Here is a 72089-nt window from a genome sequence, read left to right on the forward strand (position 1 = left end):
GTTCTGTTGGAATATCCGTTAACTTAAAATCTGAATCAATTGATAAAATTAGTTTTATAAAGAAATTGTTAAGAAAAATAATTGTAGATCATGTTTTCATTTCAATAATAATATTATTGTATGATGTACATATATTCCACTACATGATTTTAAATGTTTAAGTAAAGCTATTGATATTTTTGAGGAAATAGAAATAGGCATAGAAAATCGCCAGGAAAAAAAACATAACTGTAGACCTATAAAGCCGAACTTCAGTAGGATTATTCAGTGTTTGATAGATTTCTTGATGATGACCAACATTTGCAATTAAATGTTTACGATAATATATGAGTAAATAAAGACCATATGTTAGATATCTTTGACAAGCGAAAAAAACAATAATGCAAATCAACTAACATTTTAAGAGGCAATGGTAGATTACATCATATACTGATAGTGGCTTATTTATATGTTTAAATACAAACGGGTCAAATGTGGTAGATTACTAAATAGTAAACAGTCTTGTTTTTTAAAAGTATGGCTTTTAGAAGTAATGGAACCTTGCGTTTTATAAAACATACGAAAAAGAAAATTTGGTTAAATGGAATGCTTTGAGACACACAAAACATTTAACAACTCCAGAAATAAGTTTTTGCACAACGATGAAAATAAACTTAAATGTCTTGATCAAAACAGAAAATGTTATAACATTAAACGCATATTAGGAAAAATCCAATTTAAGCCCAATGAGGGCGACTGTATGAGTTCACTTTCAAGGAAGATTCAAAGTTTTTTGGACAAATATAAAACAGACCCCAAACAAAGGGATGATGATACAACTGGTGTAGCAATAAATACCATGTATAATCATTTGAATAATTTAAACGGGGCACCCGAAACCAATATCGCACACAATTTGTTAAAGGCCTACAGGCGATGTATTATTTTGTTAAATCATACATTAAATAAAGAAATGACAGGTCTTCTCCAATTGTCTCATAGATAGGCATCAAACTGGGAGACCCTGCTAGCAGCATATCGTGTCTTTTTTTCTAAAACAACATTTTAGATAACAAAAACGACTGCTAAAATTGTATTATAGACGTTGATGAACTGAAAATAGTCTTTCTTTTATTCACTAAGTCGCGGTAGATTTTGCAATTGACACAAACACTTTACAATCATTTTTGAATGTTAACGAATATTGCTGAAAAATACTGTAATACTCGCGGGGCGTCTGATTGCTTTACAGGATATGGCGTTTACAAATATAACTCAAATATTAGCACAGTATATTTATTCAAATGTTTCAGTGTATATCTTCTAAAATGATGGAAACTGGCGCCGCAACTTGGCAAAGAGTAGCATAGCATCTTTCTCACTTCATAATCTTTTTGCCGTTTACAAAAATTTAGATCAAGCCATCGGAAATATTATTGATTTTTTTAACTCGCTTGTTCTACTTACCATTCATCCTGGTGGATATATATGAGATCACCATAAAAGACCTCATGTAGAAATCATACACACGAAATTATGTCTGAAATAGGTGTGCGACGTTCTCCTTGTCGTGAAGCTCTTTCTGGTGATCTTTGTCGAGTACCCAAATCAAAATACAGAACAATCTATATGATCATGTACTGGATCTAATTGATCACTTTAAACGAAATCACTATAATATATAAAACGTATACTATGCTTAAACATGCCACTGGTAACTCGGCATCTGAAATAAAACAAACTCTTACATGATTCACATTTTGAAAGTGATCGATACACAAATATACCAAGATCTAAGTAATTATGTTACAACTGCAGTCAAAGTATGATTAAAATCCTTTTGTGTTACGCCAATAACATTCAGACTTTAGAGCCAAATATTTAAAACCACATGATTACACATTGAAACAATGGAACACATGTCAATTTACTATTTGAAAAATCAACAAAATATCTGGATACTCTGTCAAAGTTTATTATGCAATCATCTTAAGAAACTAATTATTATTTTTCGCTTTATCAATAATACTAAAAGTCTGGTTTTCTGTAAAACAAAACATTACAATTTTGGCTTTATATAAGTTTCATTTGCAAAAGCATGTATATATGCTATATCAAATCAGCTGAGTTCAGTGTAAAGAATATTGCTTTTTAACTAACGCGGCCTTAATCGTTATGTCTTTAAACACGAATAGGCCATATCTCCATTGTTTTATTTAAATGTTTTCATTAGTCGTAGTCATAAAAATGTTACTTCATGTCATCTAACTTTTACTTTAAATCGAAAGCATATACACAATTAAAAAACATTGCAAAGAAATTTATACTTTACTTGTAGAGAAACTACTTCATCAAGAATATTAAAAGTTTAAATTAATGCAAAACAACACGGCTTACTTCCGGATATGGCACCAAAAACGTCGGTATACAGGCCGAATGGAAGCTTCTTATTAGAAATCTAGCAAACTAGAGACTAAAATTAGCACATCAGCTTAGTTTTTCACATAAGTATTAAACAAAAAGTAAAATGTTATTTTATATAAATTCTTTATTGATTATTAAATAACGAGGATTCGTACTTTTATACGAACAATTTGAAAGATTTTGTTTCCCCCTTTTAATAACCTTGTGATATCGTTTTGTTATCACATAACTGACATTTTTAGGAATCAAGATTAGATAAATTATGTATAATCACGTTCCCATCACAGTTTGAGAGTTCATATCACACCGGCCCGACTCCGACAGGACATAATGTGATGAGTTTAGTTAAAAGAGAGTGTTTTGGCATGCAGCGGCTCTATGACGTTACATGAATTTACGAAAGTATCTGTCCGGCTACCTTGCCGTTAATTGGTATACGTAAAGTGTTCCGTGTGGATTAAAATAAATGTGCGGTCGATATGTATGGGCGCTGAAGCCACGGGGAACCTCCGCTTAACGTCTTTCATGTTATATAAATAGTTTATTGATGACTCCGATTACCAAACCTTCTCTCTTTGATTGACTGCCGATTGTTTTATGACTTTACAACCATTCCGCCACATGACCAAGTACTACGCTTACGCGCCGGACTCATCGCATTAATACAAGCGAGCTTTGGCGGAGTTGGACAGCTATTCATTAATTTAGAAGCTAATTCCAACATAAGGGAATTTACTGATATAATTGTTTGTAACAAAGAGAAATAATTGAAATAACAAAATTCATTTATGTCTATTAACTTAAGAAAGTTAATGGACATTAGCGAGTATAAACAAACAGTTATCGAAACGACTTTTCAATGTCCTGGTCATTGCCGTGTACACTCTCACGGCTAGTATAAATAAACGAAGAGAGTGTTTGCGAACGAGAAAACAATATGTGTACCGAATTATTGAAATTCCCAAAATTAAGAAAAGGAATATTTTCAAGGAATGAAATATGTTATATTTTTGAAAACATGACCAGACTTGTTTGTATGTTCAGATTAAAGATTTTTACCGTGTTTATGCAACTCCTCATTACACTGACACATGTTGCAACAGATATATGTATTATGCCTCCTAAAGAGTAAACCTCAAAACTAAATAAAAAATAAACAAAATAAACATTATGTGTTTTGGTCCTTCAAACGATGTTTGCATTGTGGAAGGCCTTTAAAGATAAATATCAACCATGCATATTAATTAAACTAATATTAAATGCATGTTCATGTAAAGTTATCCTCATGTTAATATTTTCGAACATTTATTACATTTGTTAAAGAGACTTGCTCATGTTTTTGACCAAAAATTGGTTTTCCCAGTTTTGCATCATTATTTTTTTCTATGATATCGAAATTCCAGAAAAAAATAAATTAAAGTACGAACAAATATTTCGGTTTAAGTTGGATGCGAACACACGCCAGTCAAGTAAAAAACAAAATAAACAACCGCCGACGCCTTAACCGATAGGCCAAAAAAACTTTATCCATAGATATTTCGACATTTTAGCAATACATTAATAACATCGCATGATAATGTCTATCAACCAATCACGCAACCAGGATCTGCTGAATCATTGACAATTGTGGTATTCAAAGACGATATTTGAGCAAATTTCAACATTTGCTGAATGGTTCTAGCTGTCAGCACCCTCTTTTTACTCTTTTAATGATTTACCTCACTTTACGCCGTAATAAAAAAGAGTGCATTTTACAAACCATACGCAGTCCCTTAAAGAAATGTATAGTGATGCATGTGCGGTGTGTCCGTGTTATTCTGTATATTGTGTGTCTCTCGTAGAAGGAAGTTTTTTAGCCTAAGCCTTGAAGGCTTTCGTAGAGCGTTGGGTACTTGGATAATCTGTGCAGTTAACATTGTATGACTAAACTATACAGCAAGGTTTCATATGGTCACGGCCATGTTTTATATTGTCAGTGTTGTTGATAATTCTCTTCTTTAACTGCTAGTGTTACATGTATATTTTCTAAGGGCATTACTCGAGAACAACATTTATTTCATGTGTTACATGGTCTTTGATAAATACCTAACCACTCCGTTTGTTTGACACAATACGTCGGCATTTAATTATTAGTGTCTTCATTCCTTTTTATGTTTAATTCAAAGGTAAACCTTTATCCCGTAAAGTCGTATTCAGAACATGTACTTCAGTCTTCAAACAAAGAACAGGTATTCTAAAATGTAGAAAGTGTCTTGTTTAATTATGCGTGCTAAAGCTATTTTTCCTATTGTTTTTAAAAAACACACACACATAAAACCACCTTTGCATATAATCAAACCAGGCATTCTACAATAAATCTAAGCTTAATATTTCTCTTAATGGTAAACCACAAATAATCAAAGTAGCAGCGCTTTTGTATATTTTTAAATATGCCTTCCCTTTTTTTAGAAGTATGCATGAAAGGTTTGTTAACATTCTGATGTTGGAGAATAAATTAATTAATATCCCTTACTGTTTTCCTTGTATTATGAACCGATTTTTGCTGCAAAATAAGTTTTGATCCTATATATATATATATATATGCTTGAAGATTATATGTACCAGACAGTTTAAAATCGTGAGATTTCATTTTAATCTAGTCTGCTTTCCCTTCAAAAATGGTAGTCGCAGTGCGTGTAAAATATGTCATAATATGATCGCCTAAACGCTAATATAATGCACGTGGATGAACGCAACCGGTATGCATTTTTCTGCATTGTTGTATTATAAAATATAATTTCACTACCGCTCCAGGTAATATAAATGTCATGGCATTAATAAATGGAAGTAATATCATATTTTTCATAGTCATATATCATTTAGTTGGCTGTATAAAATGTAAAAGTGACAATATAGCATGCATTTTGGACTGTGTGTGTAAAATTATCATCATATGCTTAAGTTGTTGCTACGAACGCCGTCAGAGGCACAATTAAGTCACTGCAAAGTCATATTCGCATAGAAAATTAACCGTGATTATAAATGTATTGAGACAATAATGCAATGTAAAGGAATGAGGCATATGGCGCACTTTAAAAGATGAAACTGAAGTCGTCGATATGAATTGGGAATATTTGAGATGGCCTTACAGGTTTTAATTATTCATGTGTATACTTGTTTATATCTACCTTGTCCCCAAAGTCGTCGATCTGGATAAAAAATAACGTTCACGCATGCGTGTTTGTACTAGCAATACGCAACACTACCGCAAGTACTCGCGCTTATTAGGAAACGAGTATCGGAAAATACACTGATTAGGTTGGATAGTCTTTTATACGAGTTCGATGCAAAAGTCGGACAAACCGTTATGATTTATATTGGGTTGCTGTCACAATGAAAGGCTCTGCAATATAATGTTGAATGATTTATAATCATTTGCGTGTTTTTTTTTAATTTAAAACGCATAAATAAAGAAATAAAGTAATAGTATTATCACTTTTCATTTTCGAAATTAATTTCAATTTCCAAATTACGTCAGATCACCATTAATATTGAGCTAGAACGTGAAAAGGCAGTCATTTCGATATTCGACTGTAGGCGATTAAACCTAACGCAGAATAAATCATACCTTGACTGATTTTGGTAACTGGATATAATATTCCCATGGTATTAATTCGGTGTTTTATATTATTAAAATCCTAGTCTATTCAAAACAGAACAGTTTCCGTTGCGGGCAAAATCTTTCGTATTCAATTCATCACCAAGGCCCAAGGGGGTCACCCTTAGTATGATTTATTAAATAGAAACGTTAGCCATTTATAAACATATCACCTATGATGAATGTTAAGGAGCATAATTCATTAATCTAGCTTCCCCATGTCATATTTTTCCATTAAGAACCGTTTAGGGCATTTCATCAACTCGCTTTATTGGCCATCAAGTTGTATATAAAATCAAGCGATTGCCGGTTAGGTGATGTTGAAGCTATATGCACGTTATATGTCGTGCAAGTGTATTTTGCGTTTTAAGGATCATTGAAGACGGTTGTCGAAATAACATTTTGTCTGTAAAAAATAAAATGTCTAATGAAACCGGATCAATAAACAATAGTTCGAATGTTGAAGGCGGGTATTGGACGTTTGAACGTCTATACACTACAACCGCCGCGGCGTACATTCCGATGGTCATTTCAGCGTACTTTGGAAACATATTGATCATAAAGATAATGCCAAACCGTGGTCCTCAAGCCTCCTCAACCGGCATTCTCTTCTCGATATTAGCTGTGATGGACATTTTTATAATAACATTCGGACCATTGCGTTTCTCAATTTCAATATTTTTAAATGTGTCTTTGTTCAACACTGCAAGAGGATTAAAGATTGCAGAATGGCTTATTACGTGCGCTCTAACAATGTCAACGTGGACACTTGTCATTATTACCATTGAGAGAATAATAAGTGTCCTCTTTCCGCTGAAAGTGAAAGGGATTTGCACCGTTAAACTCGTGGTTACCTTAGAACTCATCGTGTGCTTGATACTGTCGGGCTTTAACGCGATTCGCATTTTCACTTTTATATACTTGAAATATGTGGAAAAATTTAAAGGCTTTATGATTTTCGAAAAGTTCCAAAACGGTGTTCATTATTATCACTGGACGGAATTCGTCTTCAACTTTGTCATTCCGTTCTGGGTTCTCAGTGTTGGAAGCATCATCATTCTAATCAGATTACGACAATCGGCGCCTGGGAATGATACAACGCGACGTCAAACGAGGCTTGTGTCGATAACACGCAATCTTATTGGAGCCAATATCACCTTCATCATAACAAATATTCCGTTTAGAGCGATAAACTTGCTACGGAATGCGGGGTCCCTTGAACACATGGGCGGACTGGAGCGGATGACAGTTGTAATGCTATGTATCTATGTTCAGTTTCTGAATCAGGCTCTTAATTTCTACGTATATGTGCTTAGTGGACAAACATTTAGGGAAAGTGCAAAAAAGATTCTTTGTCGGTGTTCAAACGTCTCAAACCCTAATTGATAGCGTTTGGTTTTTGGAGGTCAGTATTGATTATTTATGGCTTATAGCGAATTTGGTTCCAAACCCACTTGGTTGATGCAAGCAAACAAATAAGGACCAGCAACAGCAATTATGTAAACTTTTTGATAAAGAAAATACTTTTTGTGATAAATCTAAGTGTTGTTACGTTAGCCGATTCAACGTGTTATTGTGGTTAGTCTTAAGTAAGTTCATAGTTTGTATGACCTTTATTAATTCATCAATGCATAGTTTTTATATTTGGGTATGCTTATTTAAACCACCATTTGATTTTGTAACTGAAAAAATGTCTCTGTAAACTAAGCTATGTTGCGTTATGATCATATATTGTTCAAGCCGTTTACATACTAACTTACTGTTGAGCGGTGACTTACAAAGCCTTCATACCAAACATCTATTCAAAACAATAGTTTGATATTTGTGAAATGTGTTTGTATGCTTATTACGTTTTATGTTTTGTTTTACGTGTCTGTTTAGCATTCAGCTGATTGGCTTTACATCTTGTTTGACAGCGATTAAAACGCATATTAAATATAGTAACAATGTATATGAGAACTCTGAATACACCTGTTCTGGTCTATCAATAACTCTTCACATGGTGTTAGTAGTATTGAAAGTAAAGGGTTTGTTGCAACCAGGCCAATTTTGTTTTAGACTTTTCAACCCTCTATACGTCTTTTTCTCAACATCTATTTATTCAAAAATTTACGCACCTAATTTAAAAAAAAACAAATGTGCGAGAAAATACTACATTTACTAGCTGTAAATGGAAAGAAAACATAATGTTCAATTTGATTCATACTAGTATATTATTATTTGTTTTTTACTTGATGATTCATTCATTAAATTCGGCAAACAATTTGTACCCTTTGGGTGCTTATTATGCAACTCTACTTGCATATTTATTTTTATATTGTTATGAGAGTGAATGCATGCTCAACATCTTTAAGTCTAAGGAATTCAAAAACACGTCTACATGTTCTTAGTGTATTGATGACAAATATGGGATGATTTTAACTTTAAAATTGTAAATTATCAGTCTTCAGATGGCGATGTTCCAATGTCCCCGTCTTATGGTGTATTCATTGTCGCAATTAGTAAGAGGAAATGGAGGAAAACCTTTTTTATAATATTTGATTAAGCATTGCATTACGACAAACTCTTTAAATACAACTGCAGTCTTAAATTCCGGGTTATCAATAGCAATACATGTACTGTAAAAAAGTTTTTGTAAAATCAAAATGCTTCCTCCAATAAGAAGACGGTATGTTGGTACTAATTTATGTTATTCATGGCTTTTAGTATTAAAAAAAGATTTTCTAGCAGATATAATTCATGTTGATCTCAACTCCTTGCGACGGCATTAATTGACTTACATTTATAACACGTATGTCATTTTTTCTTAAAGTCTCCATAAGCAGTGCTTTTAGTATCTTCCTCTTTAGTTTCAATTGACCTTAACTCTATTTACCTTTTTTCCGATATTGAAATATTTCTCAAAACCGCTTACGCTCGAGGTGAGAGTTCTAGTGTGCGAATGGTAGATTGAAAGTTATCTTTAAGATCATTTGCTCATTTTTGGCTAACACATCTGCCTCATTTATGAAATAGTGTGCGTATTTCGTAATTCATTTCGTTTTTCCCTCTCAAAGACATAAGATTTATAAATGTTTATTGTTTTTATTTATACTGTCATTGTGTTTTTGCTGCTAGTTTGTTCAATGATACTTTCATTATAAGATTAAATGAAGGCATGACTTTAAATCTTGTTATGTCGAGCTATGTCAGACAGTTGTCTTAAAATGATTTTATCGTTACTCTTAATTGCTAGCACTGTTGCTTCAACATGGTTTCTTCTTTAACAAGTGAAGATGCTAAGCAGTCGTTGAGTACTTGAAATTAATTAATCAGTTTATATGTTGATTTTGGCGTTATTCTTCATTAGAATCAAGTTAATGCATGCTCTGATGAGGTAGAGCAGTTTTGAAGAGGGTATGGTTTGTTTGTGGTGTGTAAATCCGTTTATGTGGTGTAAGTTTGCTTTTGTTGTTTTTATTTGTGATGTTAATATGTTTGTGGCTGTAGTTCATATAGAAACAAGCTCAGTAGCAAAACGTTTAAACATAAACCCGGCTAAATGGAACAGGCTAAACGCCAAAGACATAGAACATAAAATCACAAACAAGAAACATAGAAGAACAACACAAAACTCCACAAACAGCACAGTGTATACATACTATATATAAAATACTAGGTATGTTTATCAAGAATTGTTATGTTCCGCCTTGTTTATAAGGCCTAAAAAATAAATTGTTTGGTTAGGGTAACATCCTTTTCAAAAATAGGTAGGGTAGGTAGGGTTTTTTTTAATATAAGGCTTTATATTAGAATGTAATTTTCATCATTGGAAAACGTGTTAAAGTTATCTTCTGAATATGCATTTAAGGTTTTAGACTACATATTAAAAAGCCTTTTTTATTTTACTTTTTCAAATCGACTATAAAAACGGTAGGGTCGGCGCCTATTCCGTAAGTAGGGTCAGGTTACCCGAACCAAATGTCTTTTTTTGTAGGCCTTATATACATGACAGGCTTAAATCAGTAAAAACACTTAATAACATACTACATTGCATTTTATTGACGCACTGATTTGTTTTATGACGTCATTTTAAAATGGTGCAATGATGCTTCTTAGGATTTAATGTCAGTAAAGTTAAATATAGACCGTATTTGTCTAGTTGGAATACGGAATAATGTATTTTGTCATACACATCTCTTGCATATTTTTTTATTAACTTTTGTATATATTCTTACATCAGTAAATATTATATACACATAATACTGATAAACGAGTAACATCTTACTAATGTCCATGTATATATATCTGTGAATACTGAACAAAATCTATCGCTGTCAGCTTTGTACGTAGAGCTGCTATGTACATTCATGTATATATATTTTAAATAATAGAAGCAGAGGGTATGTTTTGCAAAGAAAAGGTTTTATGTGGTAATTCCAAAACCAGTCGATTCCATTTTCTATTATGTATGTTCAGTTTGTTTTTAGTTAAGGCTATTGTTGCTTCCATTTCTTTACTTTCTTTAACGAATTTAATAAGATATTCGTATTTAAGTTGAGATTGGTTCACCTTACACTTGTAGATATAGTATTTTACTGCTTATATAATGAAATTAGTTATTACTGAACTATCTGTTTTGGGCTGTACACCAAATTATATTGTTTCATAATCAATAAGTTCTGGGATATTATTTTTAATGATTAGTTTTTTATATTTGACCAAAAAACTTGAATTTGATGGGTCCCCCAGAACAAGTGCTTTATTGTTTCGATATTCATGTTACACATACTACAAAGGGTATATTGGACTATCCTATTTTTGTCTATAGTACATTAAATGGGATTTAAATATATCGATTTCCAGTCGTTTACAAATACATTATTCCATTTATTTTGAGGTTATTCATCACTCCTTTAATGGTTTGTTTCATATAATGCTCATATACATATTTGTTTGTTTTTTATTCCTATTATTTTGTCAATCAATTTGACTTTTGGACCCATGTTTGTACAGTTGCTTTTTAACGTATGTTTGTATTTATCTGGTATACTTGAAATAAGTGAATGATATTTTAGAAAATCTATGTTTGGCATAATATACTTTATTCTAAGTTCTTTAAATGTGTAAAATTGTTTTGTCGTGTTATTAAATAAATGGGGTATGTATATGACAAAATCTGTATACCATTCTTTGTAAAAATAGGTGTTTACATGTGTTGATATATTCATTATACCAAATTATTTGCGTTGGAATATGTTCTATTTTCTCAGTAAAATGTAATCTTGCCCAACTTGTAAGTATATCTTTTAGAAATTTATTCTGTTTAACAGGTAGGATATATTTCGGTGAAAATTTTCCCTCAAGTAAAATTTTACCACCAAGTTTATTTATTTCCTTTAGATACGGTACTTTACAACTACAATTGATGGAATCGTCAAATATTCTTTTAATCCACCTTGTTTTTATTGTTGATATAAAATCGATCATTTTTAATCCACCATTTTTATAATCCTGTGTTATAATGTTTCTTGCTATCTGTTCTGGCTTTCCATCCCATAAAAAAGCTGTAAAGGTGTTTTACAATGGATTTAATAATCTGTTCTGGAGGGTTTTCAAGAAACACAATTTTTGGAACTGCAAACGTTTTAATAACCGTTATTTTACCAATGAATGTTAAACCATGTTTTTCCATCTGTTCAATGTTGAATATAGTTTTTACATTTGTAGTTTAATTCTATGCGTTTGTTTCTATCATTTGTAAATACAATGCCTAACGTTGTCGCTTGATCCGATGTCCACTTAAATTGCTTCATTTTGCAAAAAAAACAACAACATATCAGTGAAGCGTTGTGAACCAGCCCTCAATACTATAGACTTATTCATATTCAATTTTAAACCTGAGCTATTGCTAAAATCGTTAATTGTGTTAAGAAGGGCGTAAATAGAAGCTTCAGTACTATTAACAAAAAAGTTGCATCATCCGCGAATAAAGTGTTTTTGAATTCTTCATTATCTTTGATTATTCTCTTTATATTAGAATTGTTTCTTATTGCTATGGAAAGCAATTCTATACTATATATAGTATTATAAATAAATAAGGGGATAGGGAACAACCTTGCCTTACACCGCGTTCAATCATAAAAAAAATCTGATAAATGACCGTTGTTAGTTATACAAGCCTGTATATCGTAATAAAATAATTTTATCCATTTATTGAAAGAGTTACCAAAATTAAAATATTCTAGAATTTTAAACATGAATTCATGATCAATATTATCAAAGGTTTTTTCACACATCCCTTGCATATTTATGATAAGTGTATTATGAGTGTCTTATCGTACGCGTCTGTTGATAATAATTTGGCCAAGTGTGAGGTTTAGATTTTGGAGCTGATCCTTCTGCCGTTAATCACGATTAAAGGTCGGATTGCCCCTGATGCTTCAATTATTGTTAATGTAGGCGTTAGTTTGTCCTGTTGTATGATGCAAATGCTGAATGATAGGACCTTGTATGTATACACTTAATCAGAAAATTTCATTTATATTTCGAATACCATTTAATGTCATGTTTCACTTCTCAATACATATTGGCAAATGTTTCGAATTTTGTTTCATGTATGCAAAAATTTCTTTTTAGTGATATGAATTTGAGCATCACAGATACATTAATAGTTTACATAATAAGGTGTACCTTTCTTATACTTAAGAGGCATAAAGTACCTCATCAGGAGGAAGGTAGCTGTTAGGTGTCATCTTGTATCACACGTCAACCGGAAACTTTTATATTGGCCCAACTCATTGGTGAAAACATGCATACTGTGGCAAATATAAAAGGAATTGTTCCATTTTTTGAAAATAAAATTCTGGACGGGGTAAAAAGAGGATTTGGAAGTGAACGGCCGCCATCTTGTTGATTGAATCGATCTGATAAAATCTATCGTAGGCACTTATCGAAATCCTGTAAGGCAAATAACAAAGTAAGTATAAATTGCAGCCTAACGTGTATGAAACTTACTTGTATGGTAACCGTGCGAAGAGAACATACCAAAAGTACAAAAAACAACAACATGTTTATGTTAGTGCACGTGTTAAGTATAAAAGGTATGCATATTTCTATTAAGTAAAGTCGAACCCCGTTGGCTCGAACTCCTAAATTCCTCGAGTATCTGAAAATCCAAGCCAAGCCGGATTGTTAACTTTCAGCTTAAAGAAATATATCATTGACATCTAGAGCCAACGAGGAATTCGAGCCTAGCGAACTCGAGGCAACGGGGTTCGACTGGTCTAGTGATATACGGGTACTTTGATGTTTATTAAGTGTTAATAAACTATTACTGTTATCGCAGTCAATAATTGCTAATTCTAAATAAATTTCCAATCTAGATGGTTGTTTGTGTTTGCCTTTTATTTGTTGCTGCTACTACTGTTGATACATTTTAACAATACACACATTTAATAACAAGTGTCGTTTCTAATAGTTATTTTTGTTGCATTGTTGATAAACAACATTCACTCCATTTATGTATTGCTTTGTATTTTTCATATACATTTGAAATTATTTTCTCAAATATTTATGCAAGAAAAAAAGAAACAAGCTCAGTAGCAAAATGTTTAAACATAAACCCGGTTTAATGGCACTTGGTAAAAGCCATATAACATAAAAACAAAAAATCACAAACAAGAAACATGGAAGAACAGCACAAAATTCCACAAACAGCACATTGCATACATACTATATATAAAAACTAGATATGTTTATCAAGGATTGTACCGCCTTGGAACGGTCAGCAAAATATAAATTTACTGGGGGTTTAAACCAGTTTAAGTGCACAAACCTCACTCTTATCCCAACAGTCCTAAATGAAGAAAACACGCAAAAGGTGTATCTTATCAAAGTATCAAAGGTCAAATCCCCAAATAAAAATAAGGTAGTTATTGTAATGCTTTTATGAAACAGTCGCTTTCTCTATGACATTATGAGATGCAACTCCATCAATTATCACCACTAGTTGCCAGGAACATTTCTACGTGTGGATGCATTGAAAAGGGCTACACGTCTTAACGATGACTGCTGTCTTTTAACAAAATCGCAAAATAAGTCAAGAGAAATGGTAACAATAGAATGCAATGTACACTATTATGGGAAAAGCAATTAGAGTATATTACTTCAAACGTCGAAAGTAAATTAAGATTAAGGAAATATGTGATACAAATGTGATTAAACTTAAATTTCCACAAGCATGTGTAATATACGTTAATTGTATTTGTAATTGATACCCCTTCCACACGGTTACGACATTTGTCGATAGTTTGAACTCGCTAGTAATAACCGCTGAGTTGGATTGAAGATTTATTTTGACACGGCAAGTTAATGGTTTTTTCCCATAGACACGACCCTGTTGCAAGTTTGCATGCGATGTAAAAGCATTAGTATCATTACTATATAATATCGTCGAAACTTCTTTGACATTCCACGGCAATGCACGAGAAAAGATATTTGTACGGTATGGTTTGAGTGCTACGGCTTTGTACTAGATTATGTTGCTATTAAAATTAAAAGGACAAGTTAGAGTGTTATTTAGTATGATCGGACGCATCCCGAGTACTCATTGAGAGTTTGTATAACTCAGTGATACTTTTTGGTAATAGATAAGAGTCCTTCAAGATAGTTCATGAGCTCCTTTGACATTTTTCCATATTGATCTGGGACTAGTTAGGTTCAAGTCTCATTATTGGAACATGAGCACGGTATGTACACGACTTTATCCGATATGCCGGTAGGTCTGAATGAGTTATTGACAACAGAAAGGGAGGCAAACCATACAATACGAAATGTCATCTTCATTTTAGCTATTCAAGTTTATGTGCATTGAAATGGAATTCTGAAAAAGATGCAACACCTCTCGCGTCTATTGTGCTCCCAATGTGTGGTACAGCTGTCGAATTGCATAATTACATAATTGCGATAATTGCATGCTAGGTCTGTGAAAGGCGTAGTTTGAAACAAGTAAATTCATGAAGGCACTTGCCGATAATTTGCTGGAACAGACAGGTGCTTGTTCATGGGCATAACATAGAACATGTAACGAACACTATAACTCTATATACTCTTTATATCGTACCTTGTTGTTCGATATGTCACCCAAATTTGGCCAAAACCTGGCATTTCAAATGGATTTTTGAAAATATTAAAATGTTTTTCAAAACTGATATTATATTAGTAAAAACGCCTTCAACTGATTATGCATAACAAGTTATAACTCCTGCCTATAATCAGTAAAAAACATTTTATCAACCATACGCTGTTTATGTATTGCTAGTAGCTCATCTTTGATGAATATAACATTTGCACAATTACAATTTAATTTAACCAAATTGATGACCTCTTGCATATATTTCCACCTTTAATAATTATACAATAGGAACGCAAAACTAAAAGTTTAGCATTTAGTTGTAAACATGGTAAATTTCTCTGTGCTTAAGAGTGATCCAATTTCATCCACATTTTGCCAGTAAGTGTTACTGTTTGTAGTGTGGTATATGAGAAATGGGAAATAATGCAATTAAACGAAATGATTATTGTTGTCCTCACAGTAGTGTTGCTTTGATCAGGAGATATTAAATCAGGTGCGATTTACAAAGTTTTCTGCAGCCATTAGCTTTCATGGATTTAATTGTATATCCATTTTAAACTTTTCACAAAAATATATTTCGTATATGAAGCGAATGTTAATTAAGGGTTTAAAGGTCCCTCACGTTTCAAATGGTAATGCATCGACTTGGCAATGTCATTATCCGAAATGTGGACAAACTACAAGTTCAGTTAAGGGGTTTGTTAATATGCCGAGCTGCTGCGAAGTACATACACCTGGACTATCAGCAAATTTCCTCCAAATATGCAACCTTCCCTGGCCGCTAAACATGTATAAGAAAAATATAAGAACAAAGACAGGATATATCACATTAATTTTGCCATGCAAGAATACCATATTTATATAACACTATGTCATGAATAATAAATACATCCTACACCTATAGTTCTGTTACTAAACTCTGTATAGGCAATATACCACGTGATTGTAAAGAATGAGAATACACAACACAATGCAGTAACTTATTTTCGAACCATTTATGATTTTCCTCAAGACAAACATAACTTTTAATGTAATGTTGGATTTCGTTGTCCGGAATATCGTTGCTTATATCAACATCATTTCTGATCACTATAATCAAATGGTTAGATGTTTCGCGAAGAGATTTTTCGTATGCCGCTCTGAAGGTGAACAAACACCATTCATCTATTATGTACATAGGACGATAAAACCAAAACTGTGTGTTCGGACGATGCAATAGAATTGAGAATGTTTTCCTCTCGTGATGGCCCAGGTAGAAAATCTCTGTCTGGAAAGCACACAGTATAGTTATATGATTCAAACAACGATAAAAGTCTGTGTCTTGCGAAGTCCATATCTGTGTCGTGGTATGTTATGAATAAATCCGTTGTACAAGTACTGACCAGTTCAGCGCTTTCTGCATACTCAATGGTCAAATATGATGAATTACTTATCGCGCGTGATACAGTACTCTGTACAATTAAATATCGAACCCCCCGAAAGATATACCCGAATCTGATTCACCTTTACTTGCATTGATGGTGTTGAGATATTCCTGATTCATACATTTACCAGGCATATAATAAAGAAGTTTATTTGTAAAAAGAAGTTCCTTAGAGTCTACATAACGTCCATGCTTTAAATACGCTTTCATATCTTTGTCTTCTATGTTATGTTTCTGAATATTATGTGTTACAATAATTCCAAAGCTAGATTTTGTGCTTTTAATCTTCTCTTGAGCAATTGACCAAGACATGGCAACGTTTTCAGGCATCGAATTACCGGTTACAATTATTATCATTCTTTTACTGCGCACAACAAGGTTGCTCACGTTTTGCTGGAAAGAATATCCAACAACGAAGTCTCTGTCCGAATCAACGACAGTGTAGTTGTTGTTGCAATGTTCTAACGGTTTAACGACTTTTTCGAGAACCCAATCACTGTCGGAACTCTTGTGAACAACCATACAATATATTTCCTCAGCATTATTTCCAGTGTCGTTATCAAGTGGATGTAGTCCCCAGTGTATAAACATCAACACTTTAATTTCAGTTCGAAATGAATAAATCAATGCAATTGCTATTATTACTAGACACACTGTTACAAATGTTGCAATGGAAGGCAACACAGCGTGTTTTATTTCATCAAATTCATTTAACGAACTTTCTTTGCAAATAAACTCGGCTTTACTGACTTTCACTATTATATTGCCGTCATTTTGTAAAGTATTACACGTAACCATGTCCCAATCTGTAACAATATCCTTGTTACTTGTAATCCAATTCTTCAACCAGACAACATTGCAATCACACACATAGGGGTTGCCTGAAAGCATTATTGACTTGGCGCCAAGTCTGACCAGCGTTTGTGGTAGTCGTATGAGATGGTTAGATCTTAAGTTCAGAGTTTCTATCTTATTCAAATTTTGGAATACACTAGAATCAATGGTCTTTAGGTGATTATGACTAATGTCAAATATCTTCACTCTTCCAAGGTAAGCGGTATATGCAACATGTGTTATGTTGTTATGACTGAGTATCAGCTCTAGACTTCCAACAGGCATATTGTCTGGAATATCATTCAAATTAAAACCAATGCAGTCCACAATTATATTTCCAGTCAACGCTCTTTCATAACATTTACAAGGAATTGGACAAGTTGATACATTTAAAGCGCACAATGTCTGATCCATTTCTATTTCCAAAATATTTTTTCCATACAATTTCTCAGGTGACTGACAAATCCAACTTCCAAATAACTCTTGTACGTTTCCTATACTGTTGTTTTTTATGAGAAAATTCACAAATGATATAATTGGGTTAATGCGACAATTACATCTGACTGGATTAGCTGTAAACTCTAGTTTAAAATGAAGCAATACGAGCTGCAAAGATGTATTCAGAGTAATGTTTTCCTGGTCAATTTGAAAGCCCAAGTTTGTGATATTGCTATGCCCAATTTTGACCAAGCATGGGTCATTTGATTGTTGATAAATATCTGAACGATCTGGAGTACTTGCTGATTTGACAACACTTCTCAGAACCCTGTTCATGTTCATGTTAAGTAAATAGTCCTGTAAAATTCTCGAAAGCAATATGGGTACGTTCAAAACTGGCAATTTTGAGACCACGTACATAAAATATAAAAGATGGTAAAATTTTGATCGGATTTTCATCTACGTAAATCTCTGCAAGACTCAAAGATTTCATTGGGAATGAGTGTTCACTTAATGTTCGTATACTATTAGCCGACAAGTCCAAAATCAGTAGTTCTTGAAGACTGCTAAATGAGCCATCTTCAATGAACTCTATCTTGTTTTTTGCTAAGTTCAGGCGGTGAAGTGACGTCAAAGGTGTAAAATCATCCTTGTGAATAACCGACAAATCGTTTGAGCTTAAGTCTAGTAACCGCAGCTCTGAAAGCTCAAGAAAAACTCCTATAGGTAAACTATGTAAATTATTAACACTGAGATCCAAGTTTTGAATCCCTAAAATTTTCGAAAAGGTGTTTTCTCCAAGAGAACGAAGACTGTTGTTTTGTAATGAGATCATATGTATCAATCCATGAAATTCAAACATACTCAGATCGGTAATATTATTCTTTTTCATGTCCATAGATCTTCGGAATATATCAGTGGGTATGCTAAGTGATTGTGAATCAGCATAGTGCTGGTGCATATATCCGGTCCTCGACAGGTTATTTGGTAAATACACTGTATCCTGAGTCCAAGGAAAGTTTGAATGTGGAACCTGTAAACCATTGTTGGGCAAGTCTAGCGTTTGAAGATTTGGAAATATGGACGATAGATTCTCTGGTAAATCAAGCCAGTGTGTGTTGGTAATAGAAATTTCCGCCATATTTTCAAAAGAATCCCTTTTATCAAATAATGACCATATACTCTCATTTGTAGATCCAAAATTCACAAACGCAAAAGAAACAATACTTTGAAAACTATCGCATCGAACATCCTTTAAACTGATTAAATCCCCTCCTGTAACTAGCGAACCTAGGAACGAAAACGTTTTAAACTCTGCTAAAGACAAGAGAGCGAAAATGCTGGATTTGTCAAAAGCACATCCTGTTATTTGAAGCATATACACTTCTCTTTCTGGTAAAGGTTTTGGATGCGGATCAGGTCGGATGACGACTGGCGTTGGAAATGTACATTTCAGATGAATCGCTGTATTTTCAATTTTATTCGCACTCGTAAGATTTGCTACGATTTGTGAAGTGTTGACAACGCATGGATCCTCCAGAGTGTTATGTACCACTATGATTCTGAAAATACAGAAGTAGATGTCTATATAGACTATGTGTAGAATGTATGCTTAGTTAAAGGTTTGAATTCAATCAAATCATGTTTGACCTAACAATACCACTTTATGCAAAATACAACAATATTTTTTAAGGAACACATGAGTTAATTAAATTACGTTTCAATTTACGGTATGAAAATTATAATTTAAAATGGTATTTATAATGTCAAATTTGATTTTTGTTTCGAAAATACCTCACATCCATCTCAAGTGGCGTTCCCCCACTAGCAAACAGCGGTGGAATATTTTGGTCCTTGTCCTGCTGTACCTGACAATCCGGCGGTTCCGTTACCATTGATGCCGGAAGTAGCAGTGAAATAAAGAGAAAAAACTTCGTCTTCGGAGGCATCTGAAACACGTGAAATAAAACTAAGACGTGTGTTCAGTATTGCTAATATTTCGAAAACAAATAAACCAAAGTATACATGTGTTTTCGAAATATACCTGCGTATGCTTATGTCAGCGTGAGAGGGTTTGGTGTTTGATGTTCTAATTTAGATTTAGATAAAACCATAAATAAACATCTCTTATTTGTTTTCAGTCAAAGAAAATGATAGGGAATATCTTTATTATCTGTTAGGTTTGCGTATATTCCAAGTGTAACTCTTCCTTTTTCTGTCATTATTCTGTTGTGAATTGTTGAGTACACTCATCTTGGATCTTTATATGATTAACACATTAAACTGAAATTATTTAAATAAGCAAAGGGTATGATGCTTTTATGAGCATTTCTGGGTGGTAAAATACTTTATTTATAAACATGAATTTTTTACCCACCGTACGGAATGTTTTGCTCTTACATCTCTTTTTGTTCGATTAACAAGTGTATTTATAAATATTGAAATAATCTCTTTTTGTCAAGTGTGCTGTTTTAATAATGTAATATTTAAATCGACATCTTGGCTAAATACGTGTGCTACAGTATACTGAGCAGTATTGCAAAACTTTCTGGTTTAAACATGCAGTTTATGACGAAGGCATTATCAATCTGATAAAGATTACGTTTATTGAAAGTAAACAAATGTGCTGTTCCCACCACCTCCATTGCCTTAACCTTTACCTGCTAACCATAACGTTATCTAAATAATATAATGTTTTCCGTGTGGGCGTTGTCAGTTCTTGCTTTTTTTATTTCATTAACTAAATACATAAGAAGCAAATATGAGATAATAGAATAGTATCTTACAATATTGCAAAAGCATAAATGAAAAAACCCAGTACATCTCGTTATTAAATGCAAGTTAGGCGTACAAATACCCCCCCCGCCAATATACCTTTTAAGAACGTAAACGTAAGTGGAAACTTACTCCTTTTTTCTAAATCAATGTTTATCAATCTACATATTTTGAAAAGGTAGAGGATATTTAAAAACTGCTTTTATAGTTATATATACACCACCATGAGCTGTCGTAAAACAGCGCACTCAACCTTTACGCCGCTTTGTCTTGCAAATGAATAAAATAATGATGTAATATATGCCTGTCAAAAGAAATAAAAGAGTCAAATTAGAAAGTACACACGAAACACCGCAATGCGACAAAACCAGGTTTTCAATGTTTGACAGAAGAACTTTACCCTTTGTTGTGAGATTCAGTTTGAACAATTTGTTTTCTACTTTAAAAACAGTAACCTTAGGCTTCACCCTAGGGCCCCAAACGCAATCCCATGGCATTCTTTCATAAACTCTTCCTACATACCATGTTTCGGTCACAATATATGAACCCTTACTGAAGTTATTTAGTATCAAACGGTTATCTGTTTTTTAAAACTCTGACCTTGACCTTAGGGCCCCGAATGCAATCCCATAAAAAGGCATTAACTTTTCTATTATACCAAGTTTGACACAATATGTCAACCCTAACTTAATTTATTCAGCAATAACCATTTTTCTATCTCTAGCAACAGTTACCTTTAATTTAACCATGACTCTCGGGCCCCCAAACACAATTCCATGAAAGGTCTTCATAAACTCCTCCTTTTTTATCAAGTTTAGTCGTAATATGTCAATCCTAACTAAAGATATTCAGTGCCAACCATTTTTGTATTTATAGTAACTGTGACGTTGACCTTGCTTTAGGGGCCTCTAACGCACTCCAATGTACGTTCTCTATTAACTCAACCTATATACCAAGTTTGGTCACTATATGTCAAATCTAACTAAAATTATTCGATACCATAGGTGAGTTTGACACCGACCTCCCACCGGCCCGTCCCAACAACGACGCACGTTATTCCAATGACAAGGTTTCACTTTGTGAAACCCTGGTTAGAAATATGAAAATGTGCCTGTCAAAAGCTATATTGTTTTAAAAAAGGGCCATAATTCGTATTAGGGGTTAATATGGAGTTATGTTGCCTAATTGTTAGAAAGTTGTCAATAATTATGTAAATTATTATGGCAACTGAATGAAGGGTATAGAGATTATTATAAAAAATCCAAGACTTTAACGTGACACAATGTGTCCAAAACCAGTGGCCGTTATTTGTATTTATAATCATATGGAATTATGAAACCTCATTGTGTGCTGGTCCTGAACAAGTGTATGAATTATTTAGTAAATTTAATGAAGGGTATTGAAGTTATAAGTGAAAATGCCAGCTTGGCCTTAAACTTTAACCGGACGCCGGGGCGAGTAGTAAATCCTCCTTATTCTTAGAATATTCAAGCTAAAATGCAAGGTTTAAGAGACATGGTTGTAGGTTATAGAATGATGAAACTTGCTCTTCATTATCTTACCGACGACTGTGGTAATTGCCAAACACGTAGTATTTGTTTATTCTTTAGATAACCTGATAACCTGAATTGCCGTCTATTTGTTTACGGATGTTTGTACAAGTGTAATCATCGTTTCGTTTAAAACAGGAACAAATACGGTGATCATGTTACTTCTAACCTAGTATATGCGAAAACATATTTCAAATAATACTTTAAATACCTTTTATTAGGCGTATGATTTTATTTGTGCTCTTATTGACACAAAAACACATATGGTTTCTATATAAGACCAATCTCAACCCATATGGTGATTACATCCGTATTTTGATAACCATTAAAGTAGTAAAATATTCTTAAATGGATGTTTATCAAGTATGATATTATTAATAATTTAAATAAAAATAGTCTTTTCAGGAAACTTCGAAGCGTTGTCGCGCTGCTAGAGGGAGGCGTAATTCAAAGACTTATTTGTAAATGATTTAAGACTTTTCCTTAAAATATAGAGATACTGACAGCCTTTTCTCCAGGAGGTTTTGAAGTGCTGTCGGTCGGCCACGGGTTCTATTGGAAGTTGTATGAATAATTTATTCGGAACTACAGGGTCAAATCAAGTTAAAACATTTAACGATATCCTTGTTAGGAGGCTTACTTTTAGTTCAAAATTTTGGGAGTCCTTCTTGGGCTCGATTCCCGGTCTGAGCGCGTGAGTTTGGTTTGTGGTCACCAAGCAGGGAGGGTGGGTTTAATGTAGGTACTCCGATTTCCCGTTCGAACGTGAATAATTCATATATTGTTGTTATAGCTTGTTTCACAATCGTTGTAAAATAAATTAGTTTAGACTATGCTAAAGGTTATCAAAACAGTACTTCACTTGTGATTGAAACTAGTTTATTAAGAAGATGTAGATAGAAGACGAACACAAGAAGTATCCCACTGTTTTTCTTTAATTTATTATATAAATAACAATTGTCACTACCTAATTACTTAATTTAGAGTGCGAACATACCTACGTATCAAGTACTGGCATACGAAGCGTAATTATAATCACAACCAAGAAAAGCTAAAGCACAACGTTTTAGTAATCAAAATATTTCACCGCTGAAATAATCTTTAAATACACTTTGAAGAAGATTGAATATTTCAAAATGTTAAAGTCACGTACGTACAATTTGTAGGATACATTTTGATGATTTAAAAGCCTCAATTTAATGCCTTTCAGTTGTATCAATATTGTCTACACCTTTAAGCACATTTAAGAAACCTCGATGCTTGATTTAAGACGCCCATAAAATGAAACTAAAATCTTTATCCTTTAATTAAAACATTCATAGTAGTGTTCAAATTAAAACTTACCTTTAAACAGTCCGGTATATGATTTAAGTGAACAATATAATATGCAATTACTAAATTAATTGTAAAGCGTCTTTCACCAAGGAATTCACTTGATACAGAAATAAACAGACAATAATTTCGGGGATTTCCCCGTGATACAAATTGACAGTAGTTTAGTCATTATCTCAAATATGAAGAGGTTAAATGCTTGACTGACTATAAAAGCGATGTATTCGCACATGTGATAAAATTGTTCATATGATTGAGTGTTTTGTTCTCGCCTAGCTTGTAGGATTACAAGTTTAATCAAGGAGACCATACGTGCGTGGAAAAAGTCCAGCCATTAAAACGTTTCAATTGTTGTTTTATTTATATTTGAGGAAAAATATTTTTAAAAAGTTAAACATACATCCTTTGCAAGATGTATGAGTGTTAAAAGGACTTGTGTAAATTTTACGACGATACATTTTTAATTGATGACTCAGTTTTTGCAGTCGACAATATTATAACTAGATCATATTTTGGTTTTATATTGTGGTTATCTCCCTTGAATTAGTTTTCTTTGTTTTCTGGTTATTACTAAGCAACTATTTTACATGTTATTTGTATCTTTGCAATCATCTGGCTTGTTAGTCCTTTAAACCAGTCTGTGTACAACGGAAGGTCCTTTTTAAACATGGATTGGCACGTAACCATTATAATGTAAATCAAAGTATTATAAGTTGTCAATAAATAGTAGCACGTGGTTGTATAATCCTATGGAATACTTTGACCAACTCGAACTATCTACCACCGACAAATTCCCATTCGCGTAATGTTAATTGTATTGACGGCTACAATAACATGAATTAGACTAAACTGTATCTGAAGCTAATTATGTTTTCCTTGTTAAAATTCCATTATGTGAACGTACATATATATCCACTGTGTTAACAGTATCACATCATTAACTTTCAAGCGAATTTCTCATTGCGTCGTTGTGGTAAAACATAACGAATGTGTATTTATTTCGTTAACCCATTAAAAAGAATATTTTGATATAAATGATCCTTTATGAAAACGCGTATGTAATTACACATTTCTGAAAACTGTATACATGTTGATATTAATAAACGTGTAGTGATTATTGAATATCCAGCATTCATACCATTTCATAATGTACCTTTTTTGAGATTAAAAAAAGTTGATTGCAACGTTCCATGCATCCATGTTTCCAAAATCAAAAGAGAAGATGATTGTCACGTAAATTAATCACTCCTGTCTGTATGCTTGGATTGTACATCCGTCGCTTACCGTTCGAGGTGGAAATGCTACCTTTTCTATAATACAATGTGTTAGTATAGATGTAGTGCATGCCTGCGCGCGCGCGCGCGTGTGTGTTTGTGTGTGTGTGCCTTATCTAGGGAAATCAGTCCCGGTTTGACACAGCCGTAATGGACTATACCAGGGGTGCTTATGATGCCCACCAGTGAGGATGTGTTCACATTACGAACCCAATCTCAAAAGCAATAAATGTCGTAGCAACTAAACAGCTCGATGGAATGTGCTCTATTTAAATAAGAATTTAGTTATTGTTTACTATTGGTTACATTATAAGTGATATTTCCTTTATCAAATCGTTGCAGATTATATAGTATAAAAAGAAGATCTTGATGCGATTGGTGCATTATATATGATCATATATATGGCCACAATTCCTAGGGGTTACATGTAAAACATATGCCCTTATGTTGTTTCATCAAAATATAATTGTTCTGCCCATGGATAAGTTTAAGGAATATCACCATCAGTAAATAATGCCGTAAAGAAACCTCAATAACTTTGTGGTTGACACGATCAATGGCAACCAGTTTGATATACATTTTATGCCTACATTTCTTCTTCATGAGCGTTATTGCCCACTCTGTTGGCATAAAGGCGGATGTAAGGTGCACGGTCAGCGATCCATGAAACAGTCCTCTAGACCGACCTCGTTAACACCTAGCTTTAAACAACAATATGCCAATGAGTTAATGCCCAATGTGTATTAATATAATAGAAATACAGGGACATATTTCAGTCGAAATAAACATTATGTTCTGTTCTGTTAAAAGACACACTACGTTTCAGTTTCTCCCGTCGCTCATATATATTCTTAAACGTCGGATTCAATGTCTAGGTAATACAACACATAAAGAGTTCAGTAAATCGAGGTGTACTGGCATCAAAATAATAAAGCCATTAGACAGAATAAAACCTTTGCAAACATGAACAATTAATTGATCAATTCAATTCCTTTCAATCAATTCAATAGTTATGCACTTTAGTCAGATTGAGGTAACACACTCATGCTAAACCGTAAGTCTTAGTACAATTGTGCCACTAAACTATAATGGCCGGTTTCTTAACTTCCTTAAAACGGGTTTACGGGATTAAGATAGATTCTTTCTTTTGTTATTTATTTTTTTACAATCTACCTCACTTCAATAGTGGAAGATTTAGCTTCACAATTTAAAGGCATTAGATAACACTTAGATTTTAGGTACACTCTTTGGCAGTAGTAAGACATGCAACATTTTCTACATGTAACGAAGTTGAGCAAACTTGACAAGCAAATCTTTTATCAGAGTTTTGTTGAAATTCAGTTTGCATCCAAAAAGAAAAGTTTTTCGATCATTTTATACATGTTGGGTTATTGGTGAGCGCAGTGGTAAGCGCATCCGCTTCAAACCTAGGCGACCGGGCTCGATTCCCTGCCTGGGCGTATGTGAGTGTAGTTTGTGGTCACCAAGCCGGACAAGTGGGTTTTCTCCGGATACTCCGTTTCCGCTTACAACATAAAACCACAACCTCGCGTTAACTCGTGGCAACCAGAGTGATTAATATAATGTTGTAATACATACTATATACCTTGAAATAGTAGCTATTATCCCAAAGTGTCAACCGTTTTGACAGTTTTAAATGAATTATGTATAATCGATCTCCCATCACAATTTTAGAGTTTATATCACACCGGCTCGATTCGACAAGACATGGAGCGATGAGTTTAGTTAACTGATCCAGTTGTTCTATGACAGAACATGAAGTTTATTGTTAGCAAGTATTTATTTATTAATTGTCAATTATTTTGTTTTATTAAACGAGGGCAAAGCTGACTCTCAAATCTTTACCTGACAGACTGCCTAAACTCGGCCCGTAGACCTGAAGATTTAAACCCAATTACATTCTCTCAGATTTTAACTACTTTGCAGAATATAACTCACACTCCTAACCAGAAACAGACCCAGACTCTGACTCTAAACTAACATTCGTTTTCCCCTATCGAGCTCCGGAGAAGTGTTTTATATTTTCCAATTGACCCCAATTACAGTTGACCATTCAGAACTGTTTCCTAACTACCCCTTAATAGTATAACGATATCATGTGATACATTTCTCATGACGTGACAAATATCAAAGTGTTTTACTGGCTATCGCCACAAAAAGGAGCTTGTCAATCAATTGTGTTAGTGACGTAAATTTAACTAGACCAAACCCTTTTGACAGAACTTTAGAAAAGAAGGTAATTAAACTATTTTCTGGACAGAACTTAAATAAGCCATTAGCGGTTGACATAGGGTTTAAGTCGATTGATCTTCGACGGTACGAAGAAAAGTATGAGTTTAACAAAAGGCAGGTCCTTTGATAATCAATATTCAAGTTTAAGGGCAATTCTTAGCATATGCTAAAGCGATTGACTGTTCCATCTATTCTCAGAATATCTAATCGACATCTGCCGGTAACGGTAATGAAGCTCAAATGAAAATAATCGCTATGACATTTTGACCACTTAGTAGCTAAAGATAGGAATGATGACCTAAACAGAGATGAATTAATATTGGCGAGGGTCATTGTGTTACATTTCTCGTTGGATTTAGCGCCACAGATTACCGAGCTTTAACGGAGTTTGACAACTATTCATTAATTTAAAAGCGAATTCAAAAGGGAATTTACCTATATGTTTGTTTGTAATAAAGGGAAATAACTAGAACAACAAAAAACACTCGTTACTAATTGGCTCTTAGGTTGCTAGTAAATCATTTTTGGGACAGTGATTTGTTCCTTCAAAAACATATTAACTGCACAAACACAGCCCAATCATTTGTTATGACACAAAAATCATCTACGTCTATTACTTGCCTAGCTCATTATAATCAGCAGCAAAAGATGAAGCAGAAGTCATTGAGATAGGACATGTAGGTGCTTATTGTGTCAAGACAACACAACTGGTATCAGAAATATGTCTTTGAAGCCATAGAAGACAACCATGGATAAACAATGAACCCCGATGCGGGGTCAATCCTGATGACACTCAATATTCAACATTGTCTTCTGGTACCAGCCAAAAAGTTGTACTGTGTTTTCCTCTAAATACGTAGTTCATATAAAAAGCAATGAGTACTTGGGAAACCAATCCTGTCCCCTGGGACGGTATTCACTAAAAAAAAACGTATCTTACTGGTCATTTGAAAGCTTAATCATATCTGAAATACTTTATTTTTTATTCATTTTTTATTATACATACTATTATTCTTATACCACTTATTCTTTTCTTTTATCTTAAGAAATGACTAAAGATGTTTTATAGATACCGGCCCATGTCCACAACAAAACATTGAATAGCCATCTAGCTGATGTTACTTATGTAATATGATTAATCTATCGAACTGTGAAAATAATCATTCATGTTCCATTCAGAAATGCGAATTAGTCAAACAGTGCACATAACTGCATAATATATTGGCATAATTAATCCGATGTAATTATAAGTAAACTTTATAAAAGTTATAGCTTTGAAATTCCATCCTATATCCACTTCACATAAATTTCGTTTCCTAACGAAAATACATCATGTTTATCGAAATCTTTGGAATTCCCATAATTAGGGAAATAAGAATTTTTAAGGATGAAATAAGTCATATTTGCGAAACTTTTTTAAGACTTGTTTGTATTTTCAGAATAACGAGTTTTCACTGCTTTTATGCACGAAATGATGCTGTATAATCCAAGTGCATTTAAAAGGAGAAAGTGTAGTTTGTAATGTTTTAAAAGTCATAATTCTGGACTTTGATGGCTTAAATTTTCGTTCTATGGTCATTCAATGGCATATATTTTATTATAAAAACATACAATATGGCACCCGTCCACTCTGTAAATAATGTTTAAAATTCACTCTGAACTAACGTGTGGATGTTTACTAAACGTAACGCTATTATGTCACTAAGCTAACCGTTCTATTTACGAGTTGAGCTGGTGTATATTGTCTTCCAACAACTTAACCAACTAGCTGAGGATATACTGAATATTGCTCGGAAGGGGGAGCTAATCTCGAAGATATCTCCGGAATCAAAAATTATAGGAGTTCCGTTCTGGTCTCGAAATTTAGGTCTCTCGATTTACTACGTTACACCACCGTCGGCGCATCTCTGACGTCATTGCGTCACCGTTTACATTCGCCTACAAGGCTATTTTATACGCTTAAATGCCGCAAAAATGCCTTAAATGGGGTCGGCTATCTCGAAGATATCTCAGCATCCCTGTACATGATCAGGCTGGGACCAGTTTTGCCATTTAGGGGACGCTATACCCTACAAGATGCACTCATCGAAATGCCTGGGATGTTATTTGGTCACCGGTTTCTAGCGCGTCAAAATATGCGCAAATTCGCGACATTACGTACTTTTAACGCGCCTCCATATGGTATCTGAATAACAACAGAAACATTTGACCTGATTTTTTCAACAAAGGATTTAAATGTGCGCTGAAAAGGGGCGATTTCTCTCAATTTTGGATAATCATGTACTCGAATTGACCTGTTTTTCACTTAACTTAAATCTTAAAATCTTCATTTGTTATCATTTGTTTAAGGGTCACAATATTGAAGTCGTTTTTGGAATACCAATAAAATTAGTTTCTTTACTCATGGCAATACTTAATGTTTTAATGTGTTTTAATATCTTTACAGAACAGCTGTTACGTTTTTATACGCCAATCAGCCATAATTGGAATCTATATACACTTAGTGAGGTCTACTTATCAATATTTTAGAAGAAAATAAATATTTAAGTTTGATTAAATTATCCAATGCATACATGTTCTATGTTTCGTCAAAGCTTAGGCGTTGCGGTGATAGGTCTTGCGCTTATTTCATATCATTAATCTATAGAAGCGTTTTACTGTATACCCTAATATTCACATCACAGTTATATTTAATTAGGTTCAATTACATGTATATTTGAAAAATAGGATAAAAATACGCTACGCCATGGAATAATTTTAATTTAGAAAACACAGGAAATTGTTCCACAAAACAATTAAAAAAAGCCGGCTTTCAAAACTTTTCTGACAAAAGCAATCTGTTTATCCGTTCAACTGATAGCAAACGTACTACTTAAGAACCTTCCACAGGGCAGTTGGTGGAGAAGGCCAACAATTAAAGAGTTTCAAAGATCATGTTTTTTAACCTTCTTTTTCAGGACAAAAACATACACATGGTTTGTTGTCATAAGGAATTGGTCTAATTTTAAGAAAGAAAAAAGAAAGACGTTCAAATACTTAGTGAACACTAGTGGATTAATTAAAATAAAATGCTAATATATTTATTAAAGTAACTGCAATCACCTCTAAGCCGCAATACATGGTTAATAGGGTAGTGTTGACTATATTGACACAAAAACATATTCATTTTGTACTAAGAAATTTTCGAAAAAAAATGCAAACGCCTTATAATTGAAAATCTGATAGAATCTTTCTCCGTATAATTTGCTGAACTCATCATGACTGAAAGTCTGATAGAATCTTTCTCCGTATAACTTGCTGAACTCATCATGACTGAAAGTCTGATAGAATCTATCTCCGTATAACTCACTGAACTCATCATGACTGAAAGTCTGATAGAATCTATCTCCGTATAACTCACTGAACTCATCATGACTGAAAGTCTGATAGAATCTATCTCCGTATAACTCGCTGAACTCATCATGACTGAAAGTCTGATAGAATCTATCTCCATATAACTTGCTGAACTCATCATAACAATGACATATGTTGCAACGGATGTATGTATTATGCCTACTTAAGATTAAACCACAACACTTATAAACAACAAAAAACATTTTATGTCTTGCTCCTTCAAACGACGTTTGCATCGTGAAATGCATGTAAAAAAGATTTGCTTCACTTATTTATTGAGGTTTAAACCAATAATGCAATATCAACCATGCGTATTTATCCGACTCATATTTAATTAATGTTTATGTAAAGTTACTCTTTGAACTTCCAGTTACAATCTTCGTCGATTAAACGATTAAACTCAACACTCTTTACGTCCCAAATATGTATCAAACTCGAAACATTTTCAAGCATTTATTACATTTGTTACATTTGTTAATGAGACTCGCTCATTTTTTGTTTTTAATAGTTTTCCAGGTGATGCATCCGACTCTTATTTTGTCATTATTTTACTCTGTGATATCGAAATTGCAGGAAAAAATACAATCCAATACAATACAAGTGTATAAAGATATTTTGGTTGTAGTGGGGTCCGAACACACGCCGGTAAAGTCATGACAAAATAGACAACCGCCAACGCCTTTACCACTAGGCCATAAAGACTTAAACAGAAAAACTTCCATCTGTTAGTAAAACAATATAATGTTAAAAGTATAAAACGATACACAATTTCAGGACAAATGCAATCATATGTTTATTTCTTGACATTTTCGTATGGATTTTTGGGTATTTGTACCAACACGTTTCTTCTATTCATTCAAATTATGCATACACATACTTTTTTTTTTAGACGATTTATTTTGTTGTAACGTCGGGGTGAGCGTGATCGGGTCATTCATACATCAACACCGAAACTGACTTTAGAGCTACGAGTTTGTTTAACAATTATGTTCCTAATTAGCTCTGCATATTAAAGTAACTAAGTTGTCATTATTCTGGCAATCTACTATACGTCCACGACGTCATTTCCGGTCTGCAAGGAGAACACGTATAAACATTTAGTGAAATCATGAATACTGAATCCAAAACAACGAAATTCCGTCAAATTTTGCGTCTTGATAGATTGAAGCAGACAAGAGACATTATCTATGATCCAAAATACGTATGGTGCTACGGCTATGTCAAGGACTCGGATCTATGAGTGGTCCAAGAGTTTCATGAAAGGCCCTATGCGTGACGCAGTAGATGATCCAAAGGTTAAACGTCCCAACTCAGCGCATCAGGAAAATAAGATGAAATTGCGACGTTATTGTGAGCTGACCAGAGATTACCTGTTCGGGATGTCGAATTAAAAGTTGGACTTGGGACTACATCTGTTAATGATACAATCACAACGCAGCTAGGATGATAACGGTTTCTGCTTGTTTGAGTTCACGTGTTCTCACTGTCCAGCAGGAGCAACAACGAGTTGCTGACAGTAACACTTTTCTGAATAAATACAGAAGCCATGGTAGCAAATTTCTAGAATCCATTTTCAGTGCTTATGAAACGTGGGTTAGGTTTTATGACACCGGACCTAGCACAATGTGACTTTTGACTTTTTCCCACCATCCAGAACGAGTTGAGAGGCTCACGTTTCGACGACGTCAGAGACCTGCCTGTGGTTGTTCGGGAATGTATCGCATGAAGATCGATAGAAAATTTCAACAACTGCTTTAAAACTAACTGGTGTGCACAGACACGAGCAGTGTGTGAACTAGGTTCTTCTGCAATTATTTATACATTAAGTTGACCCACTAACGTTTACATAACGTTGCTTTGGTGATAATTATTAGCGTCTTATTTTTAATTTTGTAATTTTGCTTCTGAAAATAAATAAAAGGTATATAGAGCTATGTATCATGATGTCTAACGAATTATGTACAAATATTAAAAATAAGAATGTTACGGCACTTGTCCAATTTGGACACAATCTTCTATTCAGTGAATTTGATAATCTTTGCATTGTTCTAAATTCATTACAAATTAATGAAGTCCTTATTCTAAGCACAACATTTACGACAGATGCAACTCGTAGCAAATATTCCAACAAGTAGTCCTCCGCCAACATAAATCAGAGAGGTAGAGGCAGCGAGTCTGAAATATAGGATACAAAACATAAAGTAGTATAAAAGATGAATCAATTTAAAAATATTTGTTCTGTCTAGTTGTATAGCAGTAGCTATGTCGGAAAGAGACTATTCTAAAACGTGTTATCTTATGCTGTGTGCAAGTCAGAATGTTGGCTTACCGGTTCAAAACTCTCTGTTGCATTGTGTTAAGAAACTTTAACATATAATGACATTTTCCTCCTCGTTGTTTAAATAATTGCTGTTATTTTTGTGGTGGGGTGGTTGTCATGTTGTTGTTGTGTTTTTTGTTTATGGTGATGGTGGTGATTATTGTGGTGTTATTGATTATGCTTTCAAATAAAGTGCTTAAAATGTTATTTATGTTTTATAAAATCCTCTTAAAGAATTAAAATTGATATCAAAGTGTTGAATAACATGCTGGACATAGTCCATACCTTTCTTTTGACAATTTATGTCCCCTTCATAGTCGTCGGTACATTTCCCACCGCTACATTCCGCATGTTCAATGCACTGACTGATGTCATCACACTCTGCTCCAACTTAAAAAGTATACATCAGTTGATATGTGTCGACAATTATGGTTGACGATAAACAACGTGCAAGCCAGCAAACGAGTACTTTTTCAATCATTTTGTAGTGGCTTATGCTCAAGTAAGACTCTCACTCTATCCTATTATAAGACCTAAATGTGAGAGAAGGGCGACTCTTGGGTAATCGCATTGTGTATATTGCGACTAGTGGTATAGGTTCCATACAGTCCCGCGACCCTTATCATTAGAGGCAAGGTATTCGATAATGTCAGGTTTAAATGTTGCACTTGGCGGCTATCGTTTAAATGATATCGGCACAACTAAACAGCAACGAAGCGTGAATTCATTTTTAGTCTAAAAACTTTCGTGATCGTAAATAAAACAAAATTATGGTGCCATGACCACCAAATTTGGGCTTCGAAGTTACTCCTCGAATGGCTTACCTAAGGTATACATTTATTAATGATTAAGTGTTACATATGTGCTGCTAGTGAATGTTATGTTGTTAAGTGTGTGTGTTTCTCGTTAAGAAGCTGTTTAAACTCACTAAACCGCCTGATTTTCCGTTTAATATTCATGAGAATCCATATTTTACAAGCTGATTTCGTTGATGCAAAAATAAATTTAGAATCGTTTGAATTAAAAATACTCAGTGATAGTATTTTTAAAAAGGAATGGTTTATATATATATCTGTATAAATCTAATCATACAAAATCAATTACCATAACCAATGCATGTCTTGTTGTCAGAAGAAGGCGCGTATTTGTCCATGCAGGCACAGGTTCCTGTTCTGCATTCACTGTGTATCATGCAATCACTGGAATCTTTACACTCAGCTCCCACTGTTATGAGAGTAAAAACAGTTATTAAGATATGAATGTATGCATAGCAAATGTATGTGTTCTGTTTATAACCGGACAGGATAAAACTATCTGTTCCTATTATATAGCTTGTAAATAGAAAACATCTAGCCTCATAAACTAAAACCATCATTGCAAGACATGTACGTATTGGTATGCATTAAACGAGTACTCTGGACATGTGATGCTAGAGAGTCAGGTAATATCTCTCTGTACGGGTAATTATGTCTAATAAATTGAGTACAAAAACGACTATTTAACCGGCTGAAATCCATGTATGAATGTTTACTGTCAAAGGCGACACTCACACCGGTTGAAACCCTTGAAGTATTTGTTATCAAAAGCGACTGCTTAACCGTTGTGAAACCTTCAACAATAGTTCCACATGTCTGTTCGCTGTCATTTGCGACAAATTAACAGTTTTAAATCGTATTACCAGAGAGTCTCATGAAAGTTCGCTGTGAAAAGCGACTGTTAAACAGATCTAAACTCTTTTTATAAGTTCGTTTATTTGGCAAATGGAAAACGAAGCTAAAACAGACAGGTGAATTTAACGACGACCGATAAAAGGGACAATGATGAAGACAAAACTAACAACAAACAAGTGACAAAATTGCAGTGATATTAAGAAAGAACTCGTCGGCCGTTTTAAATGGTATTTAAGCGGCAACTTTAACTTGTTTGAATAAGATGTTGTCTTCGCTGGGTATATTGTGTATTGATAGGGTGCCTCTACTTTATATTTTGGCTCTTGTTGTGTTTGTAGTTGATTAAGATCATTGTAAGTTAAATGCTATTGGACCTGCACATTTTCACATGTGAAGTGTCTACTTGTATCAAAACCAGTTACGAACTAACAAAGCTGTTAAATCTTAGTCCACTATAATTTAAAGGACCGTAAGCTTATGAATAATTATTGCTAATTAGAATTAAGCATTATATTATTTTCGCACTATAAGTTGAAACAAGTATTTGAATCGACGCTAGTTATTGAGTAAACCAGTGATGTATTGTTAACAAACACCAACTAATGACTCCCATTTATTTTCACAGATTTATATTTAGACATGATTAAGTTGTTTTTGTAAGTTCTTATATTTATATACATACATCATTTTGGTCTAACCTTTAAATTTGCATTTAGTATCATAAAAGCTGGGCACCAGGGAATTTGGACACTGGCACGTTTGGGATCCTGTAGAACCAGTGCATGAAGCATCAGGAACACAGTCGGTATTCGTAGCACAACTTCTTCCAACTGCAAAATCAAGCATACTTTAAATCCACCAGAGCTAAACTTTCAACACCATTATTGGCTTTAATGCATGGACATTGAACGTAGTTTTCAACGTTCAAAACGTGCTAGATGTGAATTATATTCAACATAACATTAAAAAATCATGATAAGTCGAAAAACATATTTTGTGTTTTAATTAAAAATAGATCGGTTAACGGTCATGGTATCATTCAGGTTGTTTTCCCACTTGCGTTTTGTGTACTCCGCATTCAATGTCCACCAGAGTCCTTGCATTATTTAAGGAATGGATTGCGTGGTTGGTGTCATTATCGGGGTAAGAACGCAATTGTGTTGGTCAAAGTGTGTAAAGTCCGACTCCACGCGTACTTTGACTAGCCCAATTGGGTTCATATCCCCGATAATGACATCAACATCGCAATTCATAACTTATATTCACACCAATAGTTCATTATTTCATTCAAGAAAAAAAATTGTTACTAAAAAAACAATTCATTTCCGTTAAGAAAACTTACAGTAATCCTTTCTTAACCATTCTGTAAATAGAACGACCCGACTGTAACCGGTAACATATTTTTAGATGACGTCACAATAACGCGGGAAAAGATGAACTACTTGAAATCACTTTTAAACGTAAAATTGTTACACTTATGGCAACAATACATTTAAAAGATGTTAAATTAACACTTTCTAAAAAGTTGATTTATATTTTACGGGACCTGCTGACACTATACAAACAATAACAAGATCAATAGTTTCCATGTATATTGTTATGAATTGCGAACCGAACATATCCGAAGATGTTGGGTTCATCGATTAATAAGCGCAATTGCCGAAAGACAGTTCATTTAAGGAATGGAAGATGATGTGTAAATATATATATATTAGACTACTGGTAATTTGGGAGTCTGCGTGCCAAAAATTTACTAATTTTTAACTCCTGTGTACCGCTTATAACCATATTCAGTCCATAGCTGGTCTTAAAATGAACCTGTATACTACGTACACAGAGCTTAGATGAATTTCAAAATTTATTTTGTCTATCCTTGATAAAATAATAACCAAAGCTGTACGCATTGTATTAGCAGGGCTCGTTTCTATGAATTCAGAATGACCGTTCACCATATACTAACGCGATATCAATTTGGGTTTAGGCAACATAAAATTACAGTTGATTGCATTTTTGTTTTACAATCAATTATTAACAAAGTTAAACAACATGAACGACGAAAGCTTTATTGCGCATTTGTAGACTTTAAAAAGGCGTTTGATCTAGTTTACTGGAACGGCATATGGTTTAAGCTATATAAGCACATTAATGTGTCCTCAAAAAATGTTAAAATGTTACAATCGATGTATAAGTCTGTCAAAATATGTGTTCGTTCAAATGGCAATGTCTCGGACTAATTTGAAAATTGTATGGGTGTTAAACAGGGGGAAACCTTGTCAACACTACTGTTCATTATGTTTATAAATAATATGTCTATCCATATATATTATGATGATGCTGATACTGCGTCACTTAACAGAATACAGATATTCCTTTTATTGTTTGCAGATGACACTGTTTTGTTTTCATTCTCTGCTACTGGCCTATAAATACTCTTAAACAAGCTTTATGATTATTGCAAAAAATGAAATATCACTGTTAATACCAAGAAAACTGTAGCAATGTTTTGTAAATTGGGAGCTCGATTTGAAAACATTGATACATTTTACGATAATATAAAGCTTACTTGTGTATCAAAATTTACATGTCTAGGAGTCTATCTTTAAATGGCAAATTTTATCAGTCGCTTTAGCCGACCAGGCAGTAAAGGCTATTTATTCACTTAACTCACGTGAGTTTTGCCGTTGTGTCACTGGGGATAAATGAAAAAATTAAACTATTTGACAGCATGATCATGCCTATGTTTAATTATGGAGCAGAAGTATGGGGTTCTTATAAAGCTCCTGATATAGAAAGAATATATTTGAAATCCTTAAAACAGGATATTAAGGTGATAATTCAAACCACAAACGATTCTGATTATGGTGAGTTTGGGAGGTTTCCCTTAGATATTGCACGTAAAGAGCGAATTCTGAAATATTGGCACAAAATTGTAACTAAACACCACGGTTCTTTGGTGCATGAAGTGTATTGGGATCAAGTGAATAATAATATTCGTGGGTCATGGCCATTAGAGGTAAAGCAATTGCTTAATAATTTTGGTTTTAGTTATTTATGGAACAGTAATGACATTTCAGTGCTTCAATTAAACAGTGTCATACAAAGATTACATGATCAGTATTGCCAATACTGGTTTTCACTATAAGACACGTCTTCCAAATTAAAAACTTATTTTAGTGTAAAGCATAGGTTTGGTTACGAGAATTGTATTAAAAACGACAAGCATCGTATTTCGCTAACCAGATTAAGATGCTCAGCTCAAAAACTTTAAGTTTAAGAAATAAAAAACAATCTGAATGTAAATGTATATTTTGTCAAATGAATGTTGTTGAAGATGAGTTTCACTTTGTTCTTGTATGTCCTTTTGACAGAGACATACGGACTGAATGTTTAACTAGATATGTTTGTGATTGGCCCACAATGCAAAAATTTAAATTGTTATTGTCTGTTGAGCAGAAGAGTACACAAATTGAACTTGCTAAATATGTACATCTTTCAACTTCAAGACGAGAGAGTATCATAAACAAATAAATGTTTATAAATGTTTATTAATGTTTATATTTTTCTTGTTTGCTGTTATCGCTTGCTTTAGAAACAATTGTTTTTTTGTTGTTGTTGTTTTCTTCTTAAGTCTGACCAGTAAACTAAAACACATAATAACAGTGGCCTTACAACGATCACCTTTCATCACTAACATACACGCTTTTGTCAAAACATGCCTGAACGCATATCTTTCTAGCGAGGGTGGTCAATCAATAGATATTGTTAAGTAAAGGATTAAGGTACGCCTCTGTTCGAGCAATTTCACATTAATAATTACTTTTTTATACTTGAATTATCAATATCTTTATAGTGTTAATAATCTGTGATATCATATTATCATGCTCTTCTCATGCATATAAATAAAATGTAACCGCCAGAAGTAAAGGCGATGAACTTGAATGTTTGTGCTTATAAACTATTGAATTGAGAATTGAATTGAATTCATAGAATTATTTTTATTCTGCATTTTTAATGGGAGTCATTCATCTACTCGTTAATTAGCTTTTGGTAATAAACCATAGCTGTCACGTTTCTATTGATCGTGTATGGTTCATTTAGAAGGAATGTATTAATCAGCTTATTATGTGAGCCTCATCGGTAGTACATACTTCGCAAATTACAGTGATCATTATGAAAAGAATGATCTCATGTATAAAATGTGAATTGAAATAAAACAACTATCAGTTTATGTTTAAGGTAGAACAAGTGTATTTATTTAAATATTAACACCTATACTAAAACCCATACTACTTATCAATAAGCTTTGATTGTCTGTAAAGTTCAATTGGTCTTCACCACGAAGACAATATTGCTCATTATTAAGATTTCATGGGTTCATCTGCAAAAGCGAGCTTTGACAGTAGAAAACAAATCACGGACACATATTAATGATGAAGACTCAATTTTATAGTTCAGTAAATGATATTAGCCAACGTTCATTACGCTCGCCATAGTTATACACATGCTTCGAAAATAAATGGAATCAATAAGCGTGCTCACCTTTGGCAAAACATTGCTCGTCCATGTCCGTGTATCCTTCATTGCACGTGCAGCGGGTCACACACTGACCGTTCGAGGTGGTACATGTCGCATCAAACTCTATAAAGTGTACGCATATGACGATAAATACAAATTTATATTCAGTGATGTAAACGTCCTCTTACGATACGTTTTAGCAATAAAATGTGACATATACATAATGTAGTGTGTTGGTTTTAAGGGGTGGATGTTTAAAGTGACACTCTTTTTCAAAATCAGTACAAACTCATGTATGACAAACATAAATTTTGAGTGATAATCCTTTAACTACTTACTAAATTATGCATTTATTGAAAATATTAAATAATGATAACAAGATTGTAATCATGTATTTAATATCAGTAAGCGCAAAATTATTAAATGATTGGTGAATGCTAAAATATTCACTGTGAACTACTAAAGTCTCATACGGTTAAAATGCCGTGTTTTATGCTCATTTCTTTCAAATTAAACTCTGTATCCTTCTTAAGAACCAATGTTTTCGACCTGTATTCATCCTTTCTGCAATACTAAGGCACTGTTATTAATTGTGTTAAATCTTTATTGGGAGTAAAACAGCATCTTTGAGCGGAAGGGTTAGGACAGAACCGCTTACCGAAATAATATCATTAAAATAATAAGACTACAGTGTGTTACGACACTCGACTACAGCAATTAAAACCATTTATAACATGATATATTTACCAGCAAAATTGTATACATGATTTTAAAGTCATCGTACACATCTACAGAGATTCGTCGGTGTGAATTTTGTGATGGAAGTTGTCCGTTTTGCTGACCGTTCCATGACGGTTATCTCAACACACTCGCAAACACGTTGATACATATTTGATCAGCGTTTGATTTTTGACGTTTGGTGTCGGTTATGCCTTAGCCCTTTACCTCTAAATAGAGGTGTTTGTTTAAATTGTAGTATTGTGATTCTCAAAAAAGTGGCATATTATTTATTATTAAAATCTTTTCTTACCTGCTTCACCAGCTGTCCATATACAGAGAAATACAATACACTGCAGGAACTGAAACACGAAAATAATATGTATTGAAAACATGTATTACTACCATGCCTCTTTTTTAAATGTATTGAAAATATGTACATACGCCTTATGTAGCTAGACCCAGAGCGGGGTTTTGCTTATTGTTCAATATATATATATATATATATATATATATATATATATATATATATATATATATATATATATATATATATATATATATATATATATATATGCATTAATTAATCCTACGAAAACGATATACATGTAGTGTTTATCATTTTTTCCACATTGGCTATGGCCTTTTACATCGTTTGCAAATAAATCTTAAAATATATTATTATGATTTATGTATATATGACCCGTTCAACCTTATAATTTTGACATGCTTAAAAGTTGAACCTATATTTACAAATAATGATAAAAGAATTATATACCTTCATTTTGTATCCTTATTTTTCTTCTTCTATCGCAAAATATAAGTAAGCAAATACTGGTGGTTGAGGTAGCGGGTCTATTTTGAATTAGTAAAATATTGAAAAACACAAACGCTTTTTTAAATCTTTATACTGCTGCATTATCATTCTGATATACGTTTGATTGTATCTTTTGATTTTGGGTGTTAATACTCTACGTTTATTGTTCAGGTTTGGCACAAACAGCTGATATTGTGACAGCGATCTTCATCACAATACAACATCAACCCCACAGATAAATGTATACCATACATTTTAAAAAACCGCATGTCTTCGTAATTGTTATCGATCAAGCCATTCCAATCATGAAGTATCTCAAACCTAGTATGAAATGTATCCCACAATCTATCGGTTATTTGTTAAAAGTTAAAACTTCGGCTGTGTATATTGATTAATACAATACTCACAAAGAATACAATAATATAAACAAATAATATTTTTGTAAAGGGATATATCAATTCGTATATTACAATAATCAAAATAAAAGCATATTGGTATTGGTACCCCGTCTCCAATTGAGTGTAATTGATTTTCTTTCCATCGTTCTAATTTCAGTGCAAACTTATGATGACCTATTTATTAGCACGACGACGACAACAACAGCTGATAATCAGAACTATTAATTAAATCAGAACTATTCTTCCGTCAACAGCAATCACAATAATTGCCCAGCGAGGTAGAGGCAGCAAGTCTGAATTGAAGGATACAATACATTAAGAAGTATAAAAAATGAACCAACGTAAATAGAATTGTTCTGTTTAGTTGTATAGCAGTTACTTTGTTTAAAAGGCGGAAAAATACTAATCTAAGACATGTTTACTTACAAGTCGAAATATTGGCTTGCCGGTTCAAACTCACTCGCGCATTGTGTTAAGAAACTTAAAAGTATTGACATTTTTTATACCTTGTTTAAGTTTGTGTTGTTGTTTTTGATGGTGGTGGTGGTTTTGTTGTAGTGGTTGTTGTTTCTTTATAATGGTGGATGTTGTAATTGTTGTAGCGTAATTGATTATTTTTTTGAATAAAGGGCTTTAAAATTTGATTTTTATTTTTGAAAAAAAACCTTTGTTATTACAGTGTAACATAACATGCTTGACATAGTCTATACCTTCCTTTTTGCACATTTTGTCCCCATCATAGTCGCCGGTACATTTACATATAAGACATCTATATACGCATTATCAATACACTCACTGACGTCATCACACACAGCTCCAACTGAAATAGGATTAATAAATGTATAATGCTATTTGTCAACGATAAACAATGTGCAAGCTTGCAAAGTTTTATGTTTCAATTCTTTTGTAGTGTCTTATGCAGAAGTTAGAATCTCACTCTAACCTAAAAGGCGTGTCGTGGGTAATTGCGACTTGTACCTTGCGACTTATCCTACATTTTCCGTATAATCCCGCGATTTGCTGTAAAGTGTGTATATCTCAACATATTAAAACGAGGTCAAACCACCTGATTTGTCATTAAGTATCCATGGTGATTCGGCTTTTACAATCCTGATTCGTTTATATCAAAACAAATTTAGCCAAGCATCATATGAATTCACGAACTATGTAATACGTTTAGTGGCAGTTTTTTGGAAAAGGAAATATATATTGTATAATTTATCATCCGTCTGTTATAGTGTCTGTAAGTAGGCACCTGAAACATAGTTTACCATTGAGTATGAAAAGAAATTAGGCGATCTTTCTTCTTAAATTGTGTTTGTCTTTACAGTGTCTATATAATTTGCTTTGGCTACTGAGCTTGCCCCTGTACTTATGAGTGTATAAATATTATTAAGTCACGCTGTGCTTTATTCACTAGCTAAACATAAAATTTTAATGAATATAGTTTTTACTTACTATAACCAATACATGTCTTTTTGTCAGCAGTATGCATGTACTTGTCTATGCTAGCACTGCCTCCTGTTGATCTAAACTCACTGTGCACCGTGTAATCACTGGAATCCTCACACTCAGCTCCCACCATTATTGATGGAAGTAGAAACAGTTATAAAGATATGAGGGCATACAAATGTTCATACAGAAAATATATTGTCATAACCAGAGAGGATACGCCTGTATTTTCTTATATATTTAGAAAAACCTAACCTAGCTTAATAAATTTAACCGATCATCGCAAGAAATGTAAGTATTTCCATGAATTTAACGAGTCCAATGAACATGTGATGCTAGACATTCAGGTGATGTATCCATCAACTAGTAATTATGTATTATTATAATATATTGAGTTTAAAAATGACTGTTTGACCGGTTAAAACCCATACATTTCTATTTTCTGTCAAAGTCGACAGTTAAACCTGTTGAAACCCTTTCTTGTGTTAGCTATTGAAGCGAATGCTTAACCGGTTTCTAAATCATTCAACCAGAAAGTCTCATGTACATTCGCTGATTGTTCTGATGTGGCCATTCACTCAATAGAAAAAGATAAACTTTTTCCTTTGGAAATTGGATAAAAAAAATCAAAAACAGTAGAAATTTAATGGACAAGCCCTGTGAATTTAACCACGATTTCGTTGAAAGGCACAATGATAAAGGCAAAATGATCATAAATTAATAGACACATTCCACCAGAATAAAAATAACAAAATACAATACTTGCTTAATTTGGGGCGTAGCTACGGTGGCACGATTAGTGAAAACTAAATCAACCCTCGCTGGCAGTTTTAACTGCTATTCGAACGTTCAACTTCAAAATCGTACCTGGATGAATAATAAGTGCATTTTCAAATTTTGCCTTCTAGTGTAAGCACTATAAGTTGAAACATGTATTTGAATTGACGCTACGTATTGAGTAAACCAATGAAATGTCATATAAGACATGAATGAGTTTCTTTTTGTAAGTTCTGGAACTTTCAACACTATTATTGGTTTCAATGGACATTACATTCACGATAACGAATACAAATCCTTGATAAGTCTACACGTATATTTTTGTGCGACAAACAATCAGAGCTTCAATTAAAAACAAATATAAATACATTCTGAAAACGCTTATGGTATCATTGAGGGTGTTTACTTCTTGCGATGTGTGTACTCCTGCCAAATGTCTATCTGAAATCTGCGTTATAAAGCATACTAAACTACTAGAACTTTGGGAGTTTGCGTACCGAAAATTGACATATTTTAAGTTTGTGCGTACTGCTAACAACCATTATCAGACCTAATCTGACCTGTTTATTGATTACTTAAAGTTGATGTGAGTTTCAAAGTTAACGTTATCTATCCTTAAGAATTTTATAACCAACTATTCGGGCTTTTGTTTATGAATAAAGAATGTCTGGTCATAGAACTATTTTTGTTCTGCATTTTACAATGGAAGTCATTCATCATCTCGTTAATGAGCATTTGGTACACAATAGCAGTTACGTTTCAATTGATTTTGTATAATCCAATTTTAAGGAATGTAATCAGCACGGACATATTACGATGGTCACCTTTGATTTGACATTTTTTTGCAAATTACATTGAACATCAAATCATGATCTCATGTATACAATACGTCTTGAATAAAGCAACTAGCAGTTTATGTTAAAAGTAGAATAAAGTAATTTATTTAAAGATGCACTCTTATTCCCAAATAAGATTACCAAAATTAATAAAGTTATTTTAGTTTATCAAAAAGGATGAATAAATGTCGAAAACAATGGTTCTTATGAAAGATAACGAGTTTGATTTGAAAGAAATGAGCATAAAACACGTTATTTCTACCTTATGAGACTATAGTAGACAACAGTAAATATTTTAGCATTCACCAATCATTTAATGGTTTTGCGCTTTCTGATATTAAATAAACGGTTACAATCTTGTTATCAGTAATTAATATTTTCCATAAGTGCATTATTTAGTAAGTAGTTAAACGTATATCAGTCAAAATTGATGTTTGTTATACATGTGTATGTATTGATTTTGAATAAGAGTGTCACTTTAAACAGTTAAACCTTTATTAAACTACTTACTAGTCACCAACAAGCTACAGTTGCCTGCAACTTATAATTGGTATTCACCAAAAAGAAGATATTGCTCATTAATAAGATTTCATGGGTAGGTCCATCTGCAAAAGCTAGCGTTGGCAGTAGAAAACAATTCGCGGACACATACTATTGATGAAGACAAAGCTTACTAGTTCAGTTAATGGTTTTAGCCAATGTTCGTTACGCTCACTGTTGATCTGCACATTATTCTATCGATAAGTGTGTACACGTCCTCACCTTTAGCAATACATTTCTCGTCAATGTTGTTGTACCCTTCATTGCACGTGCACCAAATCCACAAAGTTTGTAATGTGTACGCATATGCCGATAATTACATATCTACCTGATAGACATACCCATTAATCATTTTTAATTGAAAAATACGAAATAACAGCTAAACTTAAATAAATTGTAAACTATGTGGTACTTCAGTTAGTAAGTTTTAATGCTTTTTACACATCGATGCCAAGTTTATGTCAGTTTTCGACATTTTCATTTTTTTTCGCTATTTTATCATACGTGAGACAGCCCCTTAAAGGCTTGAAAATCATTTCTGGCACATTCTTGCAAGATCTTGAATGCCCCGCTCAAAATGGCAATTCCCGTGGTCGAGCAACACCTTAATTCATACGCTAAACAGAAAGTAGATCGGTTTGGTATTCCTACGTAGTGCTTACTTGACGTGTGTCCGTAGCTGTGTTGACAGTGATACAAAATCGTTTTTTAGTAGCTTAAACGGTCACAAAGTCCTTTCTACGATATTTTTCAATACATTTTGGAAGATGAAACGAGACTATTTATGACTTTGGGCGGGCCTTTCAACTAACATTTTTGGACAATCCAATGTATTAGACATTTTTAACAGAAAATAGATTGTGAGAGATTTTTATCATTAGGTATGAGTAACGTCATGATTGGAATGAAGGTCTTGATCGATTATGTACAAATATTACGGAGAAATGCGATTTGTTTTAAAAACAAAATTCACATATTTGTTAATATTTACATTCTCTAGTACTTCTGTACAAATGAAGTGACGTTCATACATACATATCTATATAAACGTACTCTTACATATTTACAATGTGTTATGAATAGTGCGTTGGATTTTAGGAGTAAATATTTAAGCGGAAGGGTTAGGACAGAACCGCTTACCAAAATGACAACCGTAAAATGATAAAATTCGTCGTATCTAATGACTGCAACAATAATTAAAATATTCAAGATATATTTTCCATTTAAATACTATATTTTTTAGAACTTCTTCGTAGAGATCTACAAAGAAGCCATTTAGAGATTCGTCGGTGAGAGATACATGTTGAATTTTGTAATGCAAGTTGTCGGATTTGTTGACCGTTCCATGCGGTTATCACAATACACTCGCAAATAGGTTGCCAATGATACATCTTTAGTCAGCATTTGATTTTAACGTTTGGTGACAGTTAGGCCTTAACCCTTTACCTATGAAAAGAGTCTTTTTTTAAATTGTTTAAATTGTAGTGATTGTCAAAAGAAATGGGTGGCACTTCATTTCCTATTAAAATCCTGTCGTACCTGCTACAACAGCTGACGATAGACAAAGAAGTTCAATACACTGCCGTGAATGAAATGCAAAAATAATATGATTCAAAAACATGTGTTATTACAATACCTCTTCTGTATATATATATTGCAAAATTGTACAAACGACTAAGTAGTAGTTTTGACAATGACGCCGTTGAATTTGTGTCCAAGCTTTTGATTTAGATGTCAGAGCGGGTTTTTGCTAACTGTTTAGAATATACATTTTCATGCATTTATCATCTGAAAACAATGTAGTGTATATATTTACACATTGGCTATGACCTTCTAAATATTTTTCAAATATATCTTAAAATATATTACCAGGAATATATGACTCTTTCAACATGCTTAAAAGCTGAACTTGTCCTTTTATCTCTAATGATAAAAAAACGAATAGATATCTGAACAAGCATCTCAATTTGCGAATGTTTAGAAAATAGTAAAACGTTTGGGTGACTGTGCTTGTTTACGTCAATAAAATACATTAAGAACTTTTTGAATCTTTTCATCGCTGCATTATCATTCTTATATACATTTTGTTATCTATTTTGTCGTATTGTACAATACGTTTCAAACGTACGACTATGGGCTAGCCACGACCACCTGGTACTGTGAAAGCGAACTTAAGAGGGGAATCATCGGTTTCAATGAATCATTCCTTACAAAGCATGTACCTGTAGACAAATATCATGATATTATTTCATACTGCTTTGACACTCGAACAAATACCGCATGTTATTGATCAAATAATTCAATTGACACTGGGACACTCCAATTAGCAATCAATTTAACGGTTATCCTTTTTGAAGGTCTGAGTGGTACTTAACACGTAACGTATATCGCCAAAATACATCAACTTATAACACATTTAAGGGACTGTGTCACAGATTGGCACCAAAAAAAGTTTTTTTTCTGTAACGAATCTGAGGACAATTATCTAAAAGAATGTGTTACGCTTTGATATCATAATTGTCAAAAAAGTACCAAAATGTAAAAAACAAATTGTGTCGGAGACCGGGTTCGAACCCGCGTCGCCAAAATTGAAGTCCAGCGCCTTATTCACTGAGCTACAAAAGCTTATACTAATCGGGTGACATAAATAAGCTATACACCTACCTCGGTAATATCACTTGATAAGACAGACTAGACAATCACGCATAAGGAATGAATTCTACCTGATAGACATACCCAGTAATCATTTTTAATTGAAAAATACGAAATAACTGCTAAACTTAAATAAATTGTAAACTATGTGGTACTTTAGTTAGTAAGTTTTAATGCTTTTTACACATCGATGCCAAGTTTATGTCAGTTTTCGACATTTTCATTTTTTTCACTATTTTACATGTACTTATGTACATGTTACATATTTTACATGTACTTATGTACATGTTACATATTTCTATGTGTACTTATGTACATAACTTATGTTTATGATATGATATGAGTATGTAATCTTTAAATTGATTGTTTTATCTTGGAAAAAATATTAGACTTAAAATTTTGTTTAAAAATGATGTGTTTTGGTACGTGACCTATTTCTAACATACCATAATACATGATGATGATGATGATGATGATGATGATGATGATGATGATGATGATGATGATGATGAATTTTATTGATTAATTTAATAATTTTCTTTATATATGCATGTATGTATCAGCTTGGTGTTGTTGGTTTTCAAAATAATGTCGAAAAATATTAAACTGTTTAGTGAATTAGTGAGATAGGCTTTAAAGTACAACTTTTTTCCTTTGCAGCACTAAACATTCTTGATGGGTAAAGTACCTGATGGGGCATGAAAACCAAATAGCATTGACTCAGCATTGAGCAGTTATCATATGTGCACACACTACAAGTACAAAGCATGGGAACAGACCAAACTTCAAATGTTGAAGAGTGAAGAATTAATTGTGAAAAACACTAAATGTTAGAATACCAATGACAAAATAAAACAGATAGACATCAAATTGTTTACATGTTATAATATTAAAAAAACAACAACATTAGTTGAGAACTTTCACTCTGATATTTTTGGAGGGGCGTTACAGCCCACTAAGTGTTCTTGTTTCTTATATATTTTAGTTTAAAAGTACACTCATTTGTTTTAAACTTTGTAATCTGAGTTAGTATCATAAGTAAAATTATTTTATTTGAAAGAGTACATTTTATTAATAAGTCCAATTAAGCTTTATCAATTTTTACAAGAAAAAGGTTGATCTTAAAGCTTTTTATTAGCTATAAAAATGTATGGTAACATGACATTATGTATATTTTCTTCAAAATTGGACGGTAAACTATCATAAATTGTCTTTTAAATTGTTCAATAGACATAATAGATAATATCTAAAATGATTTCAGCAGCTTTGCCTTATATTTAACCATTTTTTATAAATTTTATAAAACTGCTATATATTTTCAACGTCGAAAATGTAACGTGTATCAATAATGTGTTCGTTTGAACTTTAGTTTTCTGTTAACTGAAGTTTATTTTACCAGAAACTGTTGTGTTTATTTCATAATCTCTCATAATGCGAAAAAATTTCAAATATAGACAAAATATTTACTTTTCGCTCTTTGTAGCCCTTGGAGTTTGGGGTTGGGTGTAATGATTTTTTTAATTCACGGTAAAAAATGTTCAAAATTTGGATTAAAGTCCCATAGTGTATCCGTGATTATAACTATGTTGTCGATTAAAGCTTTTATAAGAGTGTGTATTACGCGGCTAATACCTTAATGTATTACTACGCCTTAGCAAATAGTACATATATATTAATAAGAATGAGAATGTTAAACAGTCTACAAGACTAAGAAATGAATAAAATGAGACTGAAAGACACAATGTTTATCATGTTTATGATTTGTGTTATACGACATCTCTACATAAAATAGTTTTATCAAATGATATTTATTAAACAATGGCCTGTGTGCATTGCTTTTGTTTGTTACTAATTCTATTGTAGGACCAATGGTTTGCTAAAAGCCATCCTACCAAGAAGCCAGTATCTGTTCAGCAGGTAAGCGTCTTCTTATTGTACAGTTTTCATTTATTAATTAAAAGCCAATTCAAAATATTTCATGAAATTACAAGTTACAAATTATGATGATTATTATTATTATAATTGTAGGTCGCTGCTCTGGTAGGGTTCTTGTGCAGCGTAGAGGCGGCAAGTATAACGGGGTCAGCACATAGTATTGACGGCGGATAGACAGCTAGATAGAAAACACCCGTTACACAGCTAGATAGAACACACCCGTTACACAGCAAGAAAAGAACACAACATATATAATATATACAAGATTACCCTGTAGTAGTGTTATATTGAAAAATAAACAGTATGTTATTTAAAAGATATGTCTGTATTTATTATTATGTCATTGCATGTTGATACGAGTTGTGTATCTTGAAATGAACTGGTGCATGGTATCGTTTTCGGTGTTTTCTGACCAACTCTTAAAGTTTATATGTTTAGGTAATTGGTTACGAAGTTTTATAATTTGTGTTCAAGCCCTTTTGGACGATTTAATATGTCTTTAAACATTGTTTAAAAATGAAATATTTTGTCAAATTCCGTGGCTAGGGAGCTTGAAAAGTGTAGAGTTTCCAGTACTGTCAATGAACAGTTCAATGAAACCTTCTCCGGTTTTCATACATTCTCACTAATTAAAATCAGAATAACGATCTCGGTTTACTTTTTTCAACATAAGGTAAAATGCATTACAATTACTAAAACAACAGAGAACAACCTTGTTTTTAAAGTTGTGTCGCCAATCTGAAACATTTGAAGACCCCATTATCATATTTTGGATGTCTAAACAGGTAGCTTGGAAATGGCTCCGGCTTTATGGTAACAATATATTTATAATATAGACAAATGGTTACTTGGAACAGCAGTAGGATCTATCGCAGTGTCAATAAGGTTTGGAAGATTCAGTTAGTTGTAATTTGATGCATTGGTTTTTAAACCAGTAAATTACAAGTTTGTTCTTGAGTCAAGATACTGAAATTTTCGATATCCATTGTAGAGTTTCTAGCTTTCCTGGTTGTATTTTACAGGCCATGAAATGTCAACATAAAACAGGGAGGTATGTGATTTGTTTAGCTGTATTGCATTCGACCATTCGCCGATAGGTCCTATTGAAAAAGGGAGATTATATGGGAATCATATATCATTAGGAATATTATTATCATTAGAGATTGTTATACCCATAAATGTTGATCAGATTAAAACATGAGACAGGATAGAGACACCATAAAATGAGAATCGGTGACGGGAGGATGCAGGGCCATCTCAAAACAAAAAAAAATGGAATCCGAGATAAGAACAGAGAAAGTCAATAGGATAAATGTTCCTGTTTCTAGAAAATATGTCGGACAGTTGTTGTGCTCTTTTAGATGGCGGACACAGAGTTTCCGTACCCGAGACCTTCTATGATTGTTGTTTTATGTAGACTTAACAAGTCTTATTCCACCGATCAAATATAGCCATGTTGACCACTGATGGGTTGAAAGATCATAACCAGCGGCATGCATGCGGCTAACGCACCGCCCCTAGTGTCATTTATCATATCACTTGCATAGAAATCGGTCCAATAACAAGGTACCGTGAAATTTTTAGTTTATTAGGATAGTTGACCACGTTATGTCTATCTACAGTCAGTTGATCATGTGACCGCGAAAAGGGACTTTTTCTATTCTGAAATATCAAAGGAAAAGCCCCAATAGTCCGCCAACAGCCGACCTCAACAATCACTCGCCCATGAAGTCCCATCACTCAGCATAATAATGGCTCTGGCAAACAATTAATCGACATGAAAATCTACATGTGAGGTGAAAACCTTACCCCACCCGCAAATGCTTGAAACTGTGCAGCATTCAACGATAGTTAATTCCATATCTGTGGTAAATGACAAAGTCTCCCTTACAACATAAATGAAATATGTCTTTGCCGGTGCAATTCTGAACATCCAACACTATCTCCATGAATTAAATCCATTTAACATGTGGCAATTGTTTGTAAACACTCGTGATCTTGAACTATGACTGTTTACTGTACTCTGTGATTTGTTACATCATCAGGTGATGTTTGGTGACTGATCTATATTTGTGCACTTTTAAAAGCTTTTTTATGTTTTGAATTGATATTGACGTATTAAAATGCAAAAACTGTGACTATAAGCATATTGAAAAAAAGTTGAACAATTTTGAGAACTATTCCGGGGGCGATTCAAACATGACGATGTATACCTAGTATGCCGACGTCACCAGGAACAAACAGTTGTCCTCCTTATTTTTAAAGACACTTAACAATTTTAAGGTTATTTATAGGGTTTAAATTACAATGTAACAGGATAAATAGAATACCAGGTTAGTGCTTTGGATGGAGAAAGTTTATCTGGCTCGGCTGCGGAATTCCTCCGCCTTGCCAGATAAACTTCCTCCATCCACGACATTAACCTAGTATTCTCTACGTAATTGGGTGGGTATCAGTTAGGGGAAAACTTCAACTGTGTGTGTTTGAGCAAGATTTGACAGTTTGAGGTTCTAGAGTGGCATTTGATTACACCTGGCTAGACACTGTGGGAGACATTCTATAGCAAGACAATGATCGTAAACAAACCTCAAAACTTTAGTTTCAACATCAAAACATCTACAGTATTAAGTGGAAAAGGAACAGACCAGGTGTGAAATCAGTGATAATATTTGGGAGGTTAATCAGGAAAAAATCAACCAAATATCTTTGAAACGAAGAGGGAAATTGGTCAAATAATTGGGCACTATCAATCACGATTTGCTAATTTCTTATCCTTACCGCCTTTATGAGTGCATTGATTAGAATAATGGACCGACAACATGGTGATGGAAACATGCATATATTCGTAGCATTTAACTTTGTAGTGTGAAATATTTGTATGGTTTGTTAAGTGACAACTCTATACCGATGAAAAGCTGAGAAATAAACAACGTATTGCATAAATAATTTAGCTCATTCTGAGTAATTTATGTGTTTTTTTTCAAGAAAGAAATAAACATATCTGAGCATACGGGATAAAGTTAACAGTCATTCCGCTAAAGAGAAACATGGAATGTAATATAACAATTTAAAGGCCTAGTTTAGTTTAGTGCCCCCACCCCCGCCCAAGAAAAAACCCAACAACAATACAACAACGACAATACAACAACAAAAACAAAACAAAAAACGTGTATTTTACACAACCTCTGTGTGTTTATCTTAATCTAATTGCCTAATTGTCTTATCAACTCTCCGATCTGAATATCTTGCTGTGCAGTTTTGGAGGTTTTATTATAAAAATGGACCCTAAATGGGCCTGAGGCAATAAAAAATAAACAGAAAATTGGCCCCTGCTGAGACATCAGTGCAATGAGCAGGAGATGCAAAACAGAGGATTGTCAAGCCAAAACTTATTTAAACTAGGCCTTTAAAATAACAAATTGCGTATACAGAAGCAGATGTATCGAAGGCAAGAATATGTTCATCAGTTTTATTTTCGTAGCAAAATATAATTTCACGTTGTTTCTTTGCGTCATGTTTATTACCATACCAATTTCTACTTATCGCAGTTTCTTTATATTACCGCTGGACCCAAAGTTCACCAAGGACGATATTCATTGTCCTTTTGCTGAGTGCCAACTGTCAGAACATTCTTTACTTCAAATTACTACTCTTTAAAAATCTCATAGCCTAGATTACTGATGCTTTCTTAAATGTTGTTATACAATGATATTTCGCTGTATGCGCTGCTCTCCGGTATCGGCGCAGGTCAAAACAAGTTCGGTTATCATCTGCAAATCCGCCGTTGAGAAATTTGCGAAAGAAACCTCATTATATACAAAATAAATGTTATATGATTATATATACCAAAACTTAATGAACGCATTTGCCTTAAAAAATGAACTATATCGAATCTACGCAACTTCAAATAAACGAATTGCATATGAAAGCAATACATATTGCAAGAACGCTTTCCTATACGTTATAAAAATAAAATATATCAAATAAGATATATTTACGAAAAAAAGTGTATAATATAGCCTTAATATTCTTACCGTTGGATAGCTGTCCTCTTTTCGAATAGAATAATCAAGCAAATGATACATTTTGATATACGAAATATGTATTTACGTAAATTGAACGTTTAATCATAGTTTTGTTATTGATATGTGATCAACACAAATTACAGTTTTGTAGTATAGTCTCCAGTTTCTTTTATAAAAACGTTTTTATTACCCTTAAACCTGAAAGCAAAAAATGTCGCAAAAAGATAGCCTTGTTTTATTATATGTTCAAATAATACAACGAAAACAACAGGGACCAGCCCAGTCGCCTTATTACCTTAACCAATATCCTGTTAAAACGCTCAATGACCAAGTTCAAAAAGATACACCTGACCATTAGTTGTCACAAATCACAAATATCTACATAATTCACCGTTTCTTTGCCTAACCCTTTAGGACATTCCATCCTTACATCCATATTGACCCCTGATCATCTTCAATCTGTTCCTCCACAATAGCAAAATGCACTAGAGACAATATACCATTATCTTCCTTATCTCTAACATAACTGATCTGGTTTTCCCGTTCGTAGAACCTCTTCAACATGTTCGCGTGGAACGTCTTGGTCTTTACATCGATCTTCACCTTGTAGTCAAGTCAGTTCTCCAAAAAAACATCAATACTGTATGGTCCCTTCCACTGTAAAATAAATTTGTTATGATTCACTGGTAGTAATATCAATACCTTGTCTCATCTCTTAAATGTCCGACGTTCGGTCTTCTTGTTGAAATGTCGTCGTTGATGCCCTTGGCATTCGAAAGATTCACCTAAGCAAGACGGCATGCCTCTTCGAGTCTCTCCTGCAAGTCAATGACATACTGATATGTTACCTTTACTTCTGCATCAGCCACTTCACCATACCACAACTCTTTTGAAATGGAAGTAGGTCCTCTAACCTTGCGTCCGTACAGCATCAAGTCTGAAGTAAACTGGCTTCCTAAGTATGCTAGCTTATTTACGGTACCCAAGTCGACTGTACATAATCAACCAATGCCTCAGCTTCACGCTACGTCTCAATATTCGGCAAAGCAACTGCATCCGGGTATATTGTGGCATAGTCAACCAAGACAAGAATGTACTTGTTCTATGTGTCTGTAACTGGGTGGATGGGTCCAACTGAGTCAACAGCAACCCGCTTGAAAGGTGTATCGATCCGTGGCATTTCTCCTAGTGGCACCTTCGCAACTCGCCCTTTAGGAATGGTACGCTGACGCACATCACAAGACCGACACAATCTAGAAGTATCTGCCATAACGCCTGGTCAATAAAATTCAATAATGACACGATCAGATGTTTTCTTAATTCCCAAGTGACCAGCCATTAATGAATCATGCGCTATCTGTAAAACGCCTTCTCTACATTCCTAAGGAACCACTAACTGACATACCTCCTCTCCTGTATGATATGTATACTTCCGGTACAGCAGTCCATTCTTGGAAGCAAACGTCACAGTACCACCATTCTTGCACGACTTCATTTGTCCTTCACGTGCCATGTTGTGCCGTGTTGTGAACAAATAAGCACTGTTCACCATCTCATTTACTAAATCACTGAATAATGTTTTTCCAATATATCACAGATCTTGGATCATAATATAAAGCGAAATTAATACATGGATGTGTTCATCAGGTTGTAAGCCAACCATTTTAAAACTACTTTACGTACGTAATTTGGTTACAAGTGCAACAATAATTATGCATATTGTATCAACGGTTGTTTGTTATTTTATGTTATATGTCTTTGGTGTTAACCCAGTGCCATTAAACCGAGTTTTTGTTTAAACTTTTTGCTACTGAACTTGTTTCTGTAGCTTTTCGCATAAATATTGATCTCATCAAGGAAGTAAACTCATTAACGAACAAAAAAGCGTCAAAACGGTAACTTCCCCTTGTTCATGTGCCCAACGATACAATAAAAGGGTAGATTAAACTCGATGCCGACTGAATAAAATTACAAACGTACAGTGTTGCTGAGCAAATATAAAAATAGCATCGTGTGAACACATGTCAAAACAATAGTTATGTAAAGGATTAATTTAATCAGATAACAATTTTCTGTGTAGTGATATATAATTTATATTACAATTGTCACAAAAGTATAAAAATATAACACATTCTTTCATGCTTTTCAATGAAATATGGGGTTTTATCAGTGAAATAACAACAGTGAAAATATTATTTTGATATTTTCACTGCAAAATAATGAGTGAACATATCAACTTTCAGAATTACTTTCAAAATCCATTGCAGTTACTTCCCCTTGATCAAAACAGAACACTTCACTTTTGAAACAGAACATGTCTGCTAATAAAATATTTACTGTTTAAAGAAATTTAGCCAGAGGTGTTGATGAGTTGTTGTCCCTCGTCAATCCTGATCGTAGAACTAAGAACAAATGTACATTAAACACATACAAGTTCCACAGTAAGTAAAATTGTTTCTCTTTCTTAACGTTACATTGCTTTCTTTAAGTATACTTTCAGGCACGGCATCCCAGTTGGTGTATACGTAAACACCAGACGTACAGACTAACCTTCACCTTGTTACGTAGGGTAAATTTGTTCTTGCCTGGTGAGCGGTACACTTGTCGTATATCCGTAGTGATGCACGGATCTGAAGGCAAGCGTTGTCTGTCTTAGAGCGATCTGTGTTTGATTGAACATCTAACTTAACATAAAATTTATTCTTTTTATTATAACAATATTCTGTTTGCTTCATGAATTAAGTTTAATTTAAAGTTATTTTTTGTAGGTTACATTCAACCCCGCAAAACTTTGTTTTAAGTTGTTGAATTATTTGATTTATTGGATGCTTGTATAGTTTGATTTTTATTTAGTACTTGGCGGTACTCCTATAGTTGTGCGGTGGTGCATAACACAAGAAATGCTACTCCAGAGTTGTGTCTTTATTTAAGGTAAGACTTTAAAGTGACTCTACCATAGCTGTATTTCAAGGTAGTTCACAATGTATTAATATAAATAGGTAGTTTGTTGAGACGCTTCATGGCGTAGGTCTGCATTGTTCATTGATTAACGCATTGGATGTTGTCGAAAGTTTTTTTTAATGAACGGAGTATATTAATGTGTTTTCATGTTTATTGAAGTTTATACTTTGTGTTTTCAATTATAATTAATGATTTGAGATTACACTAGAAGTGATATACATACAGTGTACTTTGTGCATTTTTTGTATTGTGTTATTACTTTGAAAAGTAGCCATTTCTACATTAAAGGAGTTGACATAAATAGGAAAGGACTTGGGCTTCAACGACAAAGAGCTCCGAAAGTTCGTTACAGAAGAACAGGCAATACAGAGGGATCAGCGACAAAAGGAAAGGGGCGAATTGCAAGAACGTCGATGTATGAGGTACAACCAGAAAGGGAACGACGAGAGTATGAGACAAAAATGCGGGAAGTCGAACATAAAAGGGCCATAGAACTTCAGCAAATACGTCAAAACTCCACAGGGAGGACAAAAAACACCAGGTACCGGAAAGTTTTGAGACTGCATTCATAAAAAACTTACCACTCATAGGATGCAATTAAAATTTTATCAGCTGTCAATCGTATCTCATATAAACAAATCCTGAAAGTTTCAACAATATACTACGAAGTGAACGTATACAACAAACATTACAAAAAGTACAGGTTACAAGCCATGGAGCACTTCGTTGTCCCATTGCGTCACGTCATTTACAGTTTTTCAAAATACGCTCCTTCTGCACGTACACACTTACGGTGAAAATCAACTTATTGTTTGAATATCTGTCCGTACCACTCTTTTATGATATTATAAACAACTGTTCTTTTTAGCTGAACGGATTCGTCAATTTCCCTCTCTGTCCTTCGCCAGTCTTCTTGTAACATGTCCTGCACTGAATTTACGTCAATTTCACTCACGACTGACGGTCTGCCGCTCCGCTTCTAATCGCACACATTTCCATGCTCGTCACTGAAACGTCCATACCAGCGAAATACAAAAGCCCTTGAACATGCTGGCTTTGATTTATCCCGTGTTAGAAACGTATAGGTATTTGTAGGAGTTATTCCGCTGTGAACACAGTGTTTGATCATAGCGCGCTGCTCCGTGCGTGACGTTAACGTTGGGGTTTTTTTTCCGACATCTTCGAAATACCTCTCTACTTCCGCTGATAGTTACAACCATGTCTACTGTTAGATTGCGTCAATAATTTGCTTAGTGATGCAGCTGACGTCATACTGTCGTCATATGTTTTGACGTGACGTTTTGGCGTCTATTATTCAGTCGTAGTAGTATATATGATTTGTGAACAATTTTCAGAAAACGTCAATTTCAAAGTGCTCCGTGAAGCGCTAGATGGGTTGTCTTGACAACCATTTCCTTCCTTAATTTGAGATTATTATTTTTATTTTTCAAAAGGAAACTCGTGAATAGTCTATATACACAGCTGTTTATTGTTTGTTGATTTATATTAAAAACATTTTGAAATATAGACACAGTCTCAAAACTTTCCGGACAACCCTCGTATAACAACTGTAAAGTTAAAAGTTCCGAAGTTACCAAACGTTTATGAAAAAATGACCATATGGACAGTTATTTATCACGTTTTGAGAGGTATGCTACATACATATGCACTTTAGTACTTTATTGAATGGGAAAGCACTTGATGTGTACTCTCGACTTCCAAGTGATGAAGCAAATGATTACGAAGTGTTGAAGACTGCGTTGCTTAAGCGGTTTGAGATGCGGAAGATGGATTTCGCAAGAAGTTTAGAAGCTGTAAACCAGACCGAGGTGAGACGTTTGCACAGTTTATCAGAAGGTCCCTTAACTATTTTGAGAGATGAATGCAACTTGGTCATGTAGATAAATGGCGTATTTGATTTCCTTGTGCGAGATCACCTATTAAGTGTAAACCAGAAGGAATTGTATTTGTTTTTGAAATCAATGTCTCTTACAGATAGTAGTATGATGTCGGTCCAGGCAGATTTTTGTGCAGAATCACGTGGTGGTAGTCACTGTGTGGTGGTCCGTGATACCCCGAGTGGACAGTAGTAGAGACCTGGTGCTGAGCATGAGAATCCACAAGCTTCGGGTAGTGGAATTCTGGGACATTTAGTATTTAATGTTCGTATTGTAATGGGAATCACCGTACTGGTGATTAAAGAAAGCGGATACCGGTAAGGCGCATTGCTGAAATGTGTGCTGAAACCGACGTCAAACAAAATGACTGGACGGAGCAGCAGCAGCAAAATGACGATGAGGTGAACTACACTAAGGTGATAAAGTCTAACACCTTTTTGCAAACCCTTAGAGACGGTAGAGGACGGGGAAACCGTGGAGGTCGTGGTCGAGGTGGTAATAGTAGTATAGGTGTTAACCGAGGAAGAGGTCATGGAGGTGAGCATCACACAGCCGGTCTAGTTTACGACCAAATCGCTAGTCGTAAAAGCCAGGGTTTTATAGACCATTTCCCTACACAAATGAGCAAAGTTAACGGTATAGAAGTAACCGTACTTAGAGATACTGGTGCAGACTGTGTAATAGTTAGTTCGGATCACGTCTTAGAACACGGTATACTGGCAACCGGCGCCTGGTGAAGATATTTGACGGTACTCAACGGCACTGTAAGGAAGCAGTGATAGATGTTGAGACACCTTACTTTATAGGCAAAGTATAAGCGAATGTGATGACCTATCCTTTATATCTCTTAGTTCTAGGAAACATCGAGGGCGTCAAAGGATCAGCGGAAGTGCAGAACACTGTACAAGCAGTACAAACAAGGGCTCAGGCTAGACGGGAAGAGAAACGCTATCGTTAAATGTTCCTGATCCAATATTGAATATTTCACGAGATGAATTCCTAAAGCTTCAGAAAGAAAATAATTCGCTGAGGTCAGTTCACAACATGGCACAACATGGCACGTGAAGAACAAATGAAGTCGTGCAAGAATGGTGGTACTGTGACGTTTGCTTCCAAGAATGGACTGCTGTACCGGAAGTATACATATCATACAGGAGAGGAGGTATGTCAGTTAGTGGTTCCTTAGGAATGTAGAGAAGGCGTTTTACAGATAGCGCATGAGTCATTAATGGCTGGTCACTTGGGAATTAAGAAAACATCTGATCGTGTCATTATTGAATTTTATTGACCAGGCGTTATGGCAGATACTTCTAGATTGTGTCGGTCTTGTGATGTGCGTCAGCGTACCATTCCTAAAGGGCGAGTTGCGAAGGTGCCACTAGGAGAAATGCCACGGATCGATACACCTTTCAAGCGGGTTGCTGTTGACTCAGTTGGACCCATCCACCCAGTTACAGACACATAGAACAAGTACATTCTTGTCTTGGTTGACTATGCCACAATATACCCGGATGCAGTTGCTTTGCCGAATATTGAGACGTAGCGTGAAGCTGAGGCATTGGTTGATTATGTACAGTCGACTTGGGTACCGTAAAAGATGCTAGCATACATAGGAGGCCAGTTTACTTCAGACTTGATGCTGTACGGACGCAAGGTTAGAGGACCTACTTCCATCTCAAAAGAGTTGTGGTCTGGTGAAGTGGCTGATGCAGAAGTAAAGGTAACATATCAGTATGTCATTGACTTGCAGGAGAGACTCGAAGAGGCATGCCGTCTTGCTTAGGTGAATCTTTCGAATGCCAAGGGCATCAACGACGACATTTCAACAAGAAGACCGAACGTCGGACATTTAAGAGATGAGACAAGGTATTGATATTACTACCAGTGAATCATAACAAATTTATTTTACAGTGGAAGGGACCATACAGTATTGATGTTTTTTTTGGAGAACTGACTTGACTACAAGGTGAAGATCGATGTAAAGACCAAGACGTTCCACGCGAACATGTTGAAGAGGTTCTACGAACGGGAAAACCAGATCAGTTATGTTAGAGATAAGGAAGATAATGGTATATTGTCTCTAATGCATTTTGCTATTGTGGAGGAACAGATTGAAGATGATCAGGGGTCAATATGGATGTAAGGATGGAATGTCCTAAAGGGTTAGGCAAAGAAACGGTGAATTATGTAGATGTTTGTGATTTGTGACAACTAATGGTCAGGTGTATCTTTTTGAACTTGGTCATTGAGCGTTTTAACAGGATATTGGTTAAGGTAATAAGGCGACTGGGCTGGTCCCTGTTGTTTTCGTTGTATTATTTGAACATATAATAAAACAAGGCTATCTTTTTGCGACATTTTTTGCTTTCAGGTTTAAGGGTAATAAAAACGTTTTTATAAAAGAAACTGGAGATTATACTACAAAGCTGTAATTTGTGTAGATCACATATCAATAACAAAACTATGATTAAACGTTCAATTTACGTAAATACATATTTCGTATATCAAAATGTATCATTTGCTAGATTATTCTATTCGAAAAGAGGACAGCTATCCAACGGTAAGAATATTAAGGCTATATTATACACTTTATTTTTCGTAAATATATCTTATTTGATATATTTTATTTTTATAACGTATAGGAAAGCGTTCTTGCAATATGTATTGCTTTCATATGCAATTCGTTTATTTGAAGTTGCGTAGATTCGATATAGTTCATTTTTAAGGCAAACGCGTTCATTAAGTTTTGGTATTCGTTAGCAATACAATACGTCATATAACATTATTTTGTATATAATGAGGTTTCTTTCGCAAATTTCTCAATTTCTCAGATATGTTTATTTCTATCTTGAAAAAAACATAACTTACTCAGAATGAGCTAAAATATTTATGCAATACGTTGTTTATTTCTCAGCTTTTCATCGGTATAGAGTTGTCACTTAACAAACCATACAAATATTTCACACTATAAAGTTAAATGCTACGAATATATGCATGTTTCCATCACCATGTTGTCGGTCCATTATTCTAATCAATGCACTCATAAAGGCGGTAAGGATAAGAAATTAGCAAATCGTGATTGTTGTGCCCAATTATTTGACCAATTTCCCTCTTCGTTTCAAAGATATTTGGTTGATTTTTTCCTGATTAACCTCCCAAATATTATCACTGATTTCACACCTGGTCTGTTCCGTTTCCACTAAATACTGTAGATGTTTTGATGTTGAAACTAAAGTTTTGAGATTTGTTTACGATCATTGTCTGGCTATAGAATGTCTCCCACAGTGTCTAGCCAGGTGTAATCAAATGCCACTCTAGAACCTCAACCTGTCAAATCTTGCTCAAACACACACAGTTGAAGTTTTCCCCTAACTGATACCCACCCAATTACGTAGAGAATACTAGGTTAATGTCGTGGATGGAGGAAGTTTATCTGGCAAGGCGGAGGAATTCCGCAGCCGAGCCAGATAAACTTTCTCCATCCAAAGCACTAACCTGGTATTCTATTTATCCTGTTACATTGTAATTTAAACCCTATAAATAACCTTAAAATTGTTAAGTGTCTTTAAAAATAAGGAGGACAACTGTTTGTTCCTGGTGACGTCGGCATACTAGGTATACATCGTCATGTTTGAATCGCCCCCGGAATAGTTCTCAAAATTGTTCAACCTTTTTTCCAATATGCTTATAGTCACAGTTTTTGCATTTTAATACGTCAATATCAATTCAAAACATAAAAAAAAGCTTTTAAAAGTGCACAAATATAGATCAGTCACCAAACATCACCTGATGATGTAACAAATCACAGAGTACAGTAAACAGTCATAGTTCAAGATCACGAGTGTTTACAAACAATTGCCACATGTTAAATGGATTTAATTCATGGAGATAGTGTTGGATGTTCAGAATTGCACCGGCAAAGACATATTTCATTTATGTTGTAAGGGAGACTTTGTCATTTACCACAGAGATGGAATTAACTATCGTTGAATGCTGCACAGTTTCAAGCATTTGCGGGTGGGGTAAGGTTTTCACCTCACATGTAGATTTTCTGGTCGATTAATTGTTTGCCGGAGCCATTATTATGCTGAGTGATGGGACTTCATGGGCGAGTGATTGTTGAGGTCGGCTGTTGGCGGACTATTGGGGCTTTTCCTTGACTGACTGTAGATAGACATAACGTGGTCAACTATCCTAATAAACTAAAAATTTCACGGTACCTTGTTATTGGACCGATTTCTATGCAAGTGATATGATAAATGACACTAGGGGCGGTGCGTTAGCCGCATGCATGCCGCTGGTTATGAACTTTCAACCCATCAGTGGTCAACATGGCTATATTTGATCGGTGGAATAAGACTTGTTAAGTCTACATAAAATAATAATCATAGAAGGTCTCGGGTACGGAAACTCTGTGTCCGCCATCTAAAAGAGCACAACAACTGTCCGACATATTTTCTAGAAACAGGAACATTTATCCTATTGACTTTCTCTGTTCTTATCTCGGATTCCATTTTTTGTTTTGAGATGGCCCTGCATCCTCCCGTCACCGATTCTCATTTTATGGTGTCTCTATCCTGTCTCATGTTTTAATCTGATCAACATTTATGGGTATAACAATCTCTAATGATAATAATATTCCTAATGATATATGATTCCCATATAATCTCCCTTTTTCAATAGGACCTATCGGCGAATGGTCGAATGCTATACAGCTAAACAAATCACTCTTACCGACTATGTCACATACATCCCTATTTTATGTTGACATTTCATGGCCGGTAAAATACAACCAGGAAAGCTAGAAACTCTACAATGGATATCGAAAATTTCAGTATCTTGACTCAAGAACAAACTTGTAATTTACTGGTTTAAAAACCAATGCATCAAATTACAACTAACTGAATCTTCCAAACCTTATTGACACTGCGATAGATCCTACTGCTGTTCCAAGTAACCATTTGTCTATATTATAAATATATTGTTACCATAAAGCCGGAGCCATTTCCAAGCTACCCGTTTAGACATCCAAAATATGATAATGGGGTCTTCAAATGTTTCAGATTGGCGACACAACTTTAAAAACAAGGTTGTTCTCTGTTGTTTTAGTAATTGTAATGCATTTTACCTTATGTTGAAAAAAGTAAACCGAGATCGTTATTCTGATTTTAATTAGTGAGAATGTATGAAAACCGGAGAAGGTTTCATTGAACTGTTCATTGACAGTACTGGAAACTCTACACTTTTCAAGCTCCCTAGCCACGGAATTTGACAAAATGTTTTTGAACAATGTTTAAAGACATATTAAATCGTCCAAAAGGGCTTGAATACAAATTATAAAACTTCGTAACCAATTACCTAAACATATAAACGTTAAGAGAAAAACGGACAGAAAACACCGAAAACGATACCATGCACCATTTCATTTTAAGATACACAACTCGTATCAACATGCAATGACATAATAATAAATACAGACATATCTTTTAAATAACATACTGTTTATTTTTCAATATAACACTACTACAGGGTAATCTTGTATATATTATATCTGTTGTGTTCTTTCTTGCTGTGTAACGGGTGTGTTCTATCTAGCTGTGTAACGGGTGTTTTCTATCTAGCTGTGTATCCGCCGTCAATACTATGTGCTGACCCCGTTATACTTGCCGCCTCTACGCTGCACAAGAACCCTACCAGAGCAGCGACCTACAATATAATAATAATCATCATCATTTGTAACTTGTAATTTCATGAAATATTTTGAATTGGCTTTTAATTAATAAATGAAAACTGTACAATAAGAAGACGCTTACCTGCTGAACAGATACTGGCTTCTTGGTAGGATGGCTTTTAGCAAACCATTGGTCCTTCAATAGAATTAGTAACAAACAAAAGCAATGCACACAGGCCATTGTATAATAAATATCATTTGATAAAACTATTTTATGTAGAGATGTCGTATAACACAGATCATAAACATGATAAACATTGTGTCTTTCAGTCTCATTTTATTCATTTCTTAGTCTTGTAGACTGTTTAACATTCTCATTCTTATTAATATATATGCACTATTTGCTAAGGCGTAGTAATACATTAAGGTATTAGCCGCGTAATACACACTTTTATAAAAGCTTTAACCGACAACATAGTTATAATCACGATACACTATGGGACTTTAATCCAAATTTTGAACATGTTTTACCGTGAATTAAAAAAAATCATTACACCCAACCCCAAACTCCAAGGGCTACAAAGAGCGAAAAGTAAATATTTTGTCTATATTTGAATTTTTTTCCCATTATGAGAGATTATGAAATAAACACAACAGTTTCTGGTAAAATAAACTTCAGTTAACAGAAAACTAAAGTTCAAACGAACACATTATTGCTTCACATGGAAATAATTCATTTTGATTGATCTTGTGATTCTTCGGAAAAGAGCAGTTTTTCGACGTTGAAAATATATAGCAGTTTTATAAAATTTATTAAAAATGGTTAAATATAAGGCAAGCTGCTGAAATCATTTTAGATATTATCTATAATGTCTATTAAACAATTTAAAAGACAATTTATGATAGTTTACCGTCCAATTTTGAAGAAAATATACATAATGTCATGTTACCATACATTTTTATAGCTAATAAAATGCTGAAAGATCAACCTTTTTCTTGTAAAAATTGATAAAGCTTAATTGGACTTATTAATAAAATGTACTCTTTCAAATAAAATAATTTTACTTATGATACTAACTCAGATTACAAAGTTTAAAACAAATGAGTGTACTTTTAAACTAAAATATATAAAAAACAAGAACACTTAGTGGGCTGTAACGCCCCTCCAAATATATCAGGGTGAAAGTTCTCAACTAATGTTGTTGTTTTTTAATATTATAACATGTAAACAATTTGATGTCTATCTGTTTTATTTTGTCATTGGTATTCTAACATTTAGTGTTTTTCACAATTAATTCTTCACTCTTCAACATTTGAAGTTTGGTCTGTTCCCATGCTTTGTACTTGTAGTGTGTGCACATATGATAACTGCTCAATGCTGAGTCAATGCTGATTTGGTTTTCATGCCCCATCAGGTACTTTACCCATCAAGAATGTTTAGTGCTGTAAAGGAAAAAAGTTGTACTTTAAAGCCTTTCTCACTAATTCACTAAACAGTTTAATATTTTTCGACATTATAATTATAAATTTATCAATAAAATTCATCATCATCATCATCATCATCATCATCATCATCATCATCATCATCATCATCATCATTATCATCACCACCACCACCACCACCACCACACACTTGACCACCACCACCACCACCACCACCACCACCACCACCACTTGATTATTGAATACAGTGTGTTTATAAAAACAAAAACAAGTCAAATATGTTTTATATGAAATACTCACATCATCTCGATCAGATGCAACTGCCTTGTGGATAGACATGGCTGTCAAATCCGCTCTCAAGGATCCAACATAGTATTTAATGCAGGCTGGAATTCTTCATAACCCAGTTGTTGACTAAGTAATATTTAGTCATTTTCCTGCCTGAAAGAAATTAGACTTCTGATTATCAACCAGTAGAAACTACCACTGTAAAATACAAATGCACTATACATTCTGCACTAATATCCGTCTTAGCCAAGAGTAAGGGTTGGTAGGCACAAATGTGTAGTTGTTGTGCATATGGATGATAATGATTCACGACAGTCTGGGATTTTAACGAGACCTACACCAAGCCAATGAATGTCAATAGTGTCCAAGCAGATGCGGCTTCAAGCCCCAAACCACATACAACTTTATTTCACAGGTTAATTTTGAAAATATGCATTTTGTACATGTATTATGGTATGTTAGAAATAGGTCACGTACCAAAACACATCATTTTTAAACAAAATTTTAAGTCTAATATTTTTCTAAGATAAAACAATCAATTTAAAGATTACATACTTATATCATATCATAAACATAAGTTATGTACATAAGTACATGTAGAAATATGTAACATGTACATAAGTACATGTAAAATATGTAACATGTACATAAGCACATGTAAAATATGAACATGCTCTATGTCTGAACATTTAGCTAATAAAAATGATTTAAGAATTCCAAAGATAAATAATAAATTAAAAAAACAAACGTTTTTGAACACATCAACGTACAAAACTGCTCAAGGATACTTACATTCATAGCCCTTTGATACGAATATCTGAATGTCCCAGTTCCATGCTGTTTGTTGACAGTTCGTTTTTCTGAGAGAAAATCTTCTCTTACGCGTATATTTCACTAATAATCCATGTTTTACTGTATGACTCAAATTGTTAGATGTATCGTAATCAACTGTCAACGTGTATCTTTAGTGTTTATTTATTTTAAACGTATAATCATGAGAGAACATCACCATATTTCCAAATATTACGATGTAGAAATTCCATTATTGACCTATGAATAGCCGGGAAATACCTTCTGTTTCTAAAAATATCCGGTACAGGCCGAATACGCCCGATGTTCGTCGCGATCTGTTACGGCGAGTGGCGATATATGTCGATGTTACCCGATGTTTCCCGAGTTGTATTACATGGCTAATACCTTAAGGCAGTTTGCTTTGTTTTTCGGTCCTCGAAATTGACGTCATAACACCATCATTGTAAAGTATACGCGGTATTTGTTGAATATGATCACGAGTGAAAAGAAATGACCGTTCATCGAAATCATCAAATGTTCTATTCCTTGCATTTGTTTTCATTTATGCTCAAATTAATATAAACTCACACGGGAAGCACCCGGAGAAATTATTTTAATCATTTTACAATCACCAGTTAAATTAGTTCTCCAGCAATTTCATGGTTTTATCATTGCGTACTGTTTTATCTAAGACATTATTTTTATCAGTATTGAAGAATAAGTCTTATTTATTATTTTGACAATCTCGAAAAAATAAAGTTAAACTGCGCATGAATACAAGTGGTAGCCATGTGACAATATTTTATTTTATAAGTCGGGTTGCTGAAAGGTCAACCGTACAAAAGATTTCTCGATTTAATCATTTTCAGGATTTATCACTGTCAGAACAAAACCATGTTCAAACGTCCTCGTTTGCCTGGTGGGATCACATAAGGCGGATACATGTTACGAGATTGTAATATAATTATATACGTTTCGCTGTTGACAGTTGACGTATTTCTGATGATGGGTGGGGTATTTTTGTGTATTTATTGTTTCTTGTGCGTCTGTTCCGGGTATTTCAAAGTCAGACAGTTAGAAAACATAATACATGTGTAATTCTTCACTGAATTCAGATTGAAGCTTTCCTTTTTGCGTTTCTTATAATAATGTACAATACCCAAACGAGAGCATGTTTTTGTGCAATTAGCTTTTTTATAACGTTTGAAATATTGATATTTCACTTATAAACGGTAAGTTTTGTTTAGTTCCTTCTTACCATTAATACACAAATAGACAATATGTTTGAATATCAAATTTTTGGACATCAATTTGCCGTTAATCGAAGGGAAGTAATAACAATTGATAGTAACAGTAATTCATAAAGTTGTTATCTTATTTCATGATAAAATGCGATATTTCACTCAAAAGCATGAACGAAATAGTATTACACAGATCTATATCTTTCAAAGTAAACAATAAGCCAAAGCGCCCTATCTGTTTTGATAACATATTTAGCATGTTTGATTAACGTGTTTTCATGCAGTATATTCTTAATACTACTCTATAAGACATGCATTTAATAACAAAATCACAAAGTCGCCTTTGTCAATCCTGGATACAGACATTTTAGTGATATAAATAATAATAGTCAGACAATCTTACCCTTGCTATCTCATACGAGATTTGTTTTTCAGAGGCCATCTTCCCGATCTGAATTTTCAGCACTGTGAACAAAATGCTGATAATTATTCATTTTACAAACAATGAACAATTTCCTTTGCGCTTATGAGTACAGCGTTTTAATCCTCGATGTTATATTCGAATCATGTGATTTTTGCACAATCAGATTTGAATTAAACATTGACAAAATGATATATGAATGTTTTAAGCACAAATGAGATAGGTAATACTGTAACAAACTTAGTTGAAATGACGTGATGTCGATTTAACTTGGTGCAATAACCTATGATGTATCATCGGCTGAATGAAACACGGACAATCGTAATTAACGAGCATATTAACTTATTAAGAGCGTGCTGATTGATGATGCATAAAAATAGACGTTATTGTTGCTAAGTTAGGTGGTGTTGCTTTTGCTAGAATAGCCAGGGACTGATACAGTAGTTGATGATAAGGAGGGCGCTTTATCTAAGTCTAGAAAGTGCGCCTAAATTAATTCATACTTTGATACGACTTACCTTTTGCGTTTTATCTTTATTAAGGATTGTTGGGATAAGAGTGAGGTTTGTGCACATAAACTGGTTTAAACCCCAGTAAATTTACATTTTACTGACCGTTCCAAGGCGGTACCTAACAATTCTTAATAAAAATACCGTTTTTCTATATATAGTATCTACAGTGTGTGTTTACCACGTGATGAATTGCTTCATAAATGCTACGTCGGAAGGCAATATTTTGATTTGAAAAAAGACTTTAAACAGATAACTTCATTATTTCTTCACCATTTTAAAAGAAACATAGCGCAGTATACGCCGCTTACCTTCGGTATTTTACCAGAATTTGATTGCAAGTTTAGTTTCTATAAAACACTTCGACAAACCTTTTCACAATACGGCTGTCTGACGGAGCACTGTCAAAACATTATTTTGGAAACAGGTTGTCGAAGTGTTTGATGAAACTAATGACCTCATCATATTTCGGAAATAATACAGATGCGGGGCTCTATAAGCGGCATAAACTGCCCTTTGTTTTATTTAAATTGTAAATGAAAAGTTACCTTTGATTTAAGTCTTCATTTTAAGCAAATTTTTGCCTTCCGACATGTTATGTTTTTATGTTATTAGTACATGTCCTATGTTTGGTCAAAGTTTAGGCGTTGTGGTGATAGGTCATGCGCTTATTTTATATTTATTCATTCAAGGAAGCGTTTTAACTGGACACCGGAATATTCACATCACACCTTTTTAATTAGGTTCATTTATATGTATGTTCGAAGTAGGATTAAAAATAACTAGGGTGCGATGAAGTCATTATAAACAACACAGCAAATTGTTCCACGAAACATTTTAATTAAACTGGGATTTCTAAACTATTATGTCGAAAGCAATCCGTTTATCCGTTTAACTGATATTAAACATACTACTAAGGACCTTCAACAGTGCAATCGTTGGCGGAAAAGGCCAACAATTAAGATATTTCAAAAGTTAACAGTTGTGTAAAGAGGCCAAGGCATGCAGGGTTGTTTCACGGTCAATTATTTATTAGATATGTCTGATATGTTTTCCAGACCAGTCTTTGCTGTGACGCTTAACACTGTTGAACACCAGGTGCTGAGTAAGTGAGGATGCAGAAGAGGTAACATCTGAATCATCTTTAGTTGCATGTGAAATATCTTTATGGCAGAATTATGTCTGCAAAATTAAGCTGTTTAAAGCAACTTTTTGGTTTAAACAGAATTTTATTGATATACACAGTTCAATATATTAGCAAATTCAATATTAAATGGTTGATGGAGGTAATAATACATGAAAGGTAGACAAATGAAATTTGCACAGAACAAAATGATTTGACAGAACTGAGAAGGAATCTATGGTAGCTTATACTATGCCTCGTATCTGTCACTCTTTTGAGCTGCCTGTAATCATGGTGTAAATGATGCAATTATTTGTATATTTATGAAATCGTTATAATTTGATGGATAATGCGAAAGGTGAACGTCAAAAAATAAAGTAGAATGTGGTAAAAAGCGCTCGGGGTATGAAAGAGAGTAATGTAAAGAGCTGGAAGAGGAGGGGGCATGGATAGGTCAGGTCAGTTGTAAGGTCAAGGTTGTTCTGATTTATCTTAAGGAAATTAAAAACGTTTAGTCTGACGGATGTAGTGTTAAACGTGATTTGTTATCGTTGAGTTTGTCTTGTCCGTGGCGTTTTTGGATCCACACAATATAACTTGAAGTGACATAGGCCTTACAGCAGGCAATTTGTCGAATAGGTGATCACTTTGTGCATGATATAAGGGACAGGTGAAAAAGAAATGGTAGGTGTCCTCAATTTCACCACATTGGCAATTTTGGCTATTGGTAATGTTTTTAATGATCAAATGTTCATTAAGATTACTACAGTGCATCCGCAGCCGTGCGTGTGTGACACTCAGTTTGCGTTCACCATCATAGTAGAATTGAGGAACTGTTTGTTTATTCTTGTTAAGGTTGAACTTGAACGAGGGCAAGGATGGAGATGAACGAACTGTTTCCGGAAGTGCATTCCACGACGATATTGTTGTTGGTAGAAATGAAATCGGTAACAATTGAGTTTTATAAGAAATATTACGAAGGTTAACATAATTCCGAAGATTGTAGGAGGTTGTATCACCAACTCGGTACGGAATAAATGAAGTGAGATAGGCTGGCGTAAGAAGATGAAACATCTTGTAAAAGAGTGTGAGTTTATGTTCTTTTCTCCTTCAGAGGTTCAAGTCCTGTTTCAATATTAAGATTAGAAATGGAAACGAGTCGTGTTGCTCCGGAGTTGTTTCGCGCTGCCTCATGCTGAACCTTCTCTAGGTCTTCTTCATCAGCTTGCATCAGATTGTCCCAAACAACACCGGCATATTCTAAAAGTGGCCGAATAAATGTTTTATATTGTACTTCTAGAGATTTGCGATCATGGACGTATTTGAATGATCGCATGAGGTAAATACGTTGCCAGGCCTTGGTTTTTACGGATTGAAATGTTCATGCCATGAGCAGTTATTGGAAAGTGTGACTCCCAGAAGTTTATGAAAAGTAATTTCCACTATTTGAACATTATCCATAAAGATGGGTGGATGAGCCTGTCTGTTTGTTTTTCTAGAGATAAGAAATGATTCGGTGTCGCCGGGTTGAATGATACAAGCCACCTTTCTGCCCACATATGAATCTTTTTCATGACACCATTTAATTGCTGAGCAGCAGACAAGGGGTCATCGACAATGATAAACATGGTAGTATCATCTGCAAAAAGACGTATGGGTGAATTTATTTCACGGACGATATCATTTATATAGTCAAGAAAGAGTAAGGGTCCAAGGATTGAACTTTGCAGATATTGATAACGTATCAGACATAGTACCAAACCTGACAACGCACTGTTTTCTATCACTGAGTTAATCAGTAAATCATAATAAGAGGGAACCGGAATTACCACTTTCTCTAAGTTTCATTATGAGGGCTTAATGCCAAACTCGAACAAAGGCTTTTGAGATGACGCAGAATACTTCTTTACCCTCATCTAGAGCGAGGCAGAATGAATGATTAATAGATATAAGCTGATTAACAGTGGAGTCCTTAGGAACAAAACCTGACTAAAATGGTGTAAGGAAGTCGCTAGTTTTTTATGTAGTATGTATTCATTGTGCTGTTTGTGAAGTTTTGTGCTGTTCTTCCGTGTTTCTTGTTTGTGATTTTATGTTCTATGTCTTTGGCGTTTATCCAGTGCAATTAAACCGGGTTTATGTTTAAACCTTTTGCTACTGAGCATGTTTCTGTAGCTTTTCGCATAAATATTGACGGAAGAAATTGAACATGTATTTATGCAAAATTCTTTCTAGAACCTTACTTATAGCATTCAACAGGGATATTAGTCGGTAATTACTGACGTCTTTTGGATCTGACTACTTAAAAATCGCGCATACATGAGCCAGTTTCCACTGACTAGGTACCTTACCAGAACGAAGACCTTACTGCTGTTCCAAGTAGGTTAGTCTGTATAAGAATACACTGATATTCATCAACGCCAAAGCCATCTCCAAGCTACCTGTTTGCATATCCAAATTATGATAATGGCGTCCTTAAAGGTTGCATGTGTTCGACAAAACTAAACGTAGTTGTTGCAAGTTGTTGTTATGTAATTTTCATGCAATTTATCTTATGTTGCAAAAAAACGAGAATGAAATTCGACTTTAATGGATGAGAATGTATGAAAACATGAGAACGGTTTATAGAAAATGATTATTGACAGTACTGTAAAATTCAAC

The 72089-nt window shown here is 34.0% G+C and overlaps 1 protein-coding gene across 2 annotated transcripts; it reads right to left on the reverse strand.

The window, feature by feature from the left end:
• Window positions 1-16635: 16635 nt before the first annotated feature.
• Window positions 16636-24783, reverse strand: LOC128219070 (leucine-rich repeat-containing G-protein coupled receptor 4-like). 2 transcript variants are annotated; one of them, XM_052926889.1, is made up of 3 exons: window positions 24661-24783; window positions 19645-19799; window positions 16636-19412 (listed from the first exon to the last, which is right to left on the reverse strand). In XM_052926889.1, the coding sequence occupies exons 1-3, from the start codon at window positions 24697-24699 to the stop codon at window positions 18194-18196; spliced, it is 1413 nt and encodes a 470-aa protein (XP_052782849.1). In that variant the 5' UTR covers window positions 24700-24783; the 3' UTR covers window positions 16636-18193. The 2 variants fall into 2 exon arrangements, with proteins under 2 accessions (XP_052782849.1, XP_052782850.1); XM_052926890.1 differs by lacking the exon at window positions 24661-24783 and adding an exon at window positions 23520-23601.
• Window positions 24784-72089: the final 47306 nt, after the last annotated feature.

The sequence above is a fragment of the Mya arenaria genome, chromosome 15 (assembly GCF_026914265.1).
Source record: "Mya arenaria isolate MELC-2E11 chromosome 15, ASM2691426v1".
NCBI classification, from domain to species: domain Eukaryota; kingdom Metazoa; phylum Mollusca; class Bivalvia; order Myida; family Myidae; genus Mya; species Mya arenaria.

Excerpts from the sequence above, each read along its gene's own strand:
- LOC128219070 (XM_052926889.1), bottom strand. The coding sequence starts at position 24,699 with ATGGAACGTTGCAATCAACTTTTTTTAATCTCAAAAAAG. Across the intron at positions 19,800-24,660 it reads TTTTTTTAATCTCAAAAAAG|ATGCCTCCGAAGACGAAGTT; the intron begins GTACATTATGAA and ends CACGTGTTTCAG. Across the intron at positions 19,413-19,644 it reads CCACTTGAGATGGATGTGAG|AATCATAGTGGTACATAACA; the intron begins GTATTTTCGAAA and ends CTGTATTTTCAG.